The sequence below is a fragment of the Chrysoperla carnea genome, chromosome X (genome assembly GCF_905475395.1).
Source record: "Chrysoperla carnea chromosome X, inChrCarn1.1, whole genome shotgun sequence".
In the NCBI taxonomy this organism is placed as follows: Eukaryota; Metazoa; Arthropoda; class Insecta; order Neuroptera; family Chrysopidae; genus Chrysoperla; species Chrysoperla carnea.
Genome location: NC_058342.1, coordinates 10,463,631 through 10,535,719, shown reverse-complemented (window position 1 = coordinate 10,535,719; position 72,089 = coordinate 10,463,631). Strand labels below are relative to the sequence as shown.

The following is a 72,089-nucleotide window of genomic DNA, read 5'->3' as shown; positions in this document are numbered from 1 at the left end:
TTTTATTTTCCAACTTTATATCAATAGTCTCATTCTGGTTGTTAAGATGAGTTCCAAAATGGTCATAGGGTAGGAGAAGACCAGCAAGTTCTTTACTAAGAGGAGTCATCCGGCGCTCAACTCTATTGTACGCACTTCTTCCAATTGCATTCATTCATAGCAATGAATAGAGCATCTAAATTGAACTATTTAAAATGGTTTATTGCATTAGCTATGACACGTGGATAGCGAGGGTTTTCGTCAGGACCACCGCCTACTGTAAGAATTAGAATGGATTTAACAAGCCCTTGAGGTGTCTTAGTAATACTTTGAAATTCAGCTAAATCGAGAAGATGTTTCAAGTGTTTTCCACTTCGTATGGCTATAAAAGTGGGTCCAGAGTAACCCTTTGCATCGGGTCCTCCTTCACCATTGGGTTGTATAATAATTCCTGCATACACCGAGGGTATTAATTTATGGCGCTCGGCGACTACCCAATCGTGATCAGGAAGAGTGACACGGTATTCAACATGCATAAGTATCGGAGCCTGCTTTTTAGCCGCAGCAATACCAAGTGGAACACGAGCTGTATCATCTTGCTATAAGAAACACACTTGCTGCGGTCCTAACAATGATGCTATTGTTTCTAAATCACGGATACTGCTAAAGCAGAAGTTTGTGTCTTCATGCTTGCGATTTTGATCAGCTTGAGAACGACCAAGTTTCACTGGCACAGTTGTAAGATGACGTTGACCTTCTGTAGTATTACAACGACGGGGTAATAATCGTAAATAGATACCACTCCGACTTACATTAAAACCGTCTTTTTTCAATTCCTCAGTGAGTCGCATTAATGTCTTATAGCTTCTAATAAGATTAGTTCTTCTGCGATCATCAACAGCTCCTCCAAAAATTGCTATGTCTGCAATAGCTTTTAATAGTTCTGGCTACTCATCTTCAAGTCGAGGCTTACCCTTGTCTTTAATTTTTAACTCCTTGGCAGTGTCTGGATTTTTTTGACAATCTTCATCAAGTTTTTCCTTTTTTTCTAGTCGATATATTATAAAGCGTTTTGCCTTTTTTTTAAGTATCGTATTTCAGTAGGTAATTTTTCTCTTAGAACTTTTAATTGATTTCCAGTGTTTTCATAATCGAATTCTGTATCTCGTGCCTTAGTTATATCAAATATTTGTCGTTCAAGATTATAAATTGTTTTTTTACTCAAATTTTGGGCTGGAGTTGGGCGAAACAGTTCATTATTATTAGGACTCGATTTGTCGTTGTTAGTGTCAACATCACTCAAGAAAGTGATTTCTTCGTTTACAATTATCACGAAATTTTCACCTTTTTCTTCCTCTCTACATTTCAAACTTGTCCAAAGTTTATTTGTCTCTGTTTGAATTAATTGTTTAGATTTGTCAGGGTATGCAATTTTAATAACATTATGAAGTTGTTGATAAAGATCTCCTCTATTAGCATCAATTTTTCTGTAATATATCGAAAGGAAGAAGGCAAACCGTTAGAGCAACAAAACAACGCGATTCCAAATGTAACTCAAGCGAGTCCGTAACAAGCGAGTTCAAATGTTGTAAACAAAAGTGTAAGTTTTAACTCAAACCAAAGTGTTCAAAACAATCAAACATATGTAACAAAATCTGGTAGAAATGTAAAATCACCGTCGTACTCAAAAGATTATAAAATTAAGTCCAAATGTATTTAGTTTATGAGTCTAAAAATGTATTGACAACTTATTTTATATTTTGAAATGTAAATCAAAACCAAGTGAGCACAAACAATTGACTGAGTTAATTGTTGAAATACCATGCATAAATACTGTTGATCACATTGCACATACATATACAATTTATATAATACATACTATACAATTTACGCCTAATTTGCGCCCTCGCGGGTAAACAGTAATGTTTACGAAAAAATGTTTCAAACAAAAGTTGATAATTTTTTTATAAGGAACATTTTTTACGATTAAACTTTTGTTCTATCTCTAACGGTTTACAAGATGGGTCCTACTGACCCATAGGCCAAGACCCAATTGACCTATCTTGCTCATTTACGAAGTCGACCTCACTTTTTACGTCCTGAGTACGCTGTAAAAGTTTTTAAAAATAAATATTATGTTTTATTATTTAATAAAACATAACAACAGTTAACGTAAAATTTCATTTGATAAACACAATCTTTGAATTCATAAACTATATAGAATTGTTCTTTAATTACTAAAAAAAATCATTCACGATAGTTGAAAATAACGTATTTTTATTTTTTAGAAGCTCGAAGATGTGTATACGAATGTAAAAGTATGAGTGAAAACTTACCGTTCCATAGTTTTGTATTATAACCAATTGGTCTTCCACAATCTATTCAACTATCTATATGACTAATTACTTCCAGTATCGAATTATTGAATACGTACATTTGATTGTTCAAAAAATACTTTCTAAGTTCTGTCGCATGATAATAAAACTGCGCTGCAAATGCATCGGCACAAAACATAACTAAATACCAAATACTATTTACCTCGCGTTGATAAATATTACGAGTGAATAAAATATTTTTTTTAAATTTGTAACTCTGAAGTGTGACGTCACACTGAAAGAAACCCCTGGGCCCCTCCATGTCGCAGTAACGTTTTAGCCAGACCCCTACCCCCTTTGATGCGTGACGTAATATGTGGACGACCCCTAGTCGGTAGCTCATCTCATTGAAGCATGCGGCCAAGATTTGTAGCGTAACTTCCGACTAGCGTAGTACCGCAGTGAGATAGTTTTCTACACTTCACGAAGAATAATCTTGGTTGCGTGCCTCAATGGGACATGGCAGATTATTCGGGCTTGCTTTCCTAAACATCTGGAAATCAATGATATTATCAACGTTTTCGCGAAAACGTTTTCGCAACGTTCAACGAAAGCTTGAATATGTTATTTGAGTAAAGAACCTTAATAAAATTACTTAATGTAAATTGTTTTTAATCAAAATCGGTGCATTAGTTTAGAGTCTATATGTGACACTATAAATAAACGCACATTTACTTTTGTATTTTTTGTGAGCGAACAAACTAACATTTTACAGGTTTATTAATTTATAAATACACTGTCCGACACCCTATTTCAAGCTCCTGAAACAAAAATTTGGGTTTAAGTAAAAAAAGAACCCCAAGCGATACAAAAGATTGTGTAATTAAATATATCGAAAATTGATTTTTAATTTGGTTGTGTTAAGGTGACGTTACGTTGCTACCACTATGAAAACCTATCAGAACTCTGAATTCCTGGAAAAAACAAAGACTTCTTGATAGTTTTTTTAACAATTCTCGTTATTTTGGCACAAAACATCGACTTTGAAAATTGGTGATGCTTACGTAACGAAACGTTGGCCGTTCCGAGAGTCCCAGGAGTTCTGAATTCTTAAGCAGAAAACGAAGAGTTCTTGATAGTTTTTAACACTAGTTCCAGTCATTAAAACATCGAAAATTGACACGTTACAGAAATTTCAATTATACAGAAATTTTATTGGGGTAATTCAATTTCTTATTGAAAATAAAATATTATTATTATTATTATTATTATTTATTTTCACCATAAGATACAAACGTACATAGGTATAGTCAACATGAAAATTAAATAAATTAAATTAAACTATATGGGCACGACGTTGCAATATGCTTCTTCAGCTCACGTTTAAATTTTGGCATGCTCTCTATGTTTTTTAACTCTCCGGGAAGATTATTGTACAATTCACTTCCAATAATTTCCGGAGAGTTTTTGAACTTTTGCAATCTATAGTTTGCAATATGCAAATCATTATTATGACGAGTGTTATAATCATGTATTTCATTTCTAATTAGAAATGAAATACATGACACTTATAAGTGGTAGGTTTTGATAATTTTTTCTGATAAATATTAAGAGCTCGTAGTAATAAATGCCATAGAATGTTAGCAAATTATTCCGCTTAAAATGATTCAACACATGATTCTCGATAATCAAGATTAAACATGAGCCGAATAATTCTTTTTTGTAGTATAAATATTCGTGTATAATCTGAACATTGTTCCCATAATATTACACAATACTGCATGGCAGCATATACAAAAGCATAATACACAGCCAATAAAGCTTCAGTGTTATGAGTTTGTTTTAATTTTTTGATATAAAAATAAGCCGTGCCTAACTTTTTACACACTGTATCAACATGTCGATTCCATTTCATGAGTATGAGTATGAGTATAGAGGTTAGCGGGCCATGCTCGAGCATCGGGCCTCGAAGCAATGGTTCAGAGCACTTAGCCAAATAGACCCTTGTACTCTATCCCCGCTACGCATTTCAGTGGCTATTTTAACCAACTGATGTACTGAAACCCAGGATCTGCCTAGCGCTGAGTTTCCTAATTTCTTCTGGTTCGACTATGGCCGGACCAAACCATTTCTTTCGCTGCTGTGTGAGCGCCGGGCAGTAACAGAGTAAATGGATTGATGTTTCTTCTGAAATTCCGCATCTGTGATACGCAGAAGATTGTCTTTTTCCGATCTGATGTTGGAACTTGTTCAGGCTATCATGCCCTGTGAGTAATTCTACGATGATTCTAATATCAGCTCTATTTAGTTTCAAGATCTCCTCGGCTCTGTTAGCGAGTTTCCTTCACCCAACAGGCTTTTGGCGATTTGCCCTCCCTCGTAGCTGGTCCATGCCTTTAATTGTTGGTTTTTCAGATTATCTTCTAATCTGTTAAGACCTTCTTGGTATGGCATCCTCGCAAGCTTTTCTTGAGTGGGAGACATGGTGGTTCCCAGTTTGGCCAGCTTGTCTGCTCTCTCATAACCGTTCCAGCCAGAGTGTCCGGGGATCCAGGTAATATTGACTTTATTGTTCCTCGCCAGGTTGTTTAGACTGTTTCTAGTCTCCTTGACGAGTTGCGATGACACTGTACAGTTTGATAGCGCTTTGAGTGCTGCTTGACTGTCTGTGCAGATTAATCACATCATCCCTCAAGTTGGCCAATTGGGGGTAGTCAGCACATCTCATGACGGCTACCAGCTCCGCCTGGAATACAGTATTGTAACTGTCCAACTTGATGGATGTGTCATTAGCCCTTCTTGGGCCGCAAAACCCCGCGCCAACACCCTCTGCGGTTTTGGAGCCGTCTGTGAACCAAATTTGGCCATGTTTTGGTCCTCCGCTGACCTTCCAGTCCTCTCTCGTTGAAAGGCATATCTTGTAGAGTTGCTCCTCCATCGGTAGGGTTCTGATTTTGTCCTGTGGTTCGTTTTTAAGAGCCAACAGTTTACCTTTGAAAAGTTTGGACAGGTCACTATTCCATCTTCTCAATTGTCCTATACAGTGTAGTCTCATTGCTGTACTTTTGATGGTCAGAGAAAGCTGTGGTACATCCAACAGAGCTCTAAGGGCAGCTGTCGGAGTGCTTTTCCTGACTCCACAGATACTTCTCAGAAAGAGACCCTGGATTCTCTCCAGCTGTCTTTCGGCAGTTGTCTGTTCTATTTTACTCCACCAGACCAAGGCAGAATAACCGAGCCTGGAAACTATGATAGCCGTGTAAATCCACATTAGCTGCTCTGGTCCCAGTCCCCATCTTAGGCCGAAGGCTCTCTTGCATTGCCAGAAGGTAACTATGGCCTTCCGACAAGTGGCTTCCAGGTGTTTGTTCCATCGGAATCTGTTGCCCAGGATATGCCCAGATATTTCATCTCCGTCGAATAGTCGACCTGTCTATTTTCGTTCCTCATCTTTTTCAGAGGTTTCAGCTTGTATTTCCTAGTGAAGACTAGGATGCCAACTTTCTCTGGTTGGATGCTGAGACCATTCTAATTGCACCAATCCATCGTCTGGTCGAGCACCTGTTGAAGGATATGTTGCAGTGTCTCTTCAAAGGATCCTCTTACCAGGATGACAATGTCATCTGCATAACCGATAGCTTTGACTCCAAAACGGTTCAATTTTTCTATCAGTTCGTCCTCAACTAAACTCCATAGGAGAGGCGACAACACCCCTCCTTGTGGGCAACCTTCAGACACAGTTCCTCTCACTGTACTGTCTTGCCATTCCGCAGTCAGCTGTCTGTTGTCTAGCGTACTCATGATCCATCGGATTATCTCTTCAGGTATATCATGTCTTCTAGCTCCGGCTTCAATGGATCTCCTCGAGGTCTTGTTAAAAGCTCCTTCGATGCCCAGAAAAGCTCCTAGGCAAACTCCTTTGCTTTGTATCTGTTGTTCCATGAAGCTAACAGCTGAATACAAGGCCGTTTCCGTCGATTTGCCTGTTTGATAGGCATGTTGCTCCTCATGTAGGGGATTGACCCGCAGGGTCTCACTCTTCGGATACCAGTCCACCAATCTTTCCAGGGTCTTTAGTAAGAACGAAGTCAGACTGATAGAACGATAGTCTTTGGCTTGAGTGAAAATCCTTCTTTCCAACCTTTGGTATGAAGGCAACCTTAGTCATCTTCCACTCTCTTGGTGTGAAGCCTAGCACGATGCAGTCTATAAGCAGGCCCGTCTATTTCCTGAGGAAGACTTCCAGGCCTTTCTGCAGAAGCAGCGGATATATTCCATCAGGTCCTGGTGCTTTAATGGCTTCGAAAGAATTCACCGCTCTTTTAATCAGTTCTGATTTTACAATTTTCGCTGCCAACGACCAATTTTTCCTTCTACTCCGATTCGGTAACTCAGCTTCAGGATCCCAAATTCGATGTCCGGAAAATTTCTCTCCATTAGGAGTTGTAAGGTTTCCTGTGCTGAGGAGGTATATGTACCATCACTCTTTTTCAGAAACCTTAACCCCTCGGTTTTATTCCCGGCGAGAACTTTTGACAGCTTCGCTACGTCCGACATAGATTTCGTGCTGGTACAGAAATCTCTCTCAGAAGAGTCCCTCTGGTTTTTCCTCAAAACTGTCTCTGTCTCTGTAAACTTTTTGACTAGCTTTATAGGTCGACCAAGCTCTCTCGGTCTTCGCTTTTTTTGCTCTGTTAAAAAGTTTCTCACCCCTCTCTTCAGGTGTTCTAACTCCTTGCTCCATTTCAGATGGTGACCTTGCAGTCCCACCTTTTTCAAAGGACAGTTTTCTTCATATGAAGCCTGGATTGCATCTCTGAGCACACGGTCCGTGTTTTCAAGATCCTCCGGCGTTCCATAGATGCCCTGAAAGTCCGTTAGCAGGGATTTAAGATTCTCTACGTAGCCTATCCAGTTAGTCTGTCTGGGATTTCTTCTCCATTCAGTTTCTTTCAAGATCTCCGTTAATTGGGCCCTAATGAGCCGGTGATCTGATAGCGATGGTTCCTCAGAAACTCTCCAATTTCTGATTCTGCTCCTCACATTCCTGTTGCAAAGTCTGAGGTCTAAAACTTCTTGTCTTACCGCTGTAACGAAGGTCGGTTCCGACCCTCTGTTCAGGAAATCCAAGTTTTCTTCTGTAAGGTATTCCAGAAGATCCAATAATGAGGTTAATATTGCTCTCTCTGCAATGCCTCACTAGCCTTTTCACTTCCTCTGGGGGTGCATCTCTATCACGGGCAAAGTAGGCAGAAGCTAGATATAGCTTTCCTCCTCCATTGCCAATTGTTTCCCTGTAGTTGACCTGAACTACAGCTAGGTCTCTCGTACAGAAATCTTGTAGCAGGGTTACATTTTGCCCCTTGCTCACAACGCAAGCTCTCGGCGAGTCTGAGAAAAAAGTACTGAGAACGAGACCCAGCCCCGCGACCTACCCAGGACAACCCATGGCTCCTGTATTAGGGCTATGGATAAGCCTGTACGCACCACTGCCATGCTCCTTACTAAATTAGTAGAGGCGCCTTTGGCGAAGATTAGGGGTGAAGATTAATCTGTGATATCTCAATAGTGGAAGTAGCCATAGGGCAGTTCCGTTTATGAGATATCCATCCCCGTTGCCACAGGGCCATCGGTTGTCCTTTTCACGGTTCTAAAGAACACGTGACCAGACCCCACGAAGGCCCTGTAGCCCCATCTCTTCAGGAGATTCGCCGATATCTCATCCACACCGAGTATGAGCAGCGTACCCGAAGGCAGTTCGTCTCTCTTGTGGACGATCCATCCGCTCGTCACCAGTCCTACATTCTGCTTTGCTAGCAGCTTCAACGCCTTCTCAGTGTCCCTTTTGGGTGGGGGAAGCAGCACTGTGAGTTTCACGCGCTTGATGAGTTCCTCGGGACTAACTAGTCTAACCGATAACTCACCAGCTTTCCACTTTGGTGCATTATCCCTCAGCCATTTCTCTGAGAAGCCATCCTCACAAATGATTGTGATCATACCTTGTCTCACTAGAGTGTCCAGGAAACAAGGCACTTTTTGTCCGTCCGGTATATCCAGGATGGCATCTTCTAGAGAGCGCATGAACGCATCTACCTCCTCGGTTTTCACCATCTCTCCCAGAACCTCTCTCAGGGCTAGGTTAACCCGAGGTTCGCGAGAGAGGCGAACATTGGCCCTTTGTTAAGGACGGATTCACGCTTCATCCCACTGGTCTCGACTTTCCGCTCTTCACTACTTCGGACTTCTTCTTTTTGTAGTCCGGCTTCAGAGAAGGGTCAGAGACGCTCTTCTCTGGTTTTCTTTTCTCCGCCTCAGCAGGATTGGTCTCGGACGGGCGGGTTCTAGCCCCAGCCTTGTCCGTCGCCTCTCTCTGCTTGGTGGAGTTGGTTTTCCTAGGAGGAGGTCTTAGCGGAGGTGGGAGGCCAAGACTCTCCGCCTCTGCCTTGTCAGCCTCATATTTCCTCCGCAGCTCCGCTTTTGCCGGCCTCTTGAGGAGTGTCAGGTTCCACATCCATGGCCCGGGTTTCTTCAGCTGGCTCTTTCTGAGCCACATTTTCTGCAACGACGTTAGTCTGTTGCGCGTTGTTATTTGAATTTATATTAATATCCGCCATGTAATTCCCACGAGCAGCCAGAGAAATAAAGGTCCGCCCACGCAGAGCCCCGCATACGTGAGTAAGACTATAATACAAAGGGAGGTCGCCTGGTATCCCTAGGGAACCGATCAATACACTGCTCCCCCTGTGCCACGCATCCATCGGCGCGGTATCTACACACCTTAGATTGGGGGCGCATAAAAACCAGTTCTGCGGGCTACAGAAATAATTCACGATGTGCCTGCAGCCGCAATACATCGCGTGGACCACTTCTTGGTTGCTACCGGACTAGCTAAACTGACCCCCCAGGGCTCGCCCGCCACCTGAGCCTCGATGACGCACGAAACCCCGACCCTTACACAGTGAGGGTGACCCGTACTTCGACCCGCCAGACTACCCGCGCCTTTCACCTTACTTCTAGCGAGGTACCAATTCATGGAGCGCCCGTTTATAGGGAGAACCAACACACACACCGGTCTAGCCCGTTTATGGGGAATACCGCCCATTCACTCATCGCGGGCAGGCTAGCGCAACGCAGAACGGATCAAGCATGCCCGGCAACTAAGCCTCCATACCAACGACAAGGTTTTGTGGTCCCCAATGGAAGGATTCCATTTCATACCTTCATCCAAAATTATACCTAAAAATTTCATTTCGCTTACTTGCGTAATCGGATATTTTATTGATGACGTAATAATTGATACATCAATAACTTTATTTTTAAAAACTAAAAATGTTGTTTTAGTCATGTTTATAATTAAATGATTATTTTTGCACCAATCAGCAAATTGTTGTATTACAATATTCATTTCATTCATTAAACTATGTATATTATCTGAAGATAATATCACAGAGGTATCATCTGCTAATACATTAATAATTTACCATACTGTATAAAGGACGGAAGGTCATTTATGTAGGTAAAGAACAATAATGGTCCAAGATTTGAGCCCTGTGGAACTCCAATGTTGACACAGAGTGGGCTTGATTTTATACCTTCAACATCCGTTATTTTTTTTGTATTATCTAAATAGGACATAAACCAGGAAAGTGGAAGTCCTCTTATACCAAGACTTTCTAATTTATTTAACAAAAACCTGTGATTTACCATGTCGAAGGCTGAAGTTAAATAAAAAAATAGTGATTAAACATATCTTTTTTTATCAAGTTCTTTTAGAACATTATGTGCAAATTCATTACTTGCAGAGCAAGTAGAGTGTTTGGGTCGGAATCCATGTTGGCATTTAGTCAAGATGTTTTCCGTTTCTAAAAACTCAGAGAGTCTATGTTGATTTTTTCTAAAATTTTAGCAAATTGCGGTAGTAAAGATATAGGTAGGTAATTTTCAGGCTTCGACATTTCACCTTTCTTAAAAATTGGTTTTATCATACTGGTTTTTAACATATCAGGAAATATCCCACATTCAAACGATAGATTGTAAATATAAACTAGCACTTGCTAATTGGGATAAGTTTTCTTTTACAAGTTTAATAGGTATTTCATCAACTCCACATGAAAATTTGTTCTACATTGATGAAACAATATTAATCAATTCTAACTTAACTACTGGTCGTATAAAGAACGATTTAATGTTAAGACACATTAATATTTGATTTTCTACCAAATCATTATTGTGGTTTTGTCGGAGTTTTTCGATAGCAACTGTTGCAAAATATTTGCAGAAAGTTTCTGCATTATCTTTTTTATCAGTGCATAACGAACCATCCTCACTCATTAACTTAATTTCCCCGTTATTAGGCCTCTTTCTACCTAAAGAATCTTTAATAATTAACCATCGTTCTTTAGTGCGATTGCTACATTCAAGCATTCTGTGCTTAAATAGCACAGATTTTGCTCTTTATAGTCATTTTTTGATGTTTGTATGCTTGCATTAATCGGCTATTGTTACTAGCCTGGGCTAAATCGTATAAGTATTTTAACCTTTCACTTTCCTGTATTATGTCTGAATTAATCCAGTCATTTTTTTTTTTTTTTTTGAGTTTTTTTTATTGGTATATTAACATCAAAATAAAATTGAAAAATTTGCCAGAAAGCATTGTAAGCATTATTAATATCAACACACGCATACACATTATTCCAGTCAGCAGAATTTAACAACCAAGTGAAATGCTGCATATTTGAATAAGTGAATGCTCTTTTATAAATATTAGTTACACAATTGTCATTTTCAAATTCATTTATACACAGCTCAAGAAATTGACCTTTGTCATGATTCGATATACACGTCGATATGTTAGTTATTTTATAATAATTATAATAATCTATATTATTAATAATCATGTAATCGATACAACTGCTGGTAGATGTAGTTGTGCGTGTTGGTTCTGATACCAAATTTTTTAATATGCACGAATTTAAAATATCTAATAATCGCCGTTTAGCTGTAGTCTCACTCAAATAATCAATATTTAAATCACCACAAACGATGGCATTGTTTTTTTCTGACCTTAAATATTCTAAAAGTCGAACAAAGTTTTGTTCGAACAATGTTATATCCCCATCCGGGGCTCGGTAAATAGTCACTAATAATAATTTTTCTTTATTTTTCTTATACACTATACCCGCACATTCGAAATGAATTTCCAAGTATAGGCTTTTCAACTCAATTTCTTTCACATATTTATTAATGTTACTTTTTGAAAATATCACTACACCTCCATGTTTTCTGGTTTTGCGGCAGCAAGACGCAGCTATGGAATAATTGTTTGGTAAACAACAACTTAGTGAGTTTTCATTTTGCCAATGTTCCGTTAAGCATAAGAAGTCAATTTCATACTTCTTAATGATAACTTCAACTTGCTCAACTTTATTAAACAAAATTTGGATGTTTTGGTGGAGTATTTTTGTGCGAAGTTTTAAATTATTCATTCTGGATGATTCTTTTATGAGCCTTCTATCTTTGTTTTTAAATTCGCCCAGGTTGTTGCTTACGAAAAAAATACCTTTTCACTATTGCCCCTTTTGGCCAAAAACTTCCACCGTACATGGTATACTCGAGATCCGCATTGGCTGCTATCTTAAAGCAAGCATTTGTTCCTTTTGTTTCCAGTTTTGACACCTCAAATATTTTACCTGGAATTTTTCCTTGTAAATAATGTAGTATTTGCTCTTCGGTGGTAGTTGCGTTCATTCGTCCAAGGAAAATCCATAACTTTCGGTCGGCAGCAGAAATTGATTCAGGTTCATTTGAGTTCCCGACTACTACTCTTCTTTTCCGTCTTCTTACTTCCGTAAATCCATCTGAATCGTGAAATTGTCCACTATTGCTTCCTCCAGGAATAATAGTTTTAATATCAGGATTAGGCATTACTCTATTTATAGCCAAATCATTAATAAGTTTTTGTGCGTATGTCACTTGCTTAGTTTTCTGTGGATCGTTCGTTTTTTGTTTACTGTTTCTTGTTGTAACGTCAACTTTACCAAATTGGTTTGCGCCTCGACTAATTGTACTTAGTTGAAATTGATTTTTTTCAGTACCTTGCATATCATTATTTTGGTTCATATCTTGGCACAATGTATTCAACTCCATCTGTTGTTGAACGGTATTAGAAGCCATTGTTGTGCCAAGCTGGATTTTTTTAATTTCAGCAACAAGATTGTGGTTAATTTTGCGTAACTCTTCAATCTCCAATTTTAAAGGCGTTACAGCCTCGAATCACTATTTCTCTCACTGTATCACGTAAAGCACTTAACAGACTATCACTTAGCATATCTTAAGGAATATTTTCAACTTTTTCAGATTCACAATTATCCTCTTTTTTAGCAGCACTTCTGGTGGCGTAGTTCTTATCCACCATTTTTATTACTATATAAACAAAAGCAGTAAATTTTCAAAGCCAATTTTTTATGTCTAAATGACCGCAATTTGTTTTTCCTTGAATAGTCCCTTTAAAAATTAAAAAATTTAACACAATTTTGTTTATTGTAAGTTAAATTACCCCAATATTAAAATTTCTGTATAAATAGAATTGGAAATTTACAATCAGATTTTTTTTGGAAACATAAAAAATTTTTTGGAAAAATTAATTAATATTGCCAGTGTCCCCACATGCACGTAATAAGACTCAAACCCTTTCACATAATAAAATCATAAAATTAATCAAATATAATATAAATATTAACTTTTCCAAGGCAGAGTACAGGTAAATATTACAAGTCAGCTAGCATTTATACTTATCGATTAATGTAATAAAAATGAGGCCAATTTTTTTAATAGAAGGCACTATTTAAATTGATTTCAACGTCTCTTTCTTTCCATCTAAGAAATTCAAAACTCTCTTCTAAACTCAAGTAGATTTCATAGGGGTGTCAACATAAGTTGCGTTAGCACCACCAACATTAAAGTGTCGATTTTCAATGTTTTAATGACCGCAACTATTTTTTAAAACTATCAAGAATTCTTTATTTTAATCTAAGGAATAAGCTATTTTTCCATTTTTTATAACTAACATCGAAAATATTCGAGATCTTAAAGGACTGTATCCAGTTTAAAGACTGTATCTAGAAAATTACAAAATTTTCTGAAAATCGTTTTTTTTTTTATTTGCATTTCCGGAATGTAAATATATTTAAGTATATTCTCTGAAAATTTCAAGTTGATCCGAGAAATATTCAGGAATATAAACGCATTAAAGAAAATTAAACTGAGTGTAAACGTCGTGAATATATTGATTCTGGATTCTGTAAAACATTGATATTTTTTACTTTTGAAAAAAATTATCTACACAATATTTAAAAATATTCACAACCAATTTATTTTCAATAGTTATTGCAAATACTTAATTGATCCAAAAAAATTTGATCCAAAAAAATAGCGACCGAAAAATAGATCTGAAGATCAAATCATTAGGAATATCATTACATTAATTTACTTTTTTCAGATGTTTTTTTCCGGATTTTGTTTTCTCGAATTTTAGGATTTTTCATCTATTTTATTTTGTTACCTTGAATATTTCTTATTTTTATTTTTTATAACTCTATTGTTGTAGTTTCGATTTGGCTATGGATTTAATCGTCTATAGAAGAGTTGGTTTGGTTCCGAAATTTCTAAACCTTGCGTTCAAAAATGGGACATTACAGAAAATGGAAATATAAATCTTATAAAAGAAATATTATCTAGTTTTTCCTAAATTCAAAATCAACTGTCATAGCTGAACAATCACAGTTTTTAAATAATAAATTCTACAATAATATAATTTAAAATTAAATCAATTAAGTTACAAAAAATTAAAATTATGTAAATCAAAGAAGCAACTAATCAATAAATATTTACGTAAAACAAACAATAATAAATAAATCTATTCTTTAACCAAATTACAAATAACACGAGGCAAATTTTCAACGGCAATTTTAGATGATTAAGAACACGTTTTTCAAATAACAAAAAAGGATCTGTAATCATCTTTATAATATAATGTATTTAAAATAAACTTGAAACAATTGAAATAAAAAATATTTATACAAGAAAAAATTATATTATTTTCAATTAATAACCGAAGTTTTCTACACTCAATAAACCAAAAAAAAACTTCAATACACGGTTACTGATTTCATCGAATATATCGGGAACGACTATGTTACAAAACTAGTTTTTCCCTGGTGACCGTTTAAAAAAAATAAGAAGTACATTCAGGTGGAACTCTAATAAAAGCGTCCTTAAAGATAGTAAGGGTGTGAAAATTTCCAAACTATATAACCTGATCGGGTAGATCAATTAGATGAATAAACCAAGTTTTGAAATTTTCAATTGAGCCATAAATGCTCAATAAAGAGAACATTTTTTTTTGGTACTGCTCCATCTGCAACTATACCATGTATTTTGGGTTCCACAAGCTTCAACTTAGTTGATAGCTTTGATGATTAATTTTGCAAGCTTCTCTCCACGTACATACACTGTTTTCGAAAGCAAAAGCTGCAAATTTTTTTTTAAAAATTTTCCGTTGACGACTTGTGCACCATGACTAGTTTTAGTTAAATTTTTTATTTTATTCGACTGTGGACCGAAATTAGTTAAACCGACATAGCAAATGTTTTGCAATTACTATAACCGATTTTCGCCAATTTATTTCATTTTACATACTTATACCATGTCGATGAAAAGATTGATGAAATTTTTTGGGCTACCTCAGAAACTACCCGTTAAAAAATTTTGTGGTTGGAAAATGGTTCATCAGAATTTTTACTGAAAGCCATTTTTCTAGATATATACTAAAACTGTAATATATTCGTAGCTTTGATCGCACGTAGATCGAAAACTACTCATTAAAATATTTTTTCCGTTCTTTTTTTTCAGTTTATTTTTTCCTAAATCCTAGGCGTCGCTGTTGGTGCATAAAGATAGATTATTTTATACTTTGATAAAGAGTACGGTATTGTATAGAAGTAGGTATTACGAATTATATATCGGTAAAAAATATAAACCCATTAACGATCAGTGCCTTAGTTATAGGGTAGTTGGCTGGTAAGATCCATGTCCTATAAAATCATAATAACTAGCTGAATCTGAATTGTCTATTTTTTTCTGCCATTTAGACAAACTTAATTTTGACAACAAACTGAAAAACGTAATTTTGGGAGTTTTTCAGTTTTCCAAGTGGTTGCGATGAAAAAGTTTAAGTTTTTCCATTTTTCCAATAGGTTTTAAGCAATTTCGCGTCGAATGCGAAAAACCGCATCCTTCTAGCATGCGTAAAATTTAAAAAAACGTAATTTTGGGTAGGGGGGTATATATTTTCTACTTTCTGCGAGGTGAGAATTGGTAATGACAATTTTCGATGTATTAAATAATTTGACTTTATCTCGATTCGATTGGTAAAAATCCCATCCTTCTAGCATGTATAGAAGACAAAAACTCCATTTTGGTTTTTCCAATTTTCGATTAAATTGGGTTACAATAAAAAATTTTAATTTTCCGATTTTTCTCATAGGTTTTAAGCAACTTCACGTCGAATGCCGAAAAGCGCATGTTTGTAGCATGTCTATAGTCTTATAGAATAGCTTCGTCAGAAATTGAAAGAAATTGTAAAAAAATTACATTTTAGTAGAAGGGGTTACAAAACTTGTATTGTATATTTAAAATTTTACAATTAAAGATAGTTGAACTAGTTGGAGAATTTAAAATTATTGGATTCATGAATGTTTTTTTTTATTTTAATACCTTTCTCTATCTTTCCCTCGTATTCAACAGTGTCTACAGTTAATTAGACTATTTTTAATAGTTGAGATCATATAATTACCTAGATTATAACAAAGGAGCACCAAACGTTTCTTACATTTACAAGGTGGGCCATTTTAATCTATACACCTCCATATCTCGTTTTGTAGCTAACCTATTAAAAAATAACTTAATTAACGTTGTAGAGTTTGATAAGAAACACCATGTTCTCACATCAGATTGGACCTAGTTCTTCGGGTTTCTCTAATAGCTAATTTGTATACTAAACGGTAGAAGATAGAATAACACTTTAAATTAGAAAGTTGATACTGAAAAAAACTAGCAATTTTTGTTTAAAACATATTTCGAAAAACGTTCGAACGAAATACGACTTGAAAATATGTCATTATTGCATTTAATCGAAATAAAATACTCAAAATACTCAAAAGTTTATCGATAATTGTAGGTCAAGGTTTTGGGCACAGGCTTATGTCTTCCATTGCCCTTGACAAGTTTTAGCCAAAGAATTTTTCCTTAGGCAGCGTAATTTCTTTCGATTAAATGCAATAATGATATATTTTTAAACAAAAATTGTTAATTTTTTTAACTTATTAACTTATTTAAAGTGTTATTCTATCTCTTACCGTTAACGATCTAAATTGTCTATTAAAGAAACTCAAAGAACTAGGTCTAATCTGATGTCAGAGCATAATGTATCCCATCAAACTAACAATGCAACTTTGGTTTAAGTCATTTTTGTTAACTACAAAACGAAATATTTATCTGTACATATTGAAATGATCCTGTAAGATTTAAATTTGAAAAACTATTACAAGCAAATTTTATTATTTAGTAAAACATAAAGAATATAATTAATTAATACATCCGTTTACTATTTGACTTACATACGATTACAAAGTAAGTAATCGATGTTATATAAATGTAGTTAAATCGAACGTATCTACAAAAAATTTTATATTGAAATTGATAATAAGTAAATAAATTGCTTATAGCTAATTGACCGTATCAATCCTATTTTATTCTTATAGTCCAATAAATGAAGGAGGAAGAACCCGTTAATAAAAAAATGAATATAAAAGTTTTTTTTTTCAAAATTTGTTTTTGTTACGTATTTATATATACCCTCAGTATCATTCATCCAAAACAAAAGTAAGGGGGTGCCACTCCCGTAATTTGATACCCTTAAAAAACCATCCCTTTATATGCGGTCTTAAGGAAGTATCTTAAAAAATTTTTGGAGTTTCTCTAAAAAACTTTTTTTTGGGGCGCTTTCGGACACGAATTCGGACCACTTCTCTAATATAATTTCCAATTATAATCACGAATTTGACCTTAAATATTGAAAGAAATTGAAAATTCTTTGAAAATTATGGAAAATTGTTGAAAATGCGGAAAAATTCAAAGGCTATACTGTGTGATATATCATTTTCATAGTTTCTTTGGTCTCTGATTTTGAATTTGATTCGAAAAATGAGATTAAAATAATGGTACTAGAAAATTTTGGGAAATTTTTTAAAAAATGCGGGAAAATAAAATTTAATTATAAAAAAAGGCAACTTTATACGGTTTAAGCTGTAGGAGAATAAATTTTGTATTATTTGTATCCTGATACAAATATGGATCAGTATTTACCACAATATAGAATCAGAACTTAATCCAAACGATTTAGGTTGGAATATAGTTAATGGCGACTTATATCCTAGTCCAATGACATCTCCGCCTGCTCCAGAAGATATTTTGAATTTAGTTTTATGTTCGTTATAGTAAGTGAATGCATAAGTTGTATAAATTTCAAAAGAGATACTTGCAAAAAATGCTAAACCAGTAAATACACTAGACGATGAAGAATGCATAGTAATCACCGAAAAATTTGTTGATGAATCGAATTGTTACTATGGTTGTTAATGTAATTTTTTTTTTCAAAATATTTGTATAATTTTTTAAATTCGTTTATAAAATAAAGTACCTACAGATTAATAATAATAATAATTTAAAAAAAAAAAAAAATTTCCGGATTTTCCAACAATTTTTCACAATTTTCAAAGGATTTGCAAATTTTTCTATTTTTAGGATTCAATTCGTGATGAGAAGTCTAAAATGCATAGAAAACGGCATGTAACTCGTAATATCATCTCATAATTGAATATCACATTCGGTAAAATTTTCTCGATTTTCCGTTTTTCATTACATTATTATGGAAAACTGGCCTCGAAATTAAAAATTTAAAAAATATTTTCTTGAGATCGCATATAAAAGGATGGTTTTTTAAAGGTAGCAAATTGCGGGAGTGCCTCCCCCTTATTTTTATATTGGATGAATAATATAACAAATACGTTGAAAAAAAAAAAATTTTTTTTAAAATTATTAGACCTATTTTTTTTATTCTCCCCTTCGTTGATTAGCCTATTGTTTTTCGGCTACATTCATAAAGTTATGTAACAAAATTTATCATCAAAGTTGAAAATAAGGTACTAATAATTTCAACCATAAGTCTAAATTTGCCTTGGCGCTCGAACTACCTTAAAATTTTATTTCAAAAATAAAACCATATTATGTAAGCAAAAACAATATATTATATCTGGATGATCATACAGCCTTAAGATTGTCAAATTATTAGAAAAAGTAAACTTATCAACTTATGAACTTTGTATAGAATATTTTAAAATGATATGATACATAGTATTTGAAAAAAAATTATTTAATTCAAGCCACACGCTCTAGTATTTATCTAAAAATTGCTGAATATACAAATTTAGGTTCATATTATTTATTAATACATCTTACATGTCCATTATTTTGTTTACACAAATTTCAATATTTAAAAAAACATTTCTAATCTCATATCTAAAATGAATTTAGAATGTTTAATATGGCATGACTTTACCTATTTAATATTAAATTAATTTTCCAAATTATTAAATTTAATTTTTAATTGAAAAACAGTTAGATAGGGAACTTTTCTAATTTAAACCGTAAACTTAATTTTTATTTCGAAAATTGTACAAAATTTCCTTTTGAAAAAATAAGCAACTTTTTTTACTTCAAAAGGAAACAAATATTTTCTATAACTTTATAAATTTAATACACTTTTATTTGAAAATGCGCTAAAGATTAGTACACATATACATATACAATACACACAATATTTGTATACCCTGTATATATGAAATATATACAGGGTATACTAATTTCAGTCCCAAGTCTGTAATGCTTAAAAATATCGATGATACAACAAAATTTTGGTATGAGTGTTCATACATGTAATTAATCCATTTCTCTGTCATCACGATAACTAAAAAACGAAAAGAGATGTCAAGCTGAAATTTTGGTAGCGTGCTCAGGACGTAAAAAGTGAATTTGAGTTCGTAAATAAAATACGTAGGTCAATTGGGTCTTGTAGGAGCCATCCTTTAAACAGTTAGAGATAGAACAAAAGTTTAAGTAAAAAATAAATAAACAAATAAACAAATTTTGTTCAAAACATTTTCTCGTAAAAACCACTTTACCCGAGAGGGCGCAGTATAGAACAAAATTTTGGTGCTCATTTTCTACAAAACTATAAAAAAAATAGGGAGTTGAAAATTTGCAGGTACCTTTAACAAGTGGTCTTGTGAAACATTTTCGAAAATCGAAAAATAATTACAAAATTGTTTCGAAAATATTCGAAAACCTACTAATTTTTAATTTTCTTTACTGAATGTAAATAACCACAAACTCTTCATTTAGCGAAAAAGTTATTCTAATTCGCAAAATTTGTTTATTGTTTGTAAGCTACAATTATTTGGAGATTTATGTCTTCGGTTTTCTTTGAAAATGGAACTATTCAATCATAACAGATATCTAAGAAACTTATTAATTCCATTGTTTTCAACTATAAATTAAACTTTATTGATTGTTTGAATTTTTTATTGGAAGAAAAACACTTACTAAACTGAGGAAATAATTTTTACAAAATGTAGATATGCATGAAAAAGGCCAGGCGAGATTATAATAGAAAAAATTTTGCGAAATATCTTGGTGTCAGCCTTGAAAAATAATACATTTTATAACTGACACAAATACGAGTCTACAACTACACAAAAATACATGCATAGAGATAAAAAATAATGTATGAGATAAGTGGCGGCCTATCGCCGGCCATAATTGTGTTGATTTTTTAATTCTTCTAATTTATTAAAAGTAATGCAAGCATTCAACTTGGAACTTTCTATACAGGGTATTTCAACAATTAACTCCTTCAATTGTTTGTTTTCACTTATTTTGTATATTTACACATACATTATTTCTGTGTATATTTTCATCTCTAGCATTGTTAATTATTTTGTGTAATTAACAATGTTACTAATAATAAATAGTTTCAGAATTAGTTTTCATGCATATATATGATATTTGAAAAATTAATTGACGAGTTAGTTTTTAGTTGTTATCATGATTCAATTATTTATTGATTAGCCAATAAGACTTTTTTTCGAAAAAATTTTTTAGCAGGATATTCGTAGGCGGGTTATTTAGTCTTAGACTCGTATTTGTGTCTGCTATAAAATTTATTATTTTTCATGGCTGCAAGCGCGGATCCAGCCCTAAAAAAAGATGATGGGCACGGCATAGCACTCAAAAATCGGCCAAATGCGAATCAGAGTATGAACTCGCTCATGATCGACATAGTGTATTCCTACAAAGGAGATGTTTACAAAATATATGGCCAAGATTTTCATTTTACAGTGTATTTGTAAATTAATAAACCTATAAAATGTTAGTTTGTTCGCTCACAAAAATTACAAAAGTAAATACCCGTTTGCTTACACATGACAGTGTCACATATAGACCTTGAATTATTGAACCAATTTTGATGAAATTTTCCAACTTCAAATTAAATGAAACACCAGTATACATTTTATATTAAATCATTTTATTCAGGTTCTTTACTTAAATAACAAATTCATGGTTTCGTTTTTTTTTTTCGTGAAAGCGTTGATAATATTATCGATTTCCCGATATTTAGGAAAACAAGCTCTAATAATCCGAGTTATGCTGTGAATCTTGGTCGCATGCTTCAATGAGCCACCGACTCTGGTATGGCGGGATTATTTTCAGATTCTGTTTTTCATTTGCCCATCCCAAGTCGACATTCATTTATAATAGTTGATTCACTATCATTAATGATTAATCGGAACCACAGCATCTGAACCAATTTTGCCACTGCCTGGATATCTATATTCAGGTACTTGACACCAGTATTGGGTTCATTGATAATGTAATCTAATATAGGTGTATGTAAATTGATTTACGAAAGTACTCTTCTGTCGATTTTGCTAGGATTTTTTTCGATTTTTGGAATCTACATGCTTCGATTAATTTTTAAACAAATAAAAAATGTTCCCTCCAAAAATTATCAGATGGGGGTTTAGTATGAAATTCGGAAAAATAGATTAACTATTTTAAGATATTTCGCAAAATTTCTCCTATTATAATCTCGCCAGGCCAGTTTTTCTTCCAATAAAATATTCAAACAATCAATCTACTTTAATTTATAGTTGAAACAATGTGGAATTTTAAAGTTACTTAGGTATCTGTTTTGATTGAACAGTTCTATTTTCAAAGACAATCAAAGACATAAAACTAAAAATAATTGTAGCTTTATAAACAATAAACCAATTTTGCGAATTAGCGAAATTTTTCACAAAATGAACAAAGTTTTGATTTTTTGCATAAAATTACAAATAGTCTATATAGTTTCAAGAGTACAAAATAATGCTCTCATAATTTTGCTTTCGTTATGTGGTACTTTTTTGATGATGCTCCAAGAAGATGTGATTGGTTAAAATATACTGTTCGAAATATCAATCATGCACCTTTTTTATGGGGATATACTTACCTTAAGTTTCAAACACATTCAGGATTGAGAAAAACAATTTTCTATCAGCTATTTCTTCAATTTTCCACATTTTTCGAGAAATTCTTCTAATATTCCACTCAATGAAAATGGTATATTAGAATGAATATTCAAACGTTTCAATATACTTTCACTGTTCTCGACCAATGGTACTCCGTTAGTATAATTTTATCCGTAAAAATTAAAAAACTATATTTTTCTATATTCTAATATTTCGCTATTTTATTTAATTTGTATTTAATAAAAAAAATTAACAATACAACAATTGCGACATACGTTTTTTTTTCAGTTCTTTATATAGTCGAGATCGGAATTTATTAAACAACGAAACTAAGGTCAAATTTCTCATATTGGAGGAGTAGTTAAAAAAAAAATTTAAATATACTTAAGATAATACAGAAGAAGTACCGAGAGATAAAAATTTTTTTTATATCTACCGCGAGGTAATAAAATTTTGAACAGGAAGTAATTTTGATCCTTTTTTTTTTAAAAATCTCCATTGCTTCCAGAATATCCAATAAAAAAATAATGTCTTTATTTTGTTCCATCTCTTGAAATTCCTGCATAGAATTTTCAGCAAATTTCCGGGCTGGCAAAACGACCTTCTACAATCTTCTTCTTTTGTGGGTGCAATTTAGGAAACCTACAACACTAAATAGCTGACTAGGTTCATTCAAGATACCGGTTGCAGAGATCAGTTTTATTTTTGTTAGCATTAGCTTTTCTCGCCTCCAACATCCGAACAGTCTTCAATTAAATGGGCTACACACATTCTTTCATCATACGTCTTTTTGGTCCTACTCTCTCCCTAACACATGTAGATACCGCGCACCTGTTTGATCATGATTCAGCTGGCTGCACATTGAAAGGCTTATTTTATTGTTTGTATCACTAAGATATTAGTGCCTATTCCTTAAGCTTTCTTTTCACTACATACTTGCTGTCCTTCTGACTTAAGTTAAACGATTCAAGTTGATTTTCGAGACACTGGCCTCTGTCGTTATTTAATCACATGTTTTGCAAAACTTTTTTGTTCTTCAAAAATTTTAGATAAAAATTACTTGCTTTTTGAACACAGATGAGATTTTATAGCTAGGTACGGGCCTGGCATCTAGCTCTAAATTGACTGCAGAGTTGGGACAGTCAAGAAACCTTTATAAAAATTATTTGCAACTGTGTATATAATCTGTTCATTGGTACAGTCTGTGAGTTAATTAATTGTGAAAATTAGAATATAATAAATTACTAAAAATAATTAGCGCTTGGTTTTGAAAGTCCTTTTGGGGGTTTATTTTTATAAACTAGGTGTTCATTCAAAACATTTTTCCAAACAGAACGCTTTTTTTTTTTGTTAACCTTTCGCGATATTAATTTATTAGTCATGTGTTTATTCAGTAAATTCAGATTTGACAGGTTTAATAGTTTTTGGACCTTTTTGTCTCGTAGAGTTGAGGTTCTTTTTACATCCTGTAGAGTAAAGTATTCTATACAAACTGGTTTTACGTGTTCGAAATTGAATAGGAAGACTTCAATTAAAAATGATTTCTATAAAATGATGCAAAGAGTTTTGTTAGAAACATTTTTCCGAAAAGCACCTAGACTCTGCAAAAGTAAAAAAAAAAAAACGATTTTATATAAAATTTTACATTCAGCTTTGATCCTTAGTATTTTGGTGTCTAAAATATGGTCCCTTTTTAACAAGACCACTTAAAGTAATTTTAAAAAGTAACAAGTAAAAACAAACAATTGACTGAGTTAATTGTTGAAATACCATGTATAGTCAGTGTTGATTTCTTTATCACATTACATATACCAACATGTGACACATACATAACTGATAATCAAGTATAGTACATATTATAAAATTTCCGCCCTAATTGTCGCCCTCACGGGTAAACAGTGATGTTTACGAAAAAATGTTTCAAACTAAAGTTGTTTAATTTTTGATAAGGAACATTTAAACTTTTGTTATATCTCTAACGGTTTACAAGATGGGTCCTACGGACCCAAGTTCCAATTGACCTATGATGCTCATTTACGAACTTGACCTCACTCTTTACGTCCTTAGCACGCTGTAAAAATTTCAGCTTGATATCTCTTTTCGTTTTTGAGTAATCGTGACCACAGACGGACGGACGGACGGACGGACAACCGGAAATGGATTAATTAGGTGATTTTATGGACACCTATACCAATTTTTTTTTGTAGCATCAATATTTTTAGGCGTTACAAACTTGGGACTAAACTTATAATACTATGTATATTTCATATATACATGGTATAAAAAGCAGATTAAGAAAAATAAAAGACAACTCAATGGTATAAGTATTGGTCAAGATAGAACGCCAATTTTTTTCAAAAGACATTTATCAAAATATCCTCAAATTTTCGAAAAAATGACGGAAAATCGACTTTTGCATTTTAATCGAGTTTTTAATTTTCCTCACGAAGTAATAATTTTATTCCTATGAAGTTTTGTGAAAATATACCTTTTCCTATGTCAAATAAGCATGATTTTTTTAATAATAAAAAATTCATATTTTTTCAGATATTTACATTTTCTGGTGAAAACTTTATTGGTGTTTTTTTAGATATTAAGGGTTTATTTCTACTCATTTTAATAAAATGTCTACTTTTGAATGGTATGTATATGTCAATAGTTCTTGGTATATATATTTTTCATTGAGTGGCTTAAAATTAGGCTGAACTGAAAGAGTATTAAAACTAAATACATAATCATTAAATTGAATAATAATTAAAATAAAAAAATTAAAACGGCAGCCACATCTTTGACTATTGTTAAATTCTCATAAATTAAATCTAAATTCTCAGGAATAAATTTGGGCACGAGTGTAAAGGCTTGTTCCTTCCAACCCCATTGCTTAGCTTTTTCATTATCAAGCTCGTTTTTCAAATAGCGCAGCCAGGTTTGCACTTTATAATAAACTCTGAACGAAGGAGTGTTGTGCAGAAGCTTCTTCATTTGGGGGAATTTTTTCTAATTTAAATATATATTTATTTGTAGCTTGTTAGTAAAGTTTGAATCTTAATTGATTATCTATTTTATTACTTTTGTATATGCCATCTATAAGTTGATATTCGTTTTCTTATAAAAATATTTGCGATATTAGATAAATTTTTATTGTTTAGTAACGATATTACTACCGTTTTTTTACCCTTTCTAGCAAAACCCTGAAAGGAATATAAATAAACACTTAATATCTATTAAAAAAAAAACCAATAAAGTTTTCCGTGGAAGACTTGTATTTTAAGAACAAAAATGTAGATATCTCAAAAAATATTACTTTTTTTAAATTGAAAAAATCATGCTTTTTTGGCATAGAAAAGGGTTCATTTTTCACAAAAATTCATGTGAATTAAATTATTATTATATGAGAAAAAAATTAAAAACTTGATTAAATAACAAAGTCGATTTTCCGCCATTTATCGAAAATTTGATAAAAAATGTTTCGATAATCATAAAAAAGAAACAAAAGATAAAATTCTGCAATATAAAATAAAAATAATCAAACAAAGTGTGTAATAATAAAATTATACAGTAAATTACACGTTAAAAACAATCGGAAAATACAGGAATACATATTTAAAAAAAAAAAAAAAAAAAAAAAAACAAAACAAAACAAAAAACAATTAGCAATAAATAATTGAAAAGTAGTCTTAAAAAACAAAAATAGATTTGTCATAATATCACAGTTTATAAAAAGTATAAATTCACACGAACGGTACACACATATCACAAGCACTTCGGGCCATCCACTTGTGTGCGGGTCACTGAGGCTGATCATGGTACTATCTCTGCCTGGTTAAGTGTTCAATATGTATGTCATGTTACCAGCGGATCGTGTCTGGCGCCATCAACCGTGCCATGGTCTGCGTATATTTTGGAGATATTCCAAGTGACATCGCATGCCTATAATTCTGAGCTCGCCAGGTCCCGAGCGAACCAACGACAAAAGCATCCAATGAGATCCTACAGCTTTCTGTAAGAACTCAGCAGCAAGTTGGTTATATTTTTCGAACTTTTTCTGCCGAGCTACATCTAGGGCACCCCAAGCACCCTCAAATGGAATTCAGATGTCTATGATTTTAACTTCCTTAATAGTCTCATCCAGGACCACCAGGCGAAGACAAAGAGTACTCCGTAGGAAGGGTATTTGTCTGTTGATACGTAAGAAAGCACCCGGAGGCAGACGCGATCCGCAAGCAAGACGATTTTAAACAGCAATATGGTACAATGATTCAGCACGTGTGGTAATGTCTCATTGCCATAACCACAACGTCTACATCATTTATCCCGTTGCCGAAATCGCCGTGTTCCATTTAATGGTACGATGCTGAATCGGGCTCGGTGGATAAAGCGACAGTCACAAAAACGAGAGTACCGCCCATTCAGCTAGAAGTGGTTGCCCGCTTCTCTTGAAGTGGTACAGGACTACGCTTTTCCCTGATCTGTTTTCCCTTGCAGTTTAGCAAGGTAGAATGGTCGTAGTGCTGACGTAGCATACGAACACCTACGGATCGCGCCGTCTGTTTCCGGGACAATATTTTTTGAAATCAAAAAGTATACAAAATTAAAATTTTAATTCTCCGATTATAATTTTTCAATAAATTACATAAATTTTTTAATTTAATTATAAATTTAATAAACAAAATCGCATAAATAAAAAAATTTCAGCAATGACGCAAATTAAATTAGGCGGTAAATAAAACTAGTTTTTATATTTACGAATCGATACAAAATTTCGTTTGTTATCTTGTATTTTTTACCATCAATTTCATTATCAGAGATAAAAGTTGCTTAGTAATTCTCTCTCTATGCAAATTACAAATTATAAAATTTAAAACTAAATGTTTATATAAAATCATAGTTAGGGTTGGCGTTCTTTGCACCGTGTTAACTAATTGAACTGCGAAAAAAGAAAAAAAATTTTAAATCTAATTTTGGTGATAAATGTTTAAAATTTGATTTAAATTAAAGACTGCTATTTATTTTCCATTGATATAAATACAAAGTCATATTTTAATACTGAAATCGATTAATTTAGGGTTGACTTAACGAATATTAAACAATTTTAAATTCATACCTGAAGAAATTTTCTAACGCATCTTGTTAACAATGCGTTGTTTTCAATAAATATATGCCTTTTTTATTTAATTCCAAATACAACGCTTTTATTGCATTTAGGATGTGAATGAAACCCGATATAAATGGTGGACTTTTTTGTAATTTTTTTTTGCTTGATGAATTTTAAACTCTGCAAGATTAATATCTTATCGTCCCAAAAGTTAAAATGGATTGCAGTTTTTGAAACGGCACACTTCAAAGGTTTACCCGATGGTGGTTCTATTCCTTTACTCCCTTTAAGTTGTTTATGTCACCATCGATTCGATTTTGACTAATGGAAGATTTAAATTAAATAATTGTGATAGGGATTTAGTGATTCGGTGACTACAAACAAATGTTAAATTGCCCATTCCACAACCTTCTTTCTCGAAATAGAAAAGTACCCGGGTGTTAATAAGTATAGTATATTAATTGTTGTAAACATTATGTTTCTTCAATATATTCCCATTTGACAACTTTTCCATCGTCAAATTCAATATCGTACTTCAGTAAAGCTTTTCGTATATTTTTTAAAATATGCGGTGTATCGAACACGTTATAAAATGTTTTTTATTACTCAATACGACTGTCTTTGATCGCCTATCTCTACTATTAGCTTTCTCACAGCAGATCGATTTGTTTCAAGTTTTAATTTGAGTTTAGGAAAACAAAATATTACCTTGATCGCATACACAAACCATAACATCAATATTATGTTTAATTAACTGTAATTATGAGTGTTAAAACTTGTTTTAAGCAAATAGTCTTAATTTGGTCCTCAATAAAAATAAAAGGCAATTGGTTGTTTTCACGTTTCATTTAATCAAATTAGCACAAAAACTAAAGCATGGTTAGCTTCTACTTTGTACGTGCCTAATGGCATGTGTTAATCCATGGCGAAATTTCATCGAATGCCAAAATACAAGTTTGATTTTCAGTCAATTTCCCATTTAAAGTTTCGCTCAAATACTTTCCGATATGGAAGTCCGATGTCGAGTGAAATGTCATGTAATAGCCTAGACAATGCAGATTTTGATGGAAATTTTTAGTATTTCTGAAAAAACCTCTAGCACCTGGGACCTCTCTTACAAGCGCTAACGCAAAGATTTTATCATCTAAGATGCAGGGCGGTCTTTTAACTTTCAAATTTCTCAATTGAGATTCAAAAAATTTTGCTGTAATATTGTTAAAATTCGTATTTATGTTTGTTAACATGTTTGTTTCTGAAACTTTTTTTAATGTATTCAAATGCTACTAGAAAATATGAAGTCTTTAAGTTCTGGAAATACTTTTTTTAAACAAACTAGTCATTTCTATTTTGTAGGCAATTTAAACAATCGGTCTGCATTTTCTTCTGACATTCTATATACTGGTTCATATTGTGGAACACTTCATAACTTTAAGAGAATATGCTTCCTTCTGTATACTATTCTTAATCCGGCCACTGAATCGGTTTTTGTAGGGGATTTACTTGCACGAAAATGACCTGTAGTTTTTTCTGCTGAATTCGAAAGGTCGTTCTAATTGACAGGCAATTCTTATAGGCAATTTAATTGTTTCTAACGCTACCAAACCTGCTAGGCAATCACTATTTTGTTTTAACTGTGAAAACGGATTATATTATTCTCTAAAATTAAGCTCTCGAAATAATTTTTCAAAATTTTTAATTAGAATAAAAGTTATTAAAAAATTTTGAGAGAAAAGCGGGAAAATAGCACTTTTTTAGATATTTCGCTTATATCTCGGGTTCTGACGCAAATAAGAAGCATCTCATTTTCAAAATAAAGGAAGTTACACCGGTTAAAAATCATGAAATTTTACGAAAAAATTGCACGTAAATTGTTTAAACGTCTTTTACGTATAGTTAAAAATAAAATACCAATAATATGTTATTAAACTATAAAATACAAACATTTCCCACTTTACTAGACATCTTTAACTTGATTTTTCCCGGAAATATGATCATTGGAAGTTAGATGCCGGTATTCGAATTAGTCGCATTTACTGTAGCAGACTAGGAGCCATTTATTATATACGTAAGGGTTCGAAGGAGAAAAAATCTCGAAATATCCTTATTTTGGGTTGACCTCCACTCTTACGTTCTAGTTGCATATCTGACGCCGAATGGTTTTGTTCATTCTACAATATACCCTGCGATTTCTATCTCATTTTACAAAATTATTATTGTTTAATAAAATTTTAGAATTCTATATGTTTATTTTTATGCCTTTGAAATGTTATAAATAATAACTCTAGTTTATTCTTCCCGCGTGTAAATCTTCTTTTAATTATTTAGAAAAAAAACTGCATATTTTGAGTGCAATTTATATTGTCTCTTGACAAATTAATTTTTTTAAAGTGGATTTAAAAAGTATTAATCTCGAAGATTATGGATGGCTAAAAATGAAAATAAAAAGCTTCTGTCTTAAAAATTATCTGTATGAATACCACCGTATAATGAGCTGATGTGCTCCTGCACATGCAAAAAGTGCACAGAAATTTATTGCATTTGTTTACATTCAGCCACATCTTGCTGCATATTTTGCGCTTGAAAAAAGAATAATACCTTTGAAAATAAATACAATCGCAACTGATGTATAAAAATTAGCTTATTGAAGCGTATATTTTTACATAGATATCTTTGACCTATACATTCCTTACACGATTTGAATGTCTTGTAGTCGATGGTAACTTTTTTCTATTTCAGAGCAGTAAATTGCAGCAAAAATACCCGGTTATTGGCCTATGTTTACAGATCTGTTGTTTACAGACCCTTGTTATAAACAAGTTGAAGCTTGAATAGAGAACTTTACTGAAATAGAGCCAGGGACCCATTCATTATTTACGAAAGGAGGGATGATTTTGGCGATTTTAGATACCCCTTTCCCCCATGTAAGGTTACATTGTATTTCTCGAACCCCCCATTCCTCTTCTTATGTAAGATTCTATCTTGTATAAAAAAAATTTTCGTCATTCAATGCTATTGTTGCTTGAAAATAAAATAATCTTTTTTATTTATTTTCTAAACAATTAAAAAATTAATACGTGGGAAGAATGAAAAATAGTTATTGTTTATTACATTTCAAAGGTTTAAAATTAAACATATTTAGGATTTTAAAATTTTATTAAACGATAATAATTTTGTTAAATAAGATGTAAATCGAAGTGTATATTAAAGAATGAAGAAAACCATTCGGCATCCGAAATGGAACTATATTTCTAATATTAATTTCAACTTAGAAAATATTACGTAAGACTGGGTTTAATCCCCTCCCCCAAGATAAGGACTTCCTCCTCCGGACACGTACGTTATTAATAAATGGCCCCTAGTCTGCTACAGTAATTGCCACTGCCATTCGAGTACCGGAATCTAACTTCAAATGATCATATATTCCGCAAAAATCAAGTTAGAGATATCTAGTAAAGTGGAAAACATTTTTCTTATATAGGACAATAACATGGCACATTTATAATATTGTTATTTTATTTTTAACTTTACATAAAAGACGTTTAAACAAATTACATGTAATTTTTTCGTAAAATTTCATGATTTTTAACCGGTGTAATTCCCTTTTAAACAATATTTGAGTATTTCATGATACTTCAATTAAATGTTTAGATCTTTAGCTTGAAAATAAGACGCTGCAGAGTTTCTTTTTTTTCATTAGAACCGAGATATAAGCGAAAATGTCTGAAAAAGTGCTATTTTCCTGGTTTTCTCTCAAAAATTGTGAATAACTGTTACTCTAATTAATATTTTTGAAAAATTCTTTGGAGAGGTTAATTTTAGAGAATAATATTATCTGTTTTCACAGATAATACATTTCCTAGCCGGTTTGGTAGAGTTATTAGCAATTAAATTATCTATAAAAATTTACTGCACCATATTTGCACGACTTTGATTTTCGGATTCAACAGAAAAAACTACGCCGAAAACCATAGGTCATTTTCGTGGAAGTCAATCGGACACGAAAACCGGTTCACCGGACGAATTATCTATTGAACTAACCAAATTGCCCAATCTTGATATAACCGACACATTCCTCTCTTGACTTTCATCAATATTTATTTATTTTTAATTCCGGCATACATTCTATAGAGGTGCAAGCTCGTGTATATAGAACCAAAATAATACAAACTATACATAACACTAGTACAAAATTTCAATTATAAAAAAAAAATAATAATAATACATACACCTACATAAGGTAAATGACAAAATTATTAAGCATAAAATATAAAATATTAAATATAGGTTAATCAATCTTCGTGCTAATCCAATTTCTTAATAATTTTTTTCACCAGTTTAGTGTTTTAAATTATTAGGAAGAAGATGAAAGTTTCTTATTGCAATATAATAGGCATTTTTTGTGCCAATGGTCTTATTAATTTTTGGCATCGTTAATAATATAGTAGTTTACAGTCTTTGCAAGAATGTGATTTTGAAACAATGAAACAAAGAAAGTCTACTTAATATTAAAGGGAGCATTTAAGTTATTTCCAGAAGCTAGACTGTAAGAATGTGATTTCGAAACAATGAAACAAAGAAAGTCTACTTAATATTAAAGGGAGCATTTCAGTTATTTCCAGAAGCATTATAGGCGTGATGGAATTATTATGAGCACCACCACATGATATTAAGCCGCAGTTAATAACATTTTCAAGTAATCCGTGATATATTATTTTTAAAACAAAAGGTTTGAGGCTTAAGATTCTTAGTTTATAGAACAGGAAAGTAAAATATCTAATTTTTTTGTTAGATTTTAAACATGAGTTTTGCATTTCATATGCAAAAATATACCCAAATATTTGCAATTATCAACCCAGATTTACTATGTAAACCTGCTAAATGTAATTTAAGTTGATTGATCAATATTAAGAAATAGTTTAAGTTCTCATAGCCATACATTTCTCATAGTCAAGTTTAATTAACCATCCAGCTAACATTAATTTAACTTAATGCCAACTGTTAGCTGAGTATACCGCAGCAGTATCGTCGGCATACGACTGGCTATACCTTTGGCAATAATCTTAACAACTTTAGAACTAATACCATCAAACTCCACCAGATTTATCTTTCAAATTTTTTTTCTATTCTATAATTTTTTGTTCCATTTAAAACTTATTTATTCCTTATGAACTATATATGCCATCTCCAATAGGAAATACTTCCTTTTTTACCTGGTTTACAGTTTAAAATCTCCCATAACTTTTTACTATCTTTACAGATGCTATTAACTTAGCTATTCTCATAGTTATTTTTGGCAATATTACTTAATATTTCACAGTAGGAGTTTTATTCATTTTTAAGAATTAAATTGTTCCTATCTAAATTCCATAAATTATAAAAATTCTTTGATTTTAAAAGATACCATAATATCCTTCGTGATCCTTTTACTTCGAGGTTTACAATTATTTTGGCGATTAGAATTAGTTTACCTGATTGTAGATTCATTAATAGTTGACTTTCTTCTTTCTAAGAGTGTTAAACTCATCAGGGACTTGAATGTTAGATAAAGAATACCATTCGAAATGATTACTATAAACAGCAAAATAATTGTAATCGGTAGAAAAATTTTTATTAGCTTGTAACTTAATATGTTAATATACTTTTTATCAAATATCTCGTAAACCGGGCATCGTACAACAAAAGTAATACGGATCATTTCATAGAGAATAATATTTTCTATGACTTTTATTGGAAATTTTTTCTGTAACGCATGGGTTTTTGTTTATACCGTTCCAAACTTTTCTTAATATGGTTATTGCTAAATATATAGTTAATGGTTCACTGTATATTAAAAATAGTGATAAACAAATTTGTAGAACATAATAATTTTCAACAAATTTCATTCAAAACTTTTTGCCGTAACATTCGTAGTTTAAGAGCTATAGACCAAAAGCATTTTTTTCTGTTGAAATTTTTTCCTTGTTTTAATATGTACAGAGGTATCCCGCGGTTGAAAAAACAAGTTAGCGCGAAGGAGGGGGCAAGCTTTTGCAGCCATCTTGGATAACACGTTTTATCAAATGTCGCAAATATAAGGAATAATTTTTGTAGATAATAAGATTTTCTACCTATAACTTTTATTTAAAAATTTTCTGTTTAATGCTTTTAAGTTTCAATTTATAGCGCTCCAAAGTTAATATTGTTATTGCTAAATATATAGTTAACGGCTCAAAGCACAATAAAAACGGTGATAACCAAATTTGTAGGTTCTAAAATTTCCAGTAAATTTCTTGAAATATTTTGCCATTACATTTATATTTTAAGAGCTATAGTTTGATAAAAGTTCCACCTCGTAAGTTATCAGTGGCAAAAAAAATCATCATTTTGATCATCATCACTAATATGTACTTATAACTTAAGGTCACTTTTTAATCACTGTTAAATTTGAATGTTGGACAAATGCAACTTTAGCAAACTGATGATACTTAATACCAACTATTCAAACTGTCAAAAAATACATACGAATTTCGATTCAATCTTTTACATACTTAGAAAATATTACTAAATTTGTATCCCTAGAAAACATTTGTCTTTTTCTCAATTTTTCTATCAGAAAAAATTTGCATAGAATGTGCATAAATGATAAAAATAGCAACACGCGTATATTGAAATTATAAAGTTCATTATTTTCATATCAACTAAATTTGCAATGAAATTTGTTACATTATGAATAAGCCTTATCTTATAAAAATGAAAATCAGCGATTTTCTTACTATAAAATTGCAACAAAAATCTTCAATCAGTACACTTGTTTTTGAGTGCCACCAAGATGAAGTCATTCTTCGTCTGTCTGCTCGGTAAGAATTATTGTTTTTAACTTTATGTTTTAAAATATAATTTCATTTTTGTTTCAATAAATACTTAACATTGAACTCCCGAAAAAACTTAAAAACTGAAAAGTTTCGAGTCGTAAAGACACAAGTCAAAAATTTAGATAGCCTTTATTCGAATATTCGACTACATGTGTTTTTGTCAATTCTCTTTTAATTAAAAGGCACTAAGTATTTCTAAATATTTTATTATTTAATTGGAGTTGATTTTTTTTTTTAGTTGGTTACGTCTGCGCCACTGGTTCTTTAACTAGCAACGCTTGGAAATCAAACACAGAATACCAATACAAAGTCCATGGACGTACATTAGCAGCATTACACGATGTTGCTGATCAATATGTTGGTGTACTTGTACGAGCCAATCTTCGAATTAATCCACGTACGAATGACCTTCTCAATGCTCAAATAACCAATCCAGAATATGCCCAAATTCATGTCAACTTACCAGGTGGTTGGGAATCAGAAATTCCTCAAGAACAACTTCACTACAAACCCTTACCTCTGAACAATAAACCATTTGAAATTGAACTCGTAAATGGTGTTGTCAAGCAAGTTTTGGTTGAAAAAAATATCCCAAATTGGGAAGCCAATTTAATTAAATCATTGGTATCTCAAATTCAAGTTGATATGCAAGGTCAAAACTTGATGTCATCACGTTACAATCAAAAACCTGAAATGAATGAAAACAGCGGCAACTATAAAACGATGGAGGACACAGTCACTGGAAAATGTGAAACTCTTTACGATGTTTTCCCTCTGCCAGAACATGTTTTACAAAACAGACCTCAAATTGCACCTTTACCAGATCTTAAAGGTGATGGTGAAATTATTGGTATTGTTAAAACTAAAAACTACAGCAACTGTGATCAAATTGTGGAAGCACACTTTGGATTACCAGAGACATTCACTGAAAACATTAATGGAAATTTGAAAAACTTTTTATCTGTACGTATTAAATTTCTTCTTTTAAATATATTCATAATAAAGTATTGGTATCATTGATTTATGAATTTGATTTTTGAGCCATTCAAATGTTCAAATTAGGATTTTACATATAAATTTTATTCTTTGTTTTTTTGAAATATGGTGAGCATTGTGACATTTCTTTAAGAATTTCTTAAAAATAAGAAAAGCATTCTTTACGAAGTGGGAGGAGTATACTCACATAACCCCGTCTTTATTAAAAGAATTTATAATTTTCTTTTCACTTATAGAAATCATCCATCAGTTTGGTTGTAATTTCTGGAAATCTCAAACGTTACACCATTCAATCATCAGTAACCACAAACAAAATTATCGTCAGCCCAACATTATACAACAGCCAAAATGGTATGGTTGTAAGTCGCTTCAATATCACTTTAGAAAGAGTACAATCATCCACAGAAGAAAAACCTAAATTGCAATCACCAGTTTCCGTTGGAAATCTCGTATACTCTTACAACAGTCCATTCGCTGCTGAAAATCAAGTTCATGCCGGAAAACCAAACACAGTACGTCAATCAGTTAATAGAAATGAAATTGATTTTGATAGCGAAAGCAGTGAAGAACGTAGAAATCACGAAAAACGTGAGCGGTCAACTCGCTCAATCCACTCCGATAACTGGGGCCGTGATGTGTCATCATCTGATTCCAGCGAAGAAACTAGCGATAACAGTTATGATGCTGACGACTATCAACCCATGCCAACCTTACAACATGCTCCCGAAAATCCATTATTACCATTGTTCATTGGAAATCGCGGTCGATCAGTTAAATTCGCAATTGAGCCAGCTCAATCAATCGTGAGAATTGTACAAGAACTTGCACATCAAATTGAAAATCCAAATCTCATTCCAAAAGATCAATTATTATCAAGATTTACCTTATTAGTTGATCTTATCCGTATGATGAATGCCGCTGAATTAAAAGAAATTGGTCAAAAATTATTTGACAAGAAACAACAACAACAAGAAAATGTCAATGCTCAACTTGCATGGAAAGTATACCGAGATGCCGTTACTGAATCAGGAACAGGTCCAGCTTTATTAACCATTAAAGAATGGATCCAAACCAAAAAAATTAGCGGAGAAGAAGCTGCTGCCATCTTAGCATCACTCGCCAATAATGTTTCCCACCCAACTGAAGAATACGTTCGAGTATTTTATGAAATGAGCACCAATGCTCAAGTCAAATCGCAAAAATACCTTAACGAAACTGCCATATTAGCAACTTCAGACCTTGTTCGTATTGCATTCGTTAACTATCAACATGAAAAGAGCCGTTCCTTGAAGAGTTTCCGTAAGTTATCATCAGAACTTACCAAATACAACTTCATTACAAAGGAATACATACCATACTTATCACAAATGTTACAAGAAGCTCAACAAAATGACGACAGCAAAAAAATCCAAGTATGCATTCGTGCTTTAGGAAATGTCGCACATCCTCAAATATTGTCTGTATTTAAACCATACTTGGAAGGTGAACGTCCATTAACCGATTTCCAACGTCTTTTAATGGTTGTTGCTATGGATCATTTGGTATATACTTACCCTAAAGAAGCACGATCTGTTTTATACAAAATTTACTCCAACACTGGCGATTCCACTCAAGTACGTACAGCTGCCGTATTCCAATTCATGCGCACTCAACCACCAGCAAGTATGCTCCAACGCATGGCTGAATATACACATGTAGAACCAAGCAAACATGTTCGGTGTGCTATCAAATCATCCATTGAAGCCGCCAGTCGACTTAAAGGGCATCAACATACTGAACTGTGAGTATTTAATAAAAGTAATTTCATGTTATTAATTATATAATTACGATAGGTTTTGTTCAAATTTCCAGAATATTTGGAGTAATATGCCCTAAAGTAGGACTTAATAAAAATTATTTGAGCCATAATCCATTAACTAAATATAGACAAAAATCTTATAAAATATTTTAGCAATCTATTATTTCCATTTTATTGAAAAGGTTTTTAAGCACAAAAAAAAATTTAAAACTCACTTACTTATTTCGACTAGGCTGTTTTAGCAAGGAATGTAAAGGGGATTCTTAATTAAAGATTTTGAGAGCTTTACCTCGAAAACTCTACATACAAACAAAAAAGGCATTTTCATTTTACTTATGCATTTTTAAGGATCCATGAATGATTCTAACGATAGAGTTCGTGGAAATAAAAATGTGTTCCTTGGTTTTTTTAATAAAAAGTTACAGCACACCATACTCATAATTCTGGCGAAAGAAAATTATAACTTTGTACGTACAACGGAACCCTAACTATACGACGAACTTTGTCTGTTATTTCACGTTTATGCTTTTTCTACTAAATACCATATTTGTTATATACGTTAATTTTGTTTATTTTTCTAGCGCTGCCAATGCCAGATCAGCCATCAAAATGTTAAATCCTGAAACATATGGTCAACAATATGCTCACGCCAGCCTTTATGAACACGTTTTTGAACATTTGAACTTATACTACAAACAATACATGAGTGTTATGCGAGGTGAAGATAACATCATTCCAAACTACTTGTACTACTCAATGCACATTAACGAAGGAGGACTCTCACAAAAATTGATGAGTGTAAGATAACATTTTAGACTACTTGTCCTATTGTTTATCAGTTTCCCAAGCTGTCTGTATATTCACTAATCTTATTTTTATCTAAATGTAGATGAATGCCATGGTATCCAGTGTAAGATCATTGATTGCTTTAGTTCAAGAGAATTTACCAATTGAATCACCTGAAATTGCCAAAGAACAATCAAACAAAGTTGCACAACAATGGGTTGACAAAATCGCTAAACTTTTAAACATCCAAGTAGATGACGACGTCAAAGTTGAAGCCAACCTTTTATTCCAACATCTTGGTTACAAACGATTCTTTGCTTTAGACAAACATTCTTTCGAACAAATCCCCACATTACTCCGTGAAGCTTTTGTCGCATTACGTGATGGTCAAAAATTCAACTATACCAAATTATATAACGATGAAGATATTACCATCAATATTCCAACAGAAATGAGTTTCCCATTCACATTTACTGTACGCAAACCAACACTCATCAATATTGGAGGACAAGTACAAATTGGTCCAAATACCAAAGATAATGTAATGTTAAATAGTGAAGTTGAATTATTGTACTCATCAAAAATTGAATCTCAAATTGGATTTGTTACACCATTCGATAGCCAAATGTATGTTGCTGGTTTTGATAGAAATATTCAAGTCCACTTACCCGTCAGTGTACGAGTTACATACAACTTAAAGGAGCAACTTCTCAACATGAAATTGGCACCATTATACCCAGAACAAAATAATAAAATCATTCACTACAGTACCTGGCCATATACTTCAAACATTAATCTTTTAACCGTGTCTGATTTAGCTAAACAACAAAGGCATATTGTTCATGTAAGACCACACCAAGAATCAGAATATACTTATGGACAAGAAAATGGTATTGCATATCGCATGAAAGTAGAATCTGAACAATCACCCGCTGAATGGCGCATTCTTAACAATATGGCTGAAAAATACAATGTTTTATCTCCAATTGTCTTTGTTTGGAAAAGTTGGCTCAGCAATTCTCTCCATGCCAGCAATCTGAATGTCGAATATGTTCATGAATTATCTGCTTCTCGTTATGTATCCATTGATATGAGCCATCGTCATGCTGACCAAACTGAAGAAGTATCTAAAAATACCAACTTAGCAAAAGTACCATTTGAACAACGAGTTACTCGCCAAATTGAAGCTTTGAATGTCGTCCGATCAGATATTGATCTTGCTGACGGAAAAGTTTATGATGTTGCTGTTCAATTCTCAGGGGAAAATCAACCAAAATACGTCGCTACTTTATCACACGCCAAAAGCCACGCTGAAAATCATTTCCGACAACTTTTGTTCTTGGCCAAGTATGGCAGAAATCCATATCAAATCTGGGTTAGTGCTTATACAAAAGGAACACAATCACCAGCATTAGACTTTGTCAAGGCTCTCCAAAGTGACTCCCATCTTAACACTGAAATCAAAATGAAATTCGGAGAGAGTTACCAACATGGTGCAGAAATCAACGTAAACGTAAGTTTTATTATAATCGACAATAATTTAAAGTGAACGTTTATGTCATCAATGTCAGACATGTAGCAATATACACTTGGACTGGACATTACAGAGCTCTTACTACCAAATCTATCAGATGGATCAACTTCTGTACATCTTGATGTATTGTATTTTTTTCTACTGCGTTCCGTAATGAATTTGTTTATTTATTTCTATCAATCAGCTTTCATAAATGTGCGTCTATCTTTTATTACGAAAGTGTCTAGCATTTTTATTTGTATTAAGAAACTAGCGGACCCGACAGACGTTGTCCTGTAAAAACCTAACTTCAATTCATTAATATCTATACTATGTTTAGCTGCCCGCTATGCTCGCTAAGCCCACCCGTTAGCTCATCCCAACAGGCCAACAAAACCCAAATTTTACTATTATCTATTACCTCTTTTCTATCCCGCTAAACCCCAACCCATCAACCTTCGGCCTAGCTGGAGCCTTTAGTATTGGAGCTCGCTGCTAAAAATGCATAGTACATAGTTAGTTGTAATAAAAAAGTAATTTTAATATTAAACAACACCTCAATACTAATAAAAATGCATAGTATACAGTAAGTCGCAATAATAATGAAATATATCATTTATATGCGCTCTCACCATTTAATGAAATTTAGTTTCTTTGTTGCGGAACCCTCAAAAACAATTGTAGCGGACCTAATGGTGAATCTCAACCATCCTCAAATCCCCCTTGAACACACACACAAAATATCATGAAAATCGGTCCAGCCGTTTTTGAGTTTTAGCGAGACTAACGCACAGCAATTTATATTTTTATATATACAGATATGTTTGAGCAATATTATCAGTAACAGGTCAATTAATAATTTAAAAATGTCATTTTTATTATAGGCAAGATTTGAAAAGAGTCTGGAAAGACGCCAAGCTCTTCAAAGTTCACCAATGGCTCAATTATATGCTCGCCAAATGGAACAAAATATGCATCAAACTCCAATTGGTGCCAATTTAACTGTTCAAGCTACTTTGATGGATAGGCTTAACATTCGAGCACAATTCGACCGAGTTGATGATGTAACCAGAAATATGACAGAAAAATTATGGTCTACCATTCAACATTTTGGATACAAATATCTTGAAAGAAATCAAGTGAATGCCACAGGAAGTGGAAGCACTCAAAAAATAAACATTCATGTTGAATTCGAACCAGAAAATTTCGAATCTGCAAATATCACTGTTCAAACACCTAAGTCCGATGTTGTTTTTAGAAACGTACTTATTAAGAACAAAGCAATACGTTCTTTAGTTGCAATTCGACCTGAATCCAATCCTCTTCGTAATTATTACGCAGCAATGTATCAACGAATTGAATCTGAAAGTAAGTATCATTATTAAGTCATACGAGGCACGAGTTAGGTTGGGACAGCCGAAATATAGTTATCTAATGCTTCCTTCATTTTTAAACTACACTTTTTTTTAAATATATAAATAAGTTAATATTATTTTTGTTTGTTCTAAAATGTCAAATATTTAATTCGAAAATTTTTGGGTTATAACGGAAATTTTGTTCAAATACTGTCATATTTACTTCAAAAATCCTGGTATTTTGTTCCTGCTCTGTAAAGTGAGGATTCTCCTTCTAATCATATGGGTTTTTCTTTAAAGAAGGGAAGGGTACAAAATTAGAGTAAGTGAAGTTTCAACTAAATAATTGTTTTCCTTTTTCACTTTTTACAGCTGCTGCAGTTTTAGAGGGTTCATCTGTCACAACTTTCAACAACAGGACCTACCAAGTTGCTTTAGGTCACTGCTATCATATATTCTTACAAACTGTAAAACATCTTCAACGTGAAATTCAAGATAACGATCTACGATACACAATTTTAGTCCGTGATTCTGAACAAGAAAAATACAAGGATGTTAAAATCTTATTTGGATATGAAGGATACAGCCGAGAGTTAAAATTACAACCAAATTATGATCACCAAGCACCTTATTCAGCTGAAAACCCAGCTGTAGTCGTATATTTGGACCAAAACCGAATTGAAGTGCCAGTTAAAGATGGTTACTACGTGAAAGATTCCAACAACAAAGTATATGCCCGCATCTATCTTCAACCAAGTGGATACGTACGAATTGAATTCCCTCATGATTTAGTTGTATATTATGATAGCCTTATTGTAAAAGTTACACTTCACGATCAATATCAAGGTCAGACTCGAGGTCTTGTAGGTAGAAATAATAATGAGCCATGGTTAGATTTCACATGTCCACGAAACACCCTTCTTCAAGATCAACGTCAATTTGCTGCAAGTTGGGCTATTGTTGACGAAACATGCCAAGGTCCTGCTGTAGAACAACAAAAACGTGCTTTAGCTGCTCATTCTGCTCAAAGAAAAACCATGTTCATCAACGTCATTAGTGACAAAGATGCACATAACCACGAAAAGAAGACCGAATGCCATACAAAACATCAAACCAGATACACCATTGAAAACAATGGTAAAACAATCTGTTTCACAACTCGTGCCATTCCAGTATGCCAAAAAGGATGCAGACATTCCAAGAACTCTGAAAAAACAGTAGATGTACATTGTTTGAAACGCACAAGCACTGTCAACCTTTACAAACAACAAATTGATAAAGGTGCCAGTCCAGACTTCAGTGGTAAACCAGTCACAAAATCAATCAAAATTAAGATTCCAATCACCTGTGCCTAGATTTAATTGTTTATAACGCGAAATACGACAATAATACGGACTACGATTAATAAATGCTTTGTTTTAATAAGTAATATTTATGTTAATTTGCAATTATAAAATGTAAAAAAAATAATGAAACTATTCGATTTTCTATTATACGAGTTTTGTAATAATTAAAATTGAATTTTGAATAAAAAATAATAATTATTTTAAGATATTTTTTAACTTGTTTATAAATTAAAGAATGATTCAGTTATAGCTATAACGTCACGGCGATTTAAATCCTATTTATAATTTTTTATAGTTATTTACTGGAGTAAATCTAAGCAAAAAAAGGCTGTAATGAATTTGTTTATTTATTTCTATCAATCAGCTTTCATAAATGTGCGTCTATCTTTTATTACGAAAGTGTCTAGCATTTTTATTTGTATTAAGAAACTAGCGGACCCGACAGACGTTGTCCTGTAAAAACCTAACTTCAATTCATTAATATCTATACTATGTTTAGCTGCCCGCTATGCTCGCTAAGCCCACCCGTTAGCTCATCCCAACAGGCCAACAAAACCCAAATTTTACTATTATCTATTACCTCTTTTCTATCCCGCTAAACCCCAACCCATCAACCTTCGGCCTAGCTGGAGCCTTTAGTATTGGAGCTCGCTGCTAAAAATGCATAGTACATAGTTAGTTGTAATAAAAAAGTAATTTTAATATTAAACAACACCTCAATACTAATAAAAATGCATAGTATACAGTAAGTCGCAATAATAATGAAATATATCATTTATATGCGCTCTCACCATTTAATGAAATTTAGTTTCTTTGTTGCGGAACCCTCAAAAACAATTGTAGCGGACCTAATGGTGAATCTCAACCATCCTCAAATCCCCCTTGAACACACACACAAAATATCATGAAAATCGGTCCAGCCGTTTTTGAGTTTTAGCGAGACTAACGCACAGCAATTTATATTTTTATATATACAGATATGTTTGAGCAATATTATCAGTAACAGGTCAATTAATAATTTAAAAATGTCATTTTTATTATAGGCAAGATTTGAAAAGAGTCAGGAAAGACGCCAAGCTCTTCAAAGTTCACCAATGGCTCAATTATATGCTCGCCAAATGGAACAAAATATGCATCAAACTCCAATTGGTGCCAATTTAACTGTTCAAGCTACTTTGATGGATAGGCTTAACATTCGAGCACAATTCGACCGAGTTGATGATGTAACCAGAAATATGACAGAAAAATTATGGTCTACCATTCAACATTTTGGATACAAATATCTTGAAAGAAATCAAGTGAATGCCACAGGAAGTGGAAGCACTCAAAAAATAAACATTCATGTTGAATTCGAACCAGAAAATTTCGAATCTGCAAATATCACTGTTCAAACACCTAAGTCCGATGTTGTTTTTAGAAACGTACTTATTAAGAACAAAGCAATACGTTCTTTAGTTGCAATTCGACCTGAATCCAATCCTCTTCGTAATTATTACGCAGCAATGTATCAACGAATTGAATCTGAAAGTAAGTATCATTATTAAGTCATACGAGGCACGAGTTAGGTTGGGACAGCCGAAATATAGTTATCTAATGCTTCCTTCATTTTTAAACTACACTTTTTTTTAAATATATAAATAAGTTAATATTATTTTTGTTTGTTCTAAAATGTCAAATATTTAATTCGAAAATTTTTGGGTTATAACGGAAATTTTGTTCAAATACTGTCATATTTACTTCAAAAATCCTGGTATTTTGTTCCTGCTCTGTAAAGTGAGGATTCTCCTTCTAATCATATGGGTTTTTCTTTAAAGAAGGGAAGGGTACAAAATTAGAGTAAGTGAAGTTTCAACTAAATAATTGTTTTCCTTTTTCACTTTTTACAGCTGCTGCAGTTTTAGAGGGTTCATCTGTTACAACTTTCAACAACAGGACCTACCAAGTTGCTTTAGGTCACTGCTATCATATATTCTTACAAACTGTAAAACATCTTCAACGTGAAATTCAAGATAACGATCTACGATACACAATTTTAGTCCGTGATTCTGAACAAGAAAAATACAAGGATGCTAAAATCTTATTTGGATATGAAGGATACAGCCGAGAGTTAAAATTACAACCAAATTATGATCACCAAGCACCTTATTCAGCTGAAAACCCAGCTGTAGTCGTATATTTGGACCAAAACCGAATTGAAGTGCCAGTTAAAGATGGTTACTACGTGAAAGATTCCAACAACAAAGTATATGCCCGCATCTATCTTCAACCAAGTGGATACGTACGAATTGAATTCCCTCATGATTTAGTTGTATATTATGATAGCCTTATTGTAAAAGTTACACTTCACGATCAATATCAAGGTCAGACTCGAGGTCTTGTAGGTAGAAATAATAATGAGCCATGGTTAGATTTCACATGTCCACGAAACACCCTTCTTCAAGATCAACGTCAATTTGCTGCAAGTTGGGCTATTGTTGACGAAACATGCCAAGGTCCTGCTGTAGAACAACAAAAACGTGCTTTAGCTGCTCATTCTGCTCAAAGAAAAACCATGTTCATCAACGTCATTAGTGACAAAGATGCACATAACCACGAAAAGAAGACCGAATGCCATACAAAACATCAAACCAGATACACCATTGAAAACAATGGTAAAACAATCTGTTTCACAACTCGTGCCATTCCAGTATGCCAAAAAGGATGCAGACATTCCAAGAACTCTGAAAAAACAGTAGATGTACATTGTTTGAAACGCACAAGCACTGTCAACCTTTACAAACAACAAATTGATAAAGGTGCCAGTCCAGACTTCAGTGGTAAACCAGTCACAAAATCAATCAAAATTAAGATTCCAATCACCTGTGCCTAGATTTAATTGTTTATAACGCGAAATACGACAATAATACGGACTACGATTAATAAATGCTTTGTTTTAATAAGTAATATTTATGTTAATTTGCAATTATAAAATGTAAAAAAAATAATGAAACTATTCGATTTTCTATTATACGAGTTTTGTAATAATTAAAATTGAATTTTGAATAAAAAATAATAATTATTTTAAGATATTTTTTAACTTGTTTATAAATTAAAGAATGATTCAGTTATAGCTATAACGTCACGGCGATTTAAATCCTATTTATAATTTTTTATAGTTATTTACTGGAGTAAATCTAAGCAAAAAAAGGCTGTTATATGGATTAAAAGTTCGAGCAGCGAAACTTTGGGGTTTTTCTTTTCACATCAAAATAAGTATTTTTTTAAATTTTTTACTTTCCCGGAGTGCTATAAAAGTGCTATATTAATAAAAGCATCTAAAATTTTGGGTTACTTTAGCATTTAAAACTATTTTGACCTCTTTTTAAAATCTTTTAAGATACATTTATTTCATACACCCCTTCCCCCTTACAGCGCGGGGGTTAAAACTTAAAAATTTTGCTTTAAACCATATAGACCTCTTTTAAAAATAGTTTTCTCATGCCAAAGCAAAAAACACCCCCCAAAGCCAGTCCATACACCCCCCAAACAATTATTTCCAGAAAGTGTTAAATTTTCCGTTTTTCGCAAAAATATGGATCAAGGAGTCATTTTACGGGTAAGCCACTTATTATAAAATCGAAAGATAATAAAAAATGCTACAATTTAAAAAAAAATTTAACCTCGTAGGACAAAATGGCATAAAACGGCAGCCATTTTAAACAATTCCCTAAATTGGAAATTTTGGCCGAACTATTTAACGGATTTTGTTAAAATTTTAACCGAAAGTTGTAAGTAATAAAAGCTACTATTGATATTAATTTCATTAAAATCAATCGAATATTTTTCAAGTTATAGTCAAATGAACTGTTTTACCATATGTATGTATACATATATATATAACTGGGAGGGGAAGGGACGAAACCCCACCAAAAAATTATGAGGAGTAGTTCTTAACATGAACTACAAACCTACCAAATTTGAATATGCACCGATGCCTCCTTTTGCGAATATAAAATAAAAATGATAAAATTTCTGAAAAAAATTTCATTTTTGACGCCATTTTGTTTTTTAAACATGTTGCACCACTCCGGGAAAGTAAAAAATTTCAAAAAATACTTATTTTGATGTGAAAAGAAAAACCCCAAAGTTTCACTGCTCGAACTTTTAATCCATACACAAGGCGTAATTTCACTCTACTAATTCACTTTATTATTTGCATTATAAAAATATTTTCAAACACCTATAAATCTTCCGTTTTAAAGTTTTTTAACCGTTTGTTCCGTTTATAGGTTAAAGCATTGCTTTTGATTACTTGAGCTCAACTGATTTTTATTATTTCTTAGCGCTTTCTGATGAGGGTTAAAATTATGTTGCAAGAAATCCAATAATAGCACTTGAAAGCTTGTCTGTCTGATCTCATTCAAAAGCTGAAAGCGCTTTGTAACAAATTCGTATAAGATTATCTTTTTTCTCATGGTAAAAGTATTTGATAGGGCTCATTTTTAACCTACAAACCAAAGAGTGGGGTGTTAATATAAGTTAGATGGATATGTCTGTGCGTGAGTGTGTGTGTGTCTGCCGTATGATTGTCTGTGGCACCGTGCCTCCTAACGGATAAACCGATTTTAATTTTGTTTAAAGGTAATTTAATGCTTTGTTCTTAACTACTTATTAAAAAAATCGGGTCAGTTTGGGAAAGCTACAAGAAAAAAAACTGCATTTGTGAGTTTTTTATTTTTTATTTTGCAAATTTCACTTTCAAACATATATGATAACACAACGCACATAGAATGTCAGACTGAAAAATGAAAACTGGATATCCAATAAATGCTCTTTCGACAGTGATGTGAATGAGGGTTTTAGTTTTTATAAACGATTATACTAATAGTTTATATTCTTTTTGAGCAGTCTTTAGGACTTTTTAAGCCTGTAAAAACTTTATAATTAAATAAATAATTTTTTCGTTAATTTACCAAACTTCTGTGCTTATGTGGAAGATTATGCATTTTCCGATCATGACGCCATTGTTCTGCAATTTAGTGCTTTGTAAATAATTCAAAAGCGTCATATAACTCAGGAAAATCTTGTTAAACTCAACCGGCATTTGAAGACGGAAAAATGGAAGCTAGTCTTTGAAAGTAAAAATATTAATAATAAATTTAATAGTTTTTTAAATACCTTCGTGTACTACTATGATTTGACATGTCCTTCCTCAAATGTTAGAATTTTTAATTATTCCAGACCTGAATGGATCACCCCTGGTATCATAAAATCGTCCCAAAACTTGAAAGTATTCAATATTCGGAAAAAAAACGGCAAAAAATAAAAATTTCTTAAATTATGCCAAACAGTACAAAAAAATGTACAAGAAAGTTATTACAATGGCCAAGAAAATTTCCTTGACCAAAAAATTAAAGAACACGAATAACAATCCCAAAGTTTTATGGGACATTGTAAAAAATGAAACTTTAAACATTTCTAGGGGCATTAAACACATAAGTAAAAATAATATTGAAATATGCGACCCTATGTCCATGGTCGACACTTTAAATGGGTGTTTTATTCATTTGGGCTCTGCTATTGGTCAGGATAATAATGCCAAAAACATAATTGAAATAAAAAATTTTGAAAAAACTATTGTTATTGATGAAATCGATTCCCGTGACAAAGAACAAATTATTGGAAATATGAAATGCAAAGACTCCATGGACTACTTGGGCATTTCCAGTTATGTTTTAAAATCGGTTCCAACAACCTTATTGGCTCCTTTAGTCGGAATTTTTAATTGTATGTTGTGGGAAGGAATCTTTCCTGATCGTGGCAAATTAGCACGAATAGTACCCCTTCAAAAGAAACCCAATAACATGGATGTCAGTAATTTTCGTCCGATATCATGTTTACCCGATCAATTTGGATATCGAGAGAATACAAGAACTACAAATGCAATTTTTGCCGCCACGGATCATATTCTCACGAAAATTAGTGAAGGTTTTAAAGTAGCCTCTTTATTTTTTTATCTTTCTAAAGCCTTCGATCGCGTGAATCATAATTTACTCCTCTCCAAAGTTTTTTCATATGGTATTCGTGGCCAATGTTATAAACTTATAGAGTCATATTTATCTAATAGAGCTCAATTTGTTGAATTAAACATAGACGGAAATACCTTCAAGTCAAGTTGGGGTGCAATCAGGTCTGGAGTCCCACAAGGGTCTATTCTTGGGCCATTGCTGTTTCTCCTATTTATTAATGACTTGCCAAATTCATTTAGTAAATTATTTTGTAAAGTTGCACTCTTTGCCGATGATACGACCATCGTTGTTTCACATAAAGATACCGATGAGCTTATGAAAGTTATTAACAATGCACTGGAATTAATGGACAGCTGGTGCCATGAAAACGATTTGCTTCTAAATCGTAACAAAACAGCAAAAGGTGTTTTGGTAGTGGAGTCACCCTTACGCATAATCTGTTTGTAAGTAAAACGACATTTCTTGGAGTTGAAATAGATTCAGGTATGAATTGGAAATCTCATATTGACACCTTATGTGTAAGATTGAGCAGAGTGTGCTTTCAATTAAGAGCGTTAAGATCAAGAGTTGACCAAAAGACACTGCTGTCAGTTTACTATGCAAATTTTGCTTCAATTATGACATATGGCATAGTAATATGGGGTGCTTCAGTAAATGCCTCAAAAATATTTAAAATACAGAAAAGAGCAATTAGAATTATTTTTAACTTAAAAAAAACTGAAAGTTGTAAAATATTCTTTCTTACAGAATACTGATATTTCACTCTCATTATATTTTTGAAATCTACAAATTTTTTATCCAAAATAGACATGTGTTCGAAATTAATATAAATCAGGGCAATCGTTATATGATACGAAATCCATCTGAATATGTTCATCCCAGGTGTAAATATTCATTTTTTTTAAAAAAATACGAGGTATCTTGCAATTCTTTTTTATGGTAAAATCAGTAAAGGGTCAACCGTTAATGACATTATGAGAGATAATAGAATGGCGGATTAGCAATTGAACTACGATAGAGAACAGACGTGCTTATTATTGTTCAAATTGACTTAAATTAAATTCATTTTTAATATACAAATTATTACATAACAATTAAAAATATCTACTTAAATTAAATAAAAGTGTGTGTGTGATAACAAATACTATGTGCTTACTGTATATGGTGAGTACACAAATATCTTATATAACTACTAAAAAAACAAACTACAAATAAATACCTATATCTAAAACTTAAAATATAAAAACCAAAATGAATCAACAATCAACATCTTCAAATCCTACACACACAATTACTCCACAACAAACAATATCCTACAGTGAAACCTTATCTAAAAAAAATACTTTCCCTAAAAAAGACCATGCAATTATAATAGAAATTATCGACAAACTACCACTTGAATCATACATAAATGCGCTTAGTGAAATAATAGAACCAAACAAAATTACATATATCTCACGAATTTCTGGAAACAGAATTTGTATTTATCTACAATCAAAAAATGATGTCGAAAATTTATTACAAAGGCGTGAATATATAATGATTAATAACCAAAAACATAAAATAAGAAGCTTTATAACACCATCACATAGACTTAGTCTATCCGTATTCCCATCTGTCCCCCACAGTGTTGTAATCAACCATTTAATATCACTTGGTATAAAGCCCATGTCAGAGATGCAGTTTTTATCTGCCGGATTATCCGACAAAAAATACACTCACATACGGAGTTTCAGACGATATATATTCATACATGCAGAACATCCAGATATACCTGAACAAATACCGATAATGTACGATAACGAACAATATCGCATATTTGTCACTATTGATAACGCCAAATGTATCCACTGCGATAGATTTGGCCATGAATCTAATGCATGCAAAAAACAATCAGAAACAACGAATACTACAAACACAAATCCAAATTCCAACTCAAACGCAAATACAAATACCGATTTAAACAAACCACAAACAGCTAATCCAAATACTGAATCAAATACTACAACACCGATAACTGTACCTGATATTAATAATACAAATATCCCTGAAACACAAAAACCTACCCCTGAAACACAAAAAAATTCTCCAGATACAACTATAATACCTACAACAGAAATACAAAATACTGACAAAAACGTAAACAAATCTCATACCCCAAAAAAGCGATCACGAAATAACAACAGTAGCTCTCAAGAATCAGAAATAGAAACAACAAAAAAATCAAACACAACAGCAACAAAAATAACGAAACACGACGAAGATATTATTCCTGCCACACCCAATTCCTCGACACAAAACCCCAATGAAAAAAAACTCAAAGAAAAACAAACACTCATACAATTAATAGAAAATGTCAAGCCGAATATCTTAGCCGATCCCGATCAATACATGTTAACATTCGATCAAATTAAAAATTTTTTAACCGAAACATACGGTAAACAAAATATAGGGCCTACCATAAATAAATATACCGACTCAACAGACGATCTGATTTATATGTTTAATAATATTTATAATTTATTTAACGATAGTCTATCGAAACAACTTACAAAAAAATTAATCATTAAACTTACAAAACACACAAAAAACACAGATACATCTGACCAAGATACCAACTAAACTTAAACTTATTTAAACAACAACAGCAACAAATAAAAATCAAATCTTATAACCACCAAGAAACCTCTGATGCAGACACCAACTAAACATAACCAAATTAACATAAACCCTCATGGCGATCAACAGAAATCACCAAGAAACAAACCCGTCAATCATTCAATGGAATGTAAACGGTTTCTACAAACGATTACCGGAATTACAATTATTAATAAACAAATATAAACCGATAATTATAAACCTTCAAGAAACACATCTCTGTCCAAACCACACCGCAAAAATCACAAATTATTCAATTTTCAGAAGCGACTATCTGGGAGGAAACAAGGCCTGTGGTGGAGTAGCAACCTTAATCCATAAAGATACATTTGCGAAACAAATACAAATTACTTCGGACCTACAAGTCATAGCCACAGAAATTTTTCTGAACAAAATTAACAAAATAACAATATGTAACTTTTATATTCCCCCAAACAGACAATTTAATACCCAAGACATTCAAAATGTCATTCGCCAAATAAGAGGACCCTTCATTCTTCTTGGAGATTTAAACGCACAAATGACAATCACAGGAAACCACTTTACAAACAGAAGAGGAGAGCAAATTGAAAAACTATTAATAACGCACGATGATCTACTAATCCTCAACAACAACAAACCAACACATTTTAGCACCACAACAAACACCTTTTCCTCAATAGACATTACCCTAGCCACAACAGAATTGGCAATGAAGATAACATGGGATACACACGATGATCCATGTTCATCAGACCATTATCCAATCATAATGAAATTCAACACAACTCACTGCGAAGAAAAATACACAAAACACAATTTTGAAAAAGCCAATTGGGAGAAATACATTGAACTCACAGAAATATATATCAAAGACAACACTTCCATCCAAACAGCAATAAACAAACTATACCTATGTATAGAAAATTCAATGAAAGCAACCATACCAACAAAAGTAATAAACAGCAAAAAGAAAAGAGTTCCCTGGTGGACCCCAACGATTAACAACCTCATCAAAGAACGAGCTAAGCATCTAAGGAAATTCAAAAAACACAGAAATGAAAATGACTTAATAAATTATAAAATTTATAGGGCCAAAGTCCGCAAGGAAATTAAAACCGAAAAACAAAAAGTTGGAATAAATTTATCTCCTCAATCAACTCCACAACTCCAGACAAAATCATCTGGCAAAATCTTAGAAAATTAACAACAGGCATAAACGATACTGAAAAAATAACAGCTATAGAAACCAATAATTACATAACAACCAATCAGAGCGAAATAGCAAATGAATTTGGAAAATATTACGAAAAAGTTTCTGATGACACACAATATAATCAAACATTCCTTCACTACAAAAATCAAGAGGAAAAACAAACAATTGATTTTCACTCGAACGAAAAACTAGGCTACAATGAACCATTTACAGAACACGAATTCAGCGACGCTTTGCGTCAAATAAAAGACTCCTCACCAGGTTCGGATAATATCAACATCAAACTTATCCAAAATCTACACAAAACCGCATTACAATCACTTCTGAATATTTTCAACATGATATGGATCAAAGGCAAAATACCAAATGAATGGAAACATGCACTCATCATACCAATCCCCAAAGACGACAAAAGCAGATTAAATCCATCCAGCTACAGACCAATAAGTCTATTAAATCACATACCAAAAATCCTAGAGAAAATGGTCTATAGACGATTGCATTGGATAATAGAATCAAACAACTTAATAAACGACCACCAATTCGGATTCAGGTCTCAAAAATCTACTCAAGACTGTTTTACTATTCTAGACACTAACATAAAAAACGCAATGGCCAAACGGCAAAATTTAGATGCGATATTCTTAGATATAGAAAAAGCCTTCGACACCGTATGGCGGCATAAAATCCTCATCACTCTCAAAAAATGGGAGTTAAAGGGGAATTTACCCAGATTTATTCAAAACTACCTAACAAATCGTACATTCCAAATAAAAATACGCAACACTATCCAATACATTTAAACAAAATAATGGCATACCCCAAGGATCTATCCTATCATCACTACTCTTCAATATTGCAGTAAACGATATTGTAGAAAACATTCCGTATCCAATACAAGCAATTCAATACGCAGATGATTTAGTCATCTTTATTGCCACCTCAGATAAATCCTATGCTCAAAAAAAATTACAAACCACAGTCAACAGTCTTCTAGAATGGAGTGACAAGAACGGCCTTAACATATCACAAAACAAAACAAAATATATATCATTCAACAGGAAACAAAAACACGACCTAGACATATACATTAGACAAGCCAAAATACAATATTCTACAGTCCAGAAATTTCTAGGATTACACTTCGACGAAGATCTGAAATGGCAGAACCATATACTATGGCTAAAAACTGTACTGCAAAAGAAACTAAACATATTAAAAATACTCTCGAATAAAAATGCAGGAGCCGACAGAAGATCCCTAAAAAAAATCTACCAAGCGTTAATAATCTCAAAAATAGAATACGGCAGCCACGTATACATGTCAGCCAAAAAAACTTCCTAAATACGTTAGATCCAATCAACAACACTTCAATCAGAATCGTCACAGGAGCCTACAGAACATCTCCAGTAAACAGTTTGATCTGCGAATCTGGCGAATACAACCTTTCTGAAAGAAGACAACTCAGCATGCTCAAATATTGTATTAAAACAAATGAAAAATCGAATATCAATATGAAAAATATTATAAATAACAACCCATACAAAACTATTTTTGGAAAACATAACAATCTCCCGAAACCAACAGCCCTCAACCTACAATCCACTCTAGAAATGCTACAAATTAACCCACAAGATATCGCTAACCTACACCAGATTCATAAACTTCCCTGTATACCACCTTGGATTGAATTTAAAATTGAAATAAACTATTCTCTAAACAAAAATAATAGAAAAAATAACACCTCATCCACAGAATTTAAAAAAAGTTTTAGTGAAATAACCAACACCAAATATAAAGAGTTTGAAATAATATACACCGATGGCTCAAAAATCGACACTTCCACGGCATTCGCAATTATAACTAATAATAACCAATACCTATTTAAATTAAATCCCATGTGCACAAACTTCAGCTCGGAGGCTGAAGCACTCCTAAACACATTAATAATAATAAAAAACTCGAATAACACACAACCACATAAAACATTAATAGTTAGTGACTCCCTTAGTGTTCTAAAAGCAATAAAAAACCTAAACACAAACAGCTCAATTATTCAAAACATTCAAAAAACATATCTAGAACTACGTGAAGCAAACCAGGAAGTCATCTTCATGTGGGTACCAGGCCACTCAGGAATAACAGGAAATGAACTTGCAGACAATGCCGCAAAAGCAGCTCACACAGACGGAATCCTTACCCCCAACACAACCAAAGACGATCTAATTAAATTATGCCAAGACAAAATAAATCGTAAGAAAACTCAATCTTGGCTGGAGGTATACTCAATGTCACAAAAAATGCTCGTTTTAAAACATTCTAAGTGTTATTATTATAACATAACATATGATGAGTACGCTTAGAATGTTTTAACTGTGGCACTTTTTTTGACAGTGAGTGTACCTGCAACGAATAAACTAAGACAAATTAAACTCGAAACCACAACATGGATTTCATCATATCAAACCTACCGACAAGACGAAATAGCCCTCACTCGCCTGCGAATAGGTCACAGCAAACTCACACACAATCACATATTAAAAAAAGAGAATCAACCTGTATGCAATGCTTGCCAAACACCGATCACCATAAACCACATTCTAACAACATGCGCAAAATACCGTGATCAAAGAAGAAACGCAAACCTTCCACAAAACATCGCAGACATATTAGGAGACGACGTACAAAACATAAAAAAATTACTCGCATTTCTAAAATCCACAAAATTACTAAACAAATTATAAATACATATTTATATTTTAACTTATCATATAACTGTGTAAATGACCATTGTAGTTAAAAACACAGTATAAAAATACATTAAAAAAAAAAAAAAAATAGAATGGCTCCGATCAATGCAAATCGTAGGTACCTGCAACAGCAGTGTTTCTATTCATTGGAGGAAGGACTAAAAAGTAATTTTTAAACTTTATATATGTATTAAGTAATTGTATTAATAATTTTTAATTTCTGACACTTTCCGTGTTGATCTTTAATCACCGGAATTCGATAATTTTATATTAATTAATTAATTTATTTATTAATTTATGAATTAAATGACATTTACCGTGGAAATTTTTTATACACCGGTAATCAATTTTTTTTCTTTTTTATTATATAACATGTACCGTGGAAATTTTTATACACCAGTATCAATATTTATTTTTTTAAATAATATTTGACACTTTCCGGTAGATTTTTTTTTATCACTGGAAAAAGAAATTTAATTAATATATTTTTTTTTGTTTTAAGGTAAAAAAATTTCATATTTATTTATTTTAGACATTCTTACTTTAAGGATGTCAGCTATCCTACTCGTGAGTTTTTGATGGTTTTCCACGATGTTTAAGGTGGATACCGGGATAGTCTACGAAAAGTCGGCCATCACCGCATTATCTTTTATTATTTTTTTTACATGATTTTTTTTTTTTTTTTTTGACGAATTCTATGTATACATTGTATATCGAAAGACAACGAATAAAATATTATTATTATATTATTATTATCATTATTATTATTTAAAAAATACAACTAAAATTGCAAAACGCGGTGTAAAGCTCCTTTTTGGTATGTTATTTGGCTCTGTTAACGCAGCGGGAAACTACATTTTCAAGCAATAAAAGTTGTACTACCTTCGTAGTACAAATACATCCGTGTAAAACTTCAAAATGTTTTGACTTTTTTCAGTTTTGCAGTTCAATTCAAAAACGATTTTGACATTGTATTGAATTACTTGCTTTGTGGTTTGCCTTAGTATGAATTTGGGTACAAATAAAACTTCAAGTTGATTCTTCAATATAATTTGATATAATATATATAATGTGTGATTTATTTTATGGCAAATAATAAGTAGAATTGTTTCTCTGTAATATCAAAGATTTTATTATTTCATACAAAAATTACAAAATGGTGACTGAAACTAATTATTAATTCTACCTGTAATATCAAAGAAACAACATTCAATGTTATTATTCACACTTATGTTTCTTTATTTATTTTATAAATAAGTTTTTTAATCCTTAATAAATTTGACATGTGCACTTCTCTGATTCTCTTGATACAATGACTTGCCGATCTATTTACGCTAAATTCAAGGTTACCATGGATACTTCCTTACATCTCCCCCCCTGAAGAAAAAAATTTGGCACAAAGTTTTTGGTACAAAATGACGTAAATACGCAGCTAGATGCTCGCAACGCCTGTTACATTCGGGTTGGTAGAAGCTGGAATGAGTTTAGAGATGTGAAACAAATTTGATTCTGATTTTTTGTGTCCTGTATCAATTTCGTACATTGATTTTGATATTTTTTTTAAAATTTTGTAGGGGCCGATTCTTAGTTCATCTAATTTCTTACGATTCAGTCGATTACCATTTTCAACATATGCTAAGTCCCCGACATTAAAATCATAGTCTTTTCTGTTTTTATCATATAACTTCTTGTTATACTCATGATATTTAGTACTGTTCTTGAAGGCAATTTTTCTATCATTATCTAGACTATTATTGTCTTTCTTTTTTTTTAATTCATTTGGTAATGTTGAGGTGTCTTCACCTTGTAATAAATATTTTGGACTGAACTTAGTGACTGTATGTTCGGTCTCATTATATTTTGCTACGACATTGTGTGCTATAGTTGTCCATGCACATGTTTTATTTTCTTCATTTATTGCACATCTAATCTTATTTACTAAAGTTTGATTAAGTCTTTCATTTAATCCATTGGAGAATGGTGCATTAACTGCTGTGAAAATCATCGTTATTTTATTTTTTTCTAAGTAATTTTTGAATTCTTTTGAGTTGATGCCTGGATATTGATCTGTTAAAATTGTTTTTATATCATTTTCCTTGAGTACATTTTCTGTTAACTTAATGAAATCATTTGCATTCTGTGTTTTTGAAGTTAGTATGTAAGCAAATCTTGTAAAATGATCTACTAGGAGATGTAAATATTTCTTTGTAGATCGTGAACCGCCAAATCCACCTATTGTGTCTATGGAAACTATTTCGAATGGTTCTTTTGCGGGACCAAGATTAGACATTAGACCTATCTTGTATTGTGCTCTTGACTTATTTTTTATACAAATTTCGCAACTTTTACACATTTTTTTTATATTTTCGGAAATATTCTTTGCTGTATAGTATGGTAGTATTTTATTTTCCATTTGTTTTATGCCAATATGGCAAAAATTTTTGTGAATATTTTCTATAAGTTTGTTGCAAAATCCTTCTGACAGTACAATTTTTTCTTTTTTTTTTACTTTTTTATAAAATAAATTGTCTTTAAAAAGTAATTTATCTTTGTTAGTTATCAAATCTTTGTTTTTTTTTTGATCGTCAAAAATATCTTCTTTTATTAAATTGACAATTTTTAATTGATCATCGTCGTCTTGTTGAGATTCTATTACTGGGTTCCTACTTAAGCAGTCTGCTTCTAAGTTATCTTTACCTGGACGGTATATTATTTCGAAATCATATTGCGATAAGTAGTACGTAAGATCACCTAATTCTTCGTCTGTCCTAGTTTTAATATTCATCTTTTCTAATGGTTTATGATCTGAGAATACTTTGAAGTGTCTTCCTATGAGCCAATGTTGCCAATATTTTATTGACTCTTTTATTGCTAAGCATTCTAAATAAATAGCTTTCTTTCTTTTTTGTGCTTCATTTAGTTTTTTCGAAAAATATGCTACTGGTTTTTCAATTTTTGAATTATCATTTAATTGTGGTTGTTTCAATACAGCTCCTATACCTTGTACACTTGCATCTGTATATATATGTATCGGTAAATTCGCATCGTAGATCGCTAATGTTGGTTGAGTGCAGAGGAAGTTTTTCATGTATTCAAAGGCTGTTTGACATTCTTCAGACCAAATGAATTTTTGTCCTTTTCTTAGTAAATTATGTAAAGGTTCTAAAATTAGTGAAATTTTCGGAACGTATTCATTGTAAAAATTGATTTTCCCTAGGAACTGTCTAATATTCTTCTGATTTTTCGGCACTGGAAAATTTTTTATTGAAATAAGATTATCTTTTATTGGAGAAATTGAGTTGTGTCTGATAATGTGACCTAAATATTGCACAGAATCTAATGCAAATGTGCATTTAGAAAGTTTTAATCTGAAACCTTCTTTCATTATGGCTTCTAGTAATTGTGATAGATGTGTTACATGCTCTTCGAAGGATTTTGAAAAAATCAATATATCATCAATGTAGTTCACTGTGAAATCTGACAGTTTATGTTTTCTTATTATATTGCTTAATATTCTTTGAAAGATAGCCGGTGACGTCTTCAAACCAAATGGAAGACATGTCCATTGGAAATGACCTTCTTGGGTTACAAATTCCGTTTTTCTTCTATCTTCGATTCGTAGAGGAATCGACCAAAACGCAGAGTTTATATCAAGTTTTGAGAAATATTTACAATCTCTCGTTTTTATTACGAGATCTTCGATTAATGGAAATGGTTGTGATTGAGGAACTATTATTTTATTTAAGTCTCTAAAATCTATACATAGTCTTGACTTTTTATTTTCGTCTCTTTTGTATGCTAACGTAACCGGAGCAGCAAAAGGGCTGTATGATTCTTCTATTAGATTTCTTTTAAGTAATTCTGAGATTTGTTCCTCTATCTCTTTTTTATCTTCAATTGTGCATCGATAAGGTCTCTTGCTACAATATTTATCTATTATGAGATCTATTCTGGCTTCGTAATCCTTTACTACGCCTATGTCATATTTATCTTTCGCAAATATATTTTTATATCTATCTACCAGATTTTTTATTATACCTTCTTCATAATGACTCAAGTGATTTGTTAAGACTTCGAAATTGTCTAAATCTTCATGTTCATTGAAATTTATTCGGTATTTTTTTGTTTCTGTGATATCAGTGTTTTTTTGTTCTATCTCTAATTTTTCATTTTGTGTTAACTTGAATTTTTGTATGCAATCTAGTCCTAGTAGAAAGTCATATTCAAAATTTTCATTATTAATCATGAATACGTCTATGTATTCTTCTATATTCAATATTTTTGCTTTAATTTTTATTAATTCTTCTGATTTATACACACCATTAATTGTCTTTAAATTAACTTTTTGCTTTAATTTAATTCTGTTTTGTTTCAAATGCACTAGTTTTGAGTTTATTAGTGAGACATTTGAGCCTGAATCATAAACAGCGGATACTTCTAAAGTGTTATTTAATGTTATTTTAAGTCTAATTAATGGTGGAATAATTAGTTTTTTGGATCCGTATCACTTAGATCTACTTCTAATACTGAATTATTAACATGTTTTTTTTCGTTATCTGTGTCTTTAAACCAGCATCGAGCTGCAGGGTGGAAGCGTGTACCTTTGCCTTTATTTTTACAAGTTTCACATGGTATTTTTTCTATTTTTTCTTTATTAATATAATTCTTATTCTTTTCAAAGTCTTTTTTATGAACTAAATGTTCCAGTTTACCTATTTCATTATATAAATCTTCTGTCTTTTTTAATTTTTCTCTATCGATTCTATCAGCTACAAAATTTGGCAAACCGGTTGCTATTAAATCAATTAATGTACCATTATCAATCGATTTTCTTACTTCTAGTAAAAGTTTTTCTTTTTTTATCGCATAATCTAGTAAAAGGCTTGTTTGATATTTAAATGACAATGCATACCTTATTGGAGACCAACCTTTATTTACGAATGTTTCGCAAAAAGTTTTTTTCCATTCTTTCCATTCTGCTTCGATAGTAAGTTTCATTAGTATGCAACTGTACCAATCTATGGCGCTTTTATCCATAAATGATTTTAGAATTTCAATTTTTTTATCGTCGTCAGTAATGGTAAATCTTTCACATTCCTTTTCGAAGCTAGTTATCCATTGATCTGCATTTGAGTTTTTCCCATTAAATTTTTCAATTGTAAATTGTTTTGCTATTTTGCCTAAGTTTGTAGTCTCTGATTGTTCTTGACTTTTTGCAAGTAATTTTTCTAGCATTTTTATAAGTGGTTGTTCTGCGACATTGGTTTGTGGATTATCAATCAATTCTTCTAGATAAATATCACCTACTTGCAAATTTCCTGCTTCGTCTAAGTAAGCATTAGATAATTCATCATTTAAATTAATCCATACCTTTCTCATTTGGTGTCTTTTTGTCAGCGTATTCTTCACTTTAGTAAATGCCGGTTGTTTTATAATTTCTTTGTGAAGTTGTACTGGTTGATAATCATTCGGGACGTCGTACACATGGCCGTCCGGTGTACCAATTGAGGTTATACACAGTACATTTGACTTCTGATCTGCTGCACAGCGAACCATGAAAGTAAATTGCAGTTTTTTCATCTTGTCTTTTGTGAATTCCAACGAGAATGTTGTTTTATAATGTGTGATTTATTTTATGGCAAATAATAAGTAGAATTGTTTCTCTGTAATATCAAAGATTTTATTATTTCATACAAAAATTACAAAATGGTGACTTAAACTAATTATTAATTCTACCTGTAATATCAAAGAAACAACATTCAATGTTATTATTCACACTTATGTTTCTTTATTTATTTTATAAATAAGTTTTTTAATCCTTAATAAATTTGACATGTGCACTTCTCTGATTCTCTTGATACAATGACTTGCCGATCTATTTACGCTAAATTCAAGGTTACCATGGATACTTCCTTACATATATAGCCAAAAAAACACATAAGGCAAAACCGAAAAATATAAATTCTAAAGCTATTTTAATTTTTCATACTTTAAAAAAAAACTGACAATTTGTATTAAATTTTATAATCAAATAAGACAAATTAATCCGTTTCTGTCAGCTACCATATTCCCAGAATGTCCGACTACTATATTCCCAGATTTTTTTTTACGCGGTATTAAAAATAAACTATACGTCACCAAAACTGAACTAAATCAGTCATACTCTTTAAGTTGAATGGGGGAAAGGAAGTACCAAATTGGTTGCATCAAAATAAGTAAATTTACCTTAACTATTTTACACCGTAATTGTTGAAAATTTTTCCGCAACAATGGCGTTGTCAAAATATCAGAGTTGATCTGCTCTCCCAACATGAACAGGCATTATTTTAGATCCTGAACTGACACGACAACAGATGAACTGGCATATGTTGTTGAGTAAATTTTCTTGAAGTTTTAACATATTTTTTCCTTTTGTAATTATTCCTTCATGAGTGTTGTTTAACATGTAGATTGCTGACTGATTGTCAATATAATGAACCGTTTGTGGATTCATATTCAAATTTTGTAGTTCATTCGCAATTTTTCAAATTCAGCATACTTCATCGATGGCCGATATAGTCTAGGAGCCAGTGACAGATTTTCACGACCAAGTCCCTCCCAATCAAAAATTTGTGAAATGCATTAGGGATTTATACTACGAATACTCGCGACCGTCAGCTGCGACTCCGTGGGTGGGGCGGGCAGTGGCAGCCTCCCACGCATGGAGGAAGAAAAATCTTTTCAGTCATTTCCTCCCATTTGAAAATTTGTCAGATTATAGTTTACCTAGTATTTTAAAGAAAAAACAAAGTCAGCTGACCATAACATGGTGGATTATATATCAGCTGGCTGCTTGAACATGAAAAAAAAATTATATTTTCAATGATTTCCTCTCAACTAAAAATTTACCTGGTGGTCGTTTATATGCTACTATGAATGAAAATTAATGTCAGCTTGCTATATCTAAGTGGAAAGTTTGTCAGCTGGTACCTTCAAAGGTGTAACGCAGCAACATCGATCACCTACTGTATCTTATCAGCTGACGACTTTTCCCTTGACTTACAGCTAGCTGATTTTTTTCATTATTTACTAGAGCATATTAACAATCATCCTATAAATTTTCGTCCGGGAGAAAATAACGTATCTTAAGTTATTCGGCAGTATGCTTGATTTGAGTGTTTTGATAACAAATTTAAAGTTAAATAATGGAGAAAATGTTGGTATGAGTGAATTAATTAATGAATAATTTATTGTAGTTAAATATTTTTTTAATTTATTAACTTTCATTTCAACGAATTCATTAAAAATAACAATCAAAATTAATCACTTTCATTCTCCCTTTGGCTTGAGTCGCTTTCATCTCTCTCTGATTCACTGTCAGAGTCGCTATCAGAGTTAGATGCGATCATATCTTCATCATCATCATCTGTAAAAAGATGAAAAAAAAAAATTATTTATCCGTGTGTATAGTAAAACATGATCATATAAAAAAATAAAAATATAAAAACCTTTTTCAGGCTGAATGGTTATCTCTTCAATTGACGTTGGTAACTGAGTCCCAGAAAACCAATCCAGTTCGAATCGGTTGTCTACTTCTTCCCAACCATAGTCTGTAGGTTCTTCAGTTGTTGGAACTTTAAGGTTAGCGTGAGACCAAATTTGTGCAATGTAACACGCCCTCAAATATTGCTTGTGCAGTTCTGATTTGCATGGTGGTAGAGAAGAACCGTCAATACCTTTTTTAGGCAACTTGAATTCATCGTTACTGTCCAAAAATTTGTAAGTTTTTTGGAACAGTGCAACCCTAGCGTCGTTAATTCTTCTTCGTCGTCGTTAAGTCTTCTGATGTCGTTCTTTTTTTTCTATATTTTGGCGGCAAGGCTGTGTAGCGTCGATAACAATCACTGTGATACAACTGAAAATTGTTTGGTTGTGTAGGAAGCACAGTATCGTGACCACTTAAATTATTAGCATTTCGTATTGCCAATACATTTCTGCACTTATTTAATTGATCTTCGCTAAATAATTTTAACTGAGCATTGGTTTTTTTGCAAAAGACACAAAAAGGTATTACATTAGACATGTTTATTTTTTTACCGAACTGTGACTATATTAACACTCTTGTCGACTAAACACGTTTCACTTTCTCCTCGAGTCGCATTATATTCCCCACCTATTTTTTTTCTACCGAAAATCTTCTACATGCGCTATACACAACAAAGGGCCTTTGTGCGCAGTCATGGCCCATAACTTACCCCTAGTAAAACTTACCCCTCCAAGGGTTCCTTTTGCTATAGCATAGCATCTGGAGAAGGTAATTTTAATCCGAAATCTAGCTGCGATATAGAAAGAAAGAATAACTTAAGATACGTTATTTTCTCCCGGACGAAAATTTATAGGATGATTGTTAATATGCTCTAGTAAATAATGAAAAAAATCAGCTAGCTGTAAGTCAAGGGAAAAGTCGTCAGCTGATAAGATACAGTAGGTGATCGATGTTGCTGCGTTACACCTTTGAAGGTACCAGCTGACAAACTTTCCACTTAGATATAGCAAGCTGACATTAATTTTCATTCATAGTAGCATATAAACGACCACCAGGTAAATTTTTAGTTGAGAGGAAATCATTGAAAATATAAATTTTTTTTTTCATGTTCAAGCAGCCAGCTGATATATAATCCACCATGTTATGGTCAGCTGACTTTGTTTTTTCTTTAAAATACTAGGTAAACTATAATCTGACAAATTTTCAAATGGGAGGAAATGACTGAAAATATTTTTTTTTCCTCCATGCGTGGGAGGCTGCCACTGCCCGCCCCACCCACGGAGTCGCAGCTGACGGTCGCGAGTATTCGTAGTATAAGTGCCTAATGCATTTTACGAAGTTTCACTCGAGAAGAAATAATTGACCAAAATTGTACCTGGCTCCTAGACTAATATTGTCGCTCGATACTCAGCTTCTGCAGTCGAGTTTGAAATCGTGTTAGATCCTCCTCACAATAATAAAACTCCATGTGTAGCATTTCCAGTCTCCGAATCACCTCCATAATCAGAATCGCTATACATTAACATATTTCTATTTCCATTAAAGTATATTCCGAACTTTGTTGTTCCTTTGATATATTGAAAAATACGCTTAACCATTTTCCAATGTTCAAAGAGTTGCTAATAAACCGACTAAGATTGCTAGTTAACTGCAAAACTGATGTCCGAACAAGATAAAGTAGCTAAATAAAGCAAACTACCAACAGCTTCTCTATACGATTTATATGATTTTTCTAAGGGGCTATTTCTTACAAAATTTTCAGGATTGCTAACCATACCCTTTTCAATAGGTGTGTGTAAAAGATTCCGATGAAACTTAAAACATACTTAGACTGATAGATAAAAATTTCAGCTTGAGATATTTTAATTTCGCCTGTAATCTTTAATTTACATTCAATTTTCTTATAGTGACAAGCATTTCAGTTTTATAATTTTCTATCATAAAAATCTTTTCTTGAATTTTTTTTTTCAACTTTACTTTTCTTATGCTCTTCCGTGAATACATAGTAGTCACATTCAAAAGTTTGTAACCTGCTTACCTTTATTTTTCAGTTGGACTTTTACCTTTTACAGGACTAGTGCTAGTATGATTATAATTGTAAAAATAGCATAATTGACAGCTTCATCCCACAAATTCTAAGCCAATTTCGAGCATGTTTTACTGTTCTTGCACCTTCAACAATAGTTCTCATTTCTCTTTCAATCCATCCATTCAGCTGAAGTAATAATATGCATAAGAACTCGGCTTGCTATGAAAAACACCCAGTTCTTCCAGAATTTCCTGTGTATCTCGATTCTTTATTTCAGTGCCGTTACCTCACCTTAGTCCCTTTACTTTTCTGTCAAATAGGTTCTTAACTAATTTTAAAAAAACTTCGAACTTAGTAGTTGCCTCACTTTTGTTTTTCAAGAAAAATACTGTTCTAAAGCGTGAATAATCATCCTTAAAAAGTAAAAAATATTTCGCTCGTCCTAAGGAATAAACATCCATTTCAGATAAAACTAAATGTATCGAAATTCTATGCTGCTTATCATATATACATCCAGGACATATGTTATAATTCCAATCGACTTCAAACTTAATTTTTCTTTTCATTCAATACATCTCGTACATGTGCAACATTTTGATGCGCAAGGTTTTCATGCCATTTCATTAAAGAAATATTTACCAGACAGAACCTTATTAACAGAACCCATTGACGTCAGACTTACTGTTATGAGTGAACCCCTATTTTGTGTATTTTTGTTGCTTTGACTTGACTTATCTTCTTTACTAGTCGATGCATTTAGATAATATTTAAAAAAATGCCCCTTACATTCGCACTCTTACAGCCATAAGTATTGTTGCAATACTCCAAATATTTTTCTGACGGTTTTTCATGACATTTTGATTTCCTGTGCCTTGACTTCCTACATTTAAAACGTGAGGTTTCTAAAGAATACATTTACTGACTCGAAGCTGTGGCTGTTTTTTCTAAATTACTTTTTTCAGCCTATCTTCTTCTAACCTTAAGCGATCGAATAAACTCTCAATATTCCTATCTCAAACGCTAACATTAGCTGATAAGCTGACAGCTAATTGATGAATATTCATTCCATTTTATATTACGGATTTAATCGCATTGAATTCATAACTTAAAAATTGCCCTCGTAAACCTTCAATGGTAAATTCTCATTTTTTTTCAATACAGTTTTTCTAATTGTCTAAATACACTAAAAGCGGGATAACATCTAGATATTTTCATTGCGATTAAGCTGCTACAATTTAAACCAATAACAATTTGTCCTTTTATTGATCTTTTGCTATCCTTTGCGCCACATTCTGACTATCCTCATAACCTTCAGGCAACGTCAGATGAAGTTGCCTTAGTATGAATTTGGGTACAAATAAAACTTCAGGTTGATTTTTCAATATAATTTGATATAATATAAAGCCAAAAAATATTCAAGGTTGATTCTTCAATATAAAAATTATATGTATAATCAAAAAACGATATTTTAAAGTATCGATATATTAAAAAAATATTTTAATATATACATTAGTTTCGATATATCGATATAATTTAGCTCTGACCACCGTTACTCCACCGAAACTAGACCAAAATACTGCCTTAATAATATTAATTTTATAACATAGAAAAAATATTGCGTCCTTTCATTCGAACTACTTCAAATTCTTTTGTAACGAAATTGCTTAACAATCGGTTACCATATCAACAGAACAAACCTGCTGAAGATAATAGGAAGATAACAGCCTCTTAGCAAAAATATTTAGCCAAAAAGCAAATACGAAACTACGAATTTAAAATTTAAAAAACGCGTATTAAAAACGGCCTTCAATATTTTGTCATTACAGATTTTTTTAAATTTAAAATGTTATAAATATTGCTTAAATTATTTGTATACATTTTAAAATTACCTTGTAAGGTCCCTTTAAACCCGGTTTCTTCACAATTTAAATGTATCAAAATAGTCAAATCAATTTAAATAATCAAATAATAAAATAGAATTTATACAAACAAACTTTTTATTAATATCTAAAAAAAAAAGTTATAGAAGTTATAGAGCACCTTAAAACAAACATTTTAGGCCAAAAATAGTCTTCGACTTTAATTGGGTTTTTCGGAGTAGCTTTTAGTTTTGTTACAAAAGATTGAATTAGTCTTTACTTAATTTTTTTCTATTTCTAAAGTGCTGAATTTTCTCACTTTCCTTCACTAAGACTCTACTCACTCAACTCTATCTAGAGCAGGCGCAAGATAGAGTTGATTGTGCAAAATACGAGAACTGGATTTTGTCAATTGATTCTTGTCCAGAAAAGCTTATAGATAAATATTCCGAAAGAAAAGTTTTGGATTAATATTATTGCCAAAAACTGTATTGGTCCAATTTTTGTATATCTCTCCTTGTGTCCAGAAACATTTAAATGTCAAGTTTTTGAAGCAAATAAAGCTACCCGAAGATTTTTGGATAATTTTATGTCAAAAGGCTCCTTGTGATTTTTTCATAAAGTTTACCGTTTTTGAGTTATTGAGAGTTTAATGTTTGGAAAAACTTCAGAAAAGTTATTTTCAAAGCTGAAAATTAAAGCAAATAAATAAAATTTTTGAGCTTTTCCAAACCTTTAAATTTCCTCAATTTTGAGTTGATCAAACTTGTTTAATTTGAGATATTACTTGTCTCGATATTGTCCACGTTTTTGTTTAAACAGAACACTTCAATAAAACAATAACTACAACAAAACTAAAATATATAACCAAAATACAAAAAAAATACTATTCCATTTTATAACACTTTTAAGAATTCACAATAATTTTTAACAATTAAAAAATTTTTAACATTGGAAAATTGATGATTTAGAATCAAAAAATCTATACTTACTCTTCAGAACTTTATAAAAGATGTTCAAAGATGGTTTTAAGATTTTGAAAAGCATGAAAATTTATTTGCATTAATTTTCAGCTTTGAAAAAAAACCTTCCTGGAGTTTTTCCAAACATTAAGAACCCAAAAACGGTTAACTTTAGAAAAAATCATAAGAGGGCTTTGGACGTAAAATTATTAAAAAATCCACGCGTAGGTTTATTGGCTTCAAGAAATTGACAGTTGATTGTTTCTGTTGGGGGGAAGGATATACAAACATTGAACCAATAGAGTTTCTGGCGAAATCCGAAAATTTTACACACTCAACTCTATCTAGTGCCTGCTTTATATGAAAAATGTTGTAAATCAATTCCAAATTTCATTTTATTATCCATCCTGTATTACTGCAAACTAAAGCTTTTTGTAGAGTTTTGGTAAAATTACTTAACTTTGATTAAATTTTTCGAAGAAACTGCTACTTCTTAACGGGCAAAAAATGGAGGTTATTAATTCGATTGTTTTATTCATGTCAATGTTATGTAATATTTTAATGAATCACTTATTTTATTTTAAAGAAACTATATTTCAATGATTCTCCTGGAAAGGTTATGCTTTCAGGGTGGTTTCATACACGCACAGCAAACATTTCCACGCCTAAGAGGAAGGAGAAGGGTATCCAAAAAATAAGGAGTAAAGCTCTTTGAAAATTATTAATTTTCAATGCTCACTTGATGATTTCGTTCATATTTATATTGTTAGAAAGACTTTCATGCTTGAAGAGGATGGTGGAGGAGATACAAAAAATAAAGTATACAAATATATATTTTTAAGAAGATATTTAAATTTGAGGTGACTTTGGTCATTAGGACGCTAGTAGATTGAAGAACGCTAGTAAACGTCTTCAAAATAGCTAAAAAATAAAAAATTAAAATTATGACTTGAAAAAAAACGCACAAAAAAAGTGAAAAAGTAATTTAAAAGTAAATACTTCTATCGACGATTACCTTGTGAGCAATTACGTTTTAAAATCGGCTCCAACTATAATCTCATTAGCGTTTCATTTTTTTTGAAGCTGATTCTATATTTCTCAAAATATTTTTTACTAACACAAATTAACATTTAGTTAACCCATCAGTACTCACGTCAGCCAGCCGTTCGATATTCTTTAGGTGGGTGATGAAAAATTTTCTCACATATTCTGCAAAAGCGCGAAATATTTTGCGCTTTAAATACTTTATAACTTTGTAAATTATAACCTCCACAGAATTTTATATAAATTTATTTTTGAATGCACTAGCTAATTAAAAATATTTTCCACTATTTAAAGCAGAATCTAGCTAAATAAAATCTATTCTGATCGTAGTTCCGACATATTTTCGGGGTGATTACCGGTCTCATAAAATATATAGTAAACTAAGACTTAAATCTATATACTTAATCGTTTAGCACTCGCGTCAACCAACCGTTTTGGTTCGGTGGTCTTTAGTTGCGTGATGAGAACTTTGCTCACACGTTCTGCACGTGTGTCAACTATTTCGCTAGTTAAATATTTTTTAAATTTGTTAATAATAATCTCTAAATAATTTTATATAAATTCATTTTTTTAATGCACTAGCTTATTAAAAATGTTTGATTACTTGATTATTGAATGAATATGAGAGTGAAAATATTTAAGCCGAGAAATAATTTAAATATTCAAATTCATTTTAACTAATTTCATCATCCTTCTATCACAAATTTTTTTTAATTTACTGAGACTTATATAAACAAACAAAAGTACATGAACAGGTTCAGAAATTTCCGTTAAGTTAATATTTTTTTGCTTACACCTTTACTTTCGTGAATTATCACCATTTGTCACAGAACAAGCGTCAGTAAAATGGTCAAATTGCGAGTGCTGACGAGTTAAGTCGTAAAACCATTTAAGATCACTGGCATCTTTCTATTATTTCCCAACCTCTAAAAGAGCAAAATTTACTGCAAAACAAATTTTTGTAAGTATTTTAAATAAAATCTTAAGAGAAATTGAAATTCATAATTTAGCATACGTCCGAACTCCCACAGCCTACATTATGAGATATTTATTATGTTTTACACGGAATACCCGAAAAGTTGATGGTATAGATTATGATGGTCGACTTCTTCTGAATGGACTATTTAAAAAAATTTTGATTGCATCTTTCCTGACTGCAGCCTAAAAATTCTTAACAATTTTTGTACTTTTTTCAAAAATAATTTACACTGAATATACATAAATGATAAGAAAATACTCACACGTGTATTTTAAAAATTGTAAAGTTCATCATTTTCATGTCATTAATTTTCAATTTCAATTATATAGATAGACATTTATAACATTAAGAATAAACTTTATCTTAAAAAATGAAATTCAGCTATTTTGGATTTACTTATTATCTAAATTACTGGACTTTTTCAATTTACTATAAAATTGCAACAAAAATCTTCAATCAGTACACTTGTTTTTGAGTGCCACCAAGATGAAGTCATTCTTCGTCTGTCTGCTCGGTAAGAATTATTGTTTTTAACTTTATGTTTTAAAATATAATTTCATTTTTGTTTCAATAAATACTTAACATTGAACTCCCGAAAAAACTTAAAAACTGAAAAGTTTCGAGTCGTAAAGACACAAGTCAAAAATTTAGATAGCCTTTATTCGAATATTCGACTACATGTGTTTTTGTCAATTCTCTTTTAATTAAAAGGCACTAAGTATTTCTAAATATTTTATTATTTAATTGGAGTTGATTTTTTTTTTTAGTTGGTTACGTCTGCGCCACTGGTTCTTTAACTAGCAACGCTTGGAAATCAAACACAGAATACCAATACAAAGTCCATGGACGTACATTAGCAGCATTACACGATGTTGCTGATCAATATGTTGGTGTACTTGTACGAGCCAATCTTCGAATTAATCCACGTACGAATGACCTTCTCAATGCTCAAATAACCAATCCAGAATATGCCCAAATTCATGTCAACTTACCAGGTGGTTGGGAATCAGAAATTCCTCAAGAACAACTTCACTACAAACCCTTACCTCTGAACAATAAACCATTTGAAATTGAACTCGTAAATGGTGTTGTCAAGCAAGTTTTGGTTGAAAAAAATATCCCAAATTGGGAAGCCAATTTAATTAAATCATTGGTATCTCAAATTCAAGTTGATATGCAAGGTCAAAACTTGATGTCATCACGTTACAATCAAAAACCTGAAATGAATGAAAACAGCGGCAACTATAAAACGATGGAGGACACAGTCACTGGAAAATGTGAAACTCTTTACGATGTTTTCCCTCTGCCAGAACATGTTTTACAAAACAGACCTCAAATTGCACCTTTACCAGATCTTAAAGGTGATGGTGAAATTATTGGTATTGTTAAAACTAAAAACTACAGCAACTGTGATCAAATTGTGGAAGCACACTTTGGATTACCAGAGACATTCACTGAAAACATTAATGGAAATTTGAAAAACTTTTTATCTGTACGTATTAAATTTCTTCTTTTAAATATATTCATAATAAAGTATTGGTATCATTGATTTATGAATTTGATTTTTGAGCCATTCAAATGTTCAAATTAGGATTTTACATATAAATTTTATTCTTTGTTTTTTTGAAATATGGTGAGCATTGTGACATTTCTTTAAGAATTTCTTAAAAATAAGAAAAGCATTCTTTACGAAGTGGGAGGAGTATACTCACATAACCCCGTCTTTATTAAAAGAATTTATAATTTTCTTTTCACTTATAGAAATCATCCATCAGTTTGGTTGTAATTTCTGGAAATCTCAAACGTTACACCATTCAATCATCAGTAACCACAAACAAAATTATCGTCAGCCCAACATTATACAACAGCCAAAATGGTATGGTTGTAAGTCGCTTCAATATCACTTTAGAAAGAGTACAATCATCCACAGAAGAAAAACCTAAATTGCAATCACCAGTTTCCGTTGGAAATCTCGTATACTCTTACAACAGTCCATTCGCTGCTGAAAATCAAGTTCATGCCGGAAAACCAAACACAGTACGTCAATCAGTTAATAGAAATGAAATTGATTTTGATAGCGAAAGCAGTGAAGAACGTAGAAATCACGAAAAACGTGAGCGGTCAACTCGCTCAATCCACTCCGATAACTGGGGCCGTGATGTGTCATCATCTGATTCCAGCGAAGAAACTAGCGATAACAGTTATGATGCTGACGACTATCAACCCATGCCAACCTTACAACATGCTCCCGAAAATCCATTATTACCATTGTTCATTGGAAATCGCGGTCGATCAGTTAAATTCGCAATTGAGCCAGCTCAATCAATCGTGAGAATTGTACAAGAACTTGCACATCAAATTGAAAATCCAAATCTCATTCCAAAAGATCAATTATTATCAAGATTTACCTTATTAGTTGATCTTATCCGTATGATGAATGCCGCTGAATTAAAAGAAATTGGTCAAAAATTATTTGACAAGAAACAACAACAACAAGAAAATGTCAATGCTCAACTTGCATGGAAAGTATACCGAGATGCCGTTACTGAATCAGGAACAGGTCCAGCTTTATTAACCATTAAAGAATGGATCCAAACCAAAAAAATTAGCGGAGAAGAAGCTGCTGCCATCTTAGCATCACTCACCAATAATGTTTCCCACCCAACTGAAGAATACGTTCGAGTATTTTATGAAATGAGCACCAATGCTCAAGTCAAATCGCAAAAATACCTTAACGAAACTGCCATATTAGCAACTTCAGACCTTGTTCGTATTGCATTCGTTAACTATCAACATGAAAAGAGCCGTTCCTTGAAGAGTTTCCGTAAGTTATCATCAGAACTTACCAAATACAACTTCATTACAAAGGAATACATACCATACTTATCACAAATGTTACAAGAAGCTCAACAAAATGACGACAGCAAAAAAATCCAAGTATGCATTCGTGCTTTAGGAAATGTCGCACATCCTCAAATATTGTCTGTATTTAAACCATACTTGGAAGGTGAACGTCCATTAACCGATTTCCAACGTCTTTTAATGGTTGTTGCTATGGATCATTTGGTATATACTTACCCTAAAGAAGCACGATCTGTTTTATACAAAATTTACTCCAACACTGGCGATTCCACTCAAGTACGTACAGCTGCCGTATTCCAATTCATGCGCACTCAACCACCAGCAAGTATGCTCCAACGCATGGCTGAATATACACATGTAGAACCAAGCAAACATGTTCGGTGTGCTATCAAATCATCCATTGAAGCCGCCAGTCGACTTAAAGGGCATCAACATACTGAACTGTGAGTATTTAATAAAAGTAATTTCATGTTATTAATTATATAATTACGATAGGTTT

General features: G+C 32.2%; 2 protein-coding genes across 3 annotated transcripts in view; both read left to right on the top strand.

Moving 5' to 3' along the window:
- The first annotated feature begins 33,845 nt into the window (after positions 1 to 33,845).
- LOC123302312 (vitellogenin-like) lies at positions 33,846 to 44,651 on the top strand. 2 transcript variants are annotated; one of them, XM_044885187.1, is made up of 7 exons: positions 33,846 to 33,910; positions 34,164 to 34,888; positions 35,158 to 36,701; positions 37,301 to 37,517; positions 37,609 to 39,018; positions 42,763 to 43,246; positions 43,606 to 44,651. In XM_044885187.1, exons 1-7 carry the CDS (start codon positions 33,883 to 33,885, stop codon positions 44,586 to 44,588), a joined length of 5,391 nt encoding a protein of 1,796 aa, XP_044741122.1. In that variant the 5' UTR covers positions 33,846 to 33,882; the 3' UTR covers positions 44,589 to 44,651. The 2 variants fall into 2 exon arrangements, with proteins under 2 accessions (XP_044741122.1, XP_044741123.1); XM_044885188.1 differs by lacking the exons at positions 42,763 to 43,246; positions 43,606 to 44,651 and adding exons at positions 39,903 to 40,386; positions 40,746 to 41,789.
- Positions 44,652 to 69,177: 24,526 nt separating this feature from the next.
- LOC123302314 (vitellogenin-like) overlaps positions 69,178 to 72,089 on the top strand; it is a 7,944-nt gene continuing 5,032 nt past the window's right edge. Inside the window, exons 1-3 of the mRNA XM_044885189.1 lie at positions 69,178 to 69,242; positions 69,496 to 70,220; positions 70,490 to 72,033. Of these exons, the coding sequence (XP_044741124.1) occupies positions 69,215 to 69,242; positions 69,496 to 70,220; positions 70,490 to 72,033 (2,297 nt within the window). The 5' untranslated portion in view covers positions 69,178 to 69,214. The remainder of the gene's footprint in view (positions 69,243 to 69,495; positions 70,221 to 70,489; positions 72,034 to 72,089) is intronic.

Coding starts and splice junctions, on each gene's coding strand:
- LOC123302312 (XM_044885187.1), top strand. CDS start 33,883: ATGAAGTCATTCTTCGTCTGTCTGCTCG. Junction 33,911..34,163: donor ATTCTTCGTCTGTCTGCTCG/GTAAGAATTATT, acceptor TTTTTTTTTTAG/TTGGTTACGTCTGCGCCACT. Junction 43,247..43,605: donor TCAACGAATTGAATCTGAAA/GTAAGTATCATT, acceptor CACTTTTTACAG/CTGCTGCAGTTTTAGAGGGT.